Here is a 72,089-nt window from a genome sequence, read left to right as displayed (position 1 = left end):
GGTGAATTCGAAATTATATGCTACCCTAAGACACATGTATATAACTTTCATTGAGGATACAAATCCTGTTTCCCTCAATTACCCCTTCGAAACTAACCGACAATACAAGACAGTAGGCTATCCAGAATTCGCGTTTTGATAATTTTGGCGAGTTTGACGAGTTTAGGGTAAGGTAAGGTTCCTCCTCTTAATTTGGAGTTTATGGTATTGTTAAGAAGTTCATTATATGTGGTTTAAGTAGCTGGAAATATGAAAACATCATAGAGATGCTTGACGTTCGAAATAAACTAAATTAGAATCGCTATAGTTGAATTGTCGTCGAAGTAAAGTGTTGTTCTTATGGTGTACTGCTGCAGGTGTGTGGGGGTTTGTTGCAGGGCCTAAATGGGTTCTAAAAGAGGTGTGGGTGCTTTTTGTAACAGCCACACGACCCTTCATTTCGTATAAATAAAGGTTTTGCGAAATAAAGACTAGAAACCCTAGTTTGGTATCGTAATTTTCCGCAAGTTGTTTGGAGCTTGTGTTGCGTGATGTCGCCATTTTTTATATGTATATTCTGTAGTGTGTTGTTGTTGGTTGTCTGTAGTGATTAGAGATATAATTGTAAATTCAGATATGGCACTTTATAGGGGAAGTGCTGCCCAATTTTCGTTAACGCATTAACTAATTAAAGAACTAGTTGAGGAGACGAACAAGGAAATAGGTTCCATGAATACTAAGATACTGGAAAGTTAAGAGTGGTTGATATTCGTATTACTTTCATGTTGAATAGGTTCAAAGGATGACGAGGCAAACGGGATAAAGAGTAACTCATAAGAGGTATGTAAAGCTATTCCTTCTTTTGGCATATTTTGGTATAAATATGTAAAGCCTATCTGTTCTTTCTTTGGGGCATGTGTTAGATCTAAGTGAAAAGTGATATGTGTATGAATCTTGGGGTAACTCTATTCATGAGCTCTAAACATGGTTCATGATTCATAATTCGTGTTCACAGTTGAATGTTAAGACTCTTAAAGTAGTTAAGCTCCCACTCCTCAAGTATTCTATATACGGAGAAGTAGTGTATGTAAAGTTATTCTTCCTCTCCTTTGGCACGACTTAGATGTAAGTATTATGTATATGAAGTTTGAAGTTACTCCACTCTTAAAACTCTGAGGGTGAGTTAAGACTCTTGTTCACTTCCTACTGATTAGAACTCCTGTAACAAGTTGAGTCATTACTTTTCAAGTCTTCCATGTGATAGGAAGTGGTGCATGTAAAGCTTGTCTTTTCCTGTTTCGAGAAAGACTAGACTAAAGGTTCTATAGGACATGGATTTGGATATAGCCCCATTTATAGATTCTGGATGTAACTCATGACTCGTACCCACTTTTGAATGATAAGGGCCTTGAAGTAGTTGAACTACGACCCTTGAGCCTCCTATAGGTTGAATAGTGTTGGGATGTGTAAGCTCCTATACCTAGGGGTTCTTGAACATGCTTTATGATGATATCTAAGGGATGTTTGATATGTTACAGAGTTTTGCGTGCATGTATATGAATTATGATATATATATGGATCAGGCCGGACGTACCTTAGCACATTTTGCTATGTAAGGATCGGGTCGTAGGTTCCACAACAGATTATGCATTATACAAATCGAGCCGTCGTACCTTGGTATTATTATGCATTATACAGATCGGGCCATCATACCTCAGCATTATTATGTATTATACGGATTGGGCCGCCGTACCTTGGCATTATTATGCATTTTAAGGATCGGGCCGTCGTACCTCAGCATCATTATGCATTATACGAATTGGGCTATTGTACCTCAGTATTATTATGAATTATACGGATTGGGACGTCGTACCTTGACATTATTATACATTATACGGATCAGGCCATCATACCTCGACATCATCATGTAATATATGAATCGAGCCGTCGTACCTCAGCATTATCATGTGACATATGGATCGGGCCGTCATTCCTCGACATGTGCTTGCTGTATACATGAATTGGGTTGTACGACCCACAGTGCTAATAATATGCATATGCCTATCATGATAGATGATGTGTTTGTAACACCGAGTCCCCGAGCAGACCGGATACAGTATGTGATAAGGGTATACATGACTTTATTTTATGAGATACAGGTACAGTACCCTATTAAATGCTATACTTGGTTTCTTGCATCCCTGTTTCAGTTGTTATCTCAATTATGTATGCTTATATACTCAGTACATGTATCGTACTGACCCCTCTTTCTCTGGGGGGCTGCATTTCATGCCTGCAGGTACAGATGTTCATTTCGGAGATCCACCAGCTTAGGATTTTTGCTCTGCTATGTTGGAAGTGCTCCACTATTTCAGAGCCTACCTTTTGGGTACTGGTCCTGTGATGTATATATTTGGTTATGCAGGGGTACGGCGGGGGCCCTATCCCGCCATATGTTGTCGTTCCTATTCTTAGAGGTCTGTAGACATATATGTATGAGTTGTTTAGGAGTTTATTTCGGTTATGCCTATGCGATATACTGTAAAAGCTATTATGTTGTGGCATCTTTGTCGGTTGGCTTTCCCTTTCATGACATGATTCAAATGAAAGAGGTTACACGTGTATGAATATTTTATCACCTACTGGGTTCATGTGTTTGGTTCCTATATCTAGAAGGCTATATGAACATGAAAAGGTTTTAACCTATTGAGGTTTTTGTGAGCAGTATCACATTATATGTAGTCTAATTTAACTATAGTCGATGGATAGATACACGGGGGTCTAGGTCGGACCCCAGTTACGGCCTACGGGATTGGGTCGTGACAAAAGTGGCTTCAAATTTGAGTGTGGAGCAGGTTAAAGTACTGGTGGAGGAACTATAGAGATTTAAAAAGGCAATTGGATGGACTATTGCCGATATTATAGGCATACCGCTCGATATTTGCACTCACAAAATTCAGCTAGAAAAAGATAGCATCCCAAGCATAGAGCATCAGTGATGGTTGAACCCACTTATGCAAGATGTGGTCAAAGAAGAAATCATTAAGTGGCCAGATGTAGGCGTAGTATACCCAATCTCAAATAACAGTTGGTTCATCCAAGTGTAATGTGTCCCTAAGAAAGAAGGAATGACGGTAGTGGCAAACTCAAAAAATGAATTGGTTCCTCTTAGACCTGTCACAAGTTGGTGTAGGTGTATGGATTACTGAGAGCTAAATAAGTAGACCTTAAAGGGTCATTTCTCGATGTCATTCATGGACCAGATGCTAGACAGACTGGCTGGTAGAGGTTGGTATTGCTTCCTGGAAAGGTATTCTGGCTACAATCAGATTTTTATTGCCCTAGAGGATTAAGAGAAAATGACTTGTACATGTCCTTATAGCACCTTCGCATTCAAGAACATGTCATTTGGATAGTGTAATGCTCCTACCACTTTCCAGAGATGTATGATGTCCATTTTCTCGGACATGATTGAGGACACACTTGAGGTATTTATGGATGACTTTTCTGTAGTAAGAGATACTTTTAATGACTGTTTATTGAATCTTAGCAGGGTTCTACAGAGGTGTGAGAAAGCCAACCCTGTTATGAACTGGGAAAAGTGCCACTTTATGGTTAAAGAGGGCATAGTACTGGGACACAAAATTTTTGAGAAAGGTTTGGAAGTGGAAAAGGCTAAAATCGAAAGTTATTAAGAAGCTTCCCCTCTTATCTCTGTGAAAGGCATCCGAAGCTTCTTGGGACATGCAGGCTTTTACTAATATTTATCAAGGATTTTTATAAGATTGCACACCCTTTGTGCAAATTATTAGAGGGGGAGATTAAGTTCAGTGTTGATGATGCATGCATGAAGGCATTCGAGTGTCTGAAGGAGAAGTTAATTCGACTCCAGTTATTATTGATTGGTTTGAACCATTTGAGGTAATGTGTGATGCTAGGTGTTGCTTTGGGGGTTGTGTTAGGTCAAAAGCGCAATAAGATTTTTCACCCCTATACTACTCAAATAAAGTACTGAATGAGGCCCACAACAAAGGAAGAATTTTTTGCATGATGTCAACAAATACTTATGGGATGAGCCATACTTGTTTAGGTTGTGTTATGACAATTTGATCAGGCGGTGTGTGTCGGAACCTTAAATGCAAAGTATACTTGAGGCTTGTCACTCTTCCATAGTTGATGGATATCATAGTAGAGTCCGTACTGCTCAAAAGGTGCTTTAATCTGGTTACTACTGACCCACCATTTGTCAATATACATATGATCTGGCAAAGAATTTTGATTAGAGCCAGAGGCAAGGTGTAATATTAAGGCGCCAGGAGTTGACTATAACTATAATCTTAGAGGTGGAACTCTTTAATTTTTTGGTCATTGACTTCATGGGGCTGTTTGTAAGTTCTTATGGGTTAAAGTACACCTTGGTGGCAATCGAATACGTCTCTAAATAGGTTGAGCAGTAGCCTTGGCTGACAACGATGGTAAGAGCAGAATATTTTTTCCAGATTCGGCACACCTAGAGTGTTTATCAGCAATGGATATTGCATTTTTGCAATAAAATCTTCACAACGTTGCTTTCAAATACGGTATGAAGCAGCATAAATTTGCTACCCCATACCATCCACAGTCGAGTGGGCAAGTCAAAGTATTCAATAGGGAAATCAAATAAATTTTGGCAAAGCCTGTCATTGCCAATAGAATAGATTGGTCAAGGAAACACGACGACGCACTATGGGCATACCAGATAGCTTTCAAAACACTCATTAGTATGTTGCCTTATCAGTTAGTGTTTGGAAAGGCATATCACTTGCATGTAGAGTTAGAGCATAAGGCACTTTGGGAACTCAAAAAGTTGAATCTGAGTTGGAGTGAAGCTACAAATATGAGGTTAGAATATATTAATGAGATGGATGAGTTCCGGTTGAGGGTGTATAAGAGGGCTGCTCTTTACAAAGAAAGAAAGAAAATGTATCATGATCGGCGTATTGAGAAGATAGAATTTACTCCTGGATACTTGGTGTTGATGTTCAATTCTAGGCTCAGATTGTTTCTGGGCAAGCTAAAGTCAAAATGGTCTGGACCCTTCATTGTAGCACGAGTATTTACACATAATACAATCTAGCGCGAAGCACAAGATATCCATGAGTTTAAGGTGAATGGGCAACTTGTGAAGTTATACTTAAGAGCATAAGAGGAGGCGAAGATATTTGAAGAGATTCAACTTAATGAAGTCCGAGTAATAAAGTATCATGCATCGTGTTGCGATGTTAAATCAGGCACTTCATGGGAGGCAACCCATGTGGAAACTTGATGAAGTCTGAGTAATCAAGTAACATGCGTCGTGCTGTGATGTTAAATCAAGTGCTACTTAGGAGGAAACCCATGAATTGTAACTATAATAGGTAGTTAAATTTTATTTTCAAAAAAATTATAATGTCACAGTGTGTTCAGTGATTGCGTGAATCACTGATTTAACATCACGGCAACCACCTAAGTAGGAGGCACCCACCACAGACACTTACACTGGACGTATAAGTCACCTCAGCCTGTGGTGCCGGGTCTGAAAGTAACACTAAAATTGCAGGCTTCAGGTTTATGGAGGGTTTATGGGCCGTGGAGATTTTCATGGATGGTTTAGCCTCTCGTGAACCCTAGGTATGTGTTGCCTAAGTCTTTGTCAATAAAGGGCTTTATGTCCCGTGGTAGTCTTCACGATTCCTTATACAGACCGTGAAATCCAGGTCGGCTAAACATAAATAGACCCAACCTTTCGACCCATGCCCTAATTTTCTAAAATAAATGGGTTTTCAAACCCTATTTGAATATTAAATTGATCAAAGATTTTATTTTCTCCAAAAATTGAAACCATATCTCCCTTTATTTAGTTTTCATCTTCCTCACAAAATCAAACCCACCTCAAATTCGCCATAACCATACATGCAGATGGTGTAATACTTCATTGGGAAGGTGGTGTGTCCATTAAATTCAAGGAATTTCATCATTTTCCCCTAAGTTCCATATCATATTATCGAAGTATGTATTTAATTGGGTCCATTTACTTTAAACTACTTGTGATTGGGGGATTAGGGTTCGTTCAATGTGTCACAGCTGATGTTGGGGGTGTTTCATTTTGAAATATTAATTTTTGTTGTAAAAAATTGATGGGATTATGTGTTGAAATCACTAAAGGATATATGAAAAAAGTGGGGGCATTGTCTAAGTTTGAGAACATAGGGCACCTTCATGGCCGCGAAGCTCTTCAGGGACCATGGTGGTACCCATGCCCCTAACATGCTTAGAATTCTTCTAAGTGTACGCTCATGGGATGTTTCACAGAATGTGGAGCTTTTCACGGACCATGAAATGATCTGTGAACCTACACTTAGCCAAAAGTCCACAGGCGCATATGCACAGAATACTTCACGGACCATGTAACCTTTAACGGTCTGTGAAGACCATCGTATAAAAAAATTTAAAATAATAAAAAGTGTATTTATGTTTTTTAGTTTATGTGCGATCTTTTGATAATAGATTGAGTGACGACATTCCTAAGAAAAATCATCACATTTATATTATATTGTACAAAGAAAGTCTGAGTACCCATTTATGTTGTTGTTGAATAAATGTTTCCTCTTTCTAACATTTCCTCTATGGTGTAATGCCTCCAAGAAGGAAGTCAACACCACCCTGCGACACTCCAAAGTCCAGGCTTCATGCCTCACCTTTTGATAAATCAGCCAATAACTTGGATAATGAATCGAGAAGTAGGTCTTCTAGCAGTTCTGAAGTTTAGTGCACCGCAGTCGTCTCCCCGCATTCACCCCGCACCACAAGAGCCAAAGCTAGAGTTGAGGCCAAAACCACTCTTTCCCAGTCTAAAGAGGAGGTAGTGGGTGCTGGTAACAAGGAACTTTCTAAAGAGGCAAAGTCCGGGGTCAGTTTAAGTGCCTCAGTAGTGATGAGGATGAGGTAAGTGAGGATAGTATCGAAAAGCTTGCCACTGAGAAAGAATCTGACTCAATTTCCCACCATCGACTCATTGACTTTCTGCAAAATGGGTGGTTAGTGCTAGGTCAAGGGAAATATTTGACCATGGAATCTCTAATAAGTCTAATGCCATCGAAAAAAGGGCCATTATACTGGAGACTCGAATTATCACCAACAACCTTACTGAGATACCTGAAATTAAGGAGGTGTTCGAAAAGCTTTAGTTTGAGTGGATGACTAGACCGCAAATATTATGGGCAATGACTCACTCAAGAATCTACTATGCCTATGCATCCACATTGATAAATTCTAAGTGAGTTGTCAAAGAAGAAAAAGAAATCAATGGCTATGAAGCTCCTCCCCCCCATTAGATTATGCCTAAATACTGGTGTAAGTGTTGATATATCAAAGGCCACCATCCTCTGATTCTTTCTTGGGCCAGAGTTCAATGAACTGCACCAACTAGATTATATGAGTACCGACACTTCCTGGTAAAAAATGAGGACATATTAGAGAACCCCACTAAGCATACCAATATTTTGAAATAGGTAGCATAGGTAATAGGTATCGAGGGAGCTGAGGCACTGTGGGTGACCAACCCGATGCAACAAATTACTAAGGCATTACTATCCTCTGCAAGAAAGTTCTAGTGGGTCGTTATCCATTCTCATTTGAGGCCGACCGTAAATGAAAACACCCTATTTTTGGCACAAGCATCGCTAGTAGCTTGTATCATGTATAGATATCAGCTAAATATGGTTCGGTTGATTGCGACAAAAATTAAGGACCGGGGATTAAATGAAAAGGTTGCCCTCCCTTTTCCATGCCTGATCCGAACACTGTGTGAGCACGCCGAGGTCCCACTAAGCCAATTCTTTGATTGCCGAACCACCATCAACAAGTCCACAAATGTGGCATTAATCAAAGACGTAGATGACCCGCTATACAAGGCCAAAATAGTTCTTTCTACACTTTTCAAGCCTATCACTCCAAGGCTACCACCTGTCATACTATCTTTAGAGGGGGTTTCTACTTCTCCACCTACTAACAAGGCCACTTGGCAACCTGAGGATGGGAACATGACTTTCTTGAGAAGTTAGTAACGAATAAACATCAGACTAAGGTATTTCTTGAGCAAGTTATTAATCGACTATAAACAGTAGTCTAGGCTAAGGTCTGAGTAGTGCAGGATAAATTTCACGGTGAGCTTTGATAAGAGATTGGTGTCATGTAGGTTAAGAGTTAACGGTTTGGAGAAACATCTCACAAACTGAATAGATAGCCTAGGTGGACTCGAAGTCGACTTAGTATGAACATAATTAATTGCAATGAAAGATGAGGTGGCCAAGTTGAAAGATAAATCTGTTAACATTGCCCCTCAACTTGCTATCGATACTTTGATGCAGTTATTCGCTGCTCCTGTGGAGATGAGTAGATTAGATAAGGTTTGGTATATGGTGTCGGCACCTGAGCTCGATAAAATAAGTAAGAAATACCATGACAAATATAGTGTCGGGGATGACACATTAAAGGATGAAGCTAATAGGTTATGTAGGGATGCAAGGGCATCAAGAAGGGTAGTTAAAGAATGAGAAAAGCAAGAGCGGCAGAAAATCGAGGCTTGGGGCTTCGACTAGTGAAGTAGCCTCGGCCAGTCTACCAAGATTCCTACTATTGGGGTGCCTGCAGGAAAACCTACTCCTGTTATGGGTAATGATCCTTTGAGAGAGTCGACATCATTAAGTGCACCGACCACTATTGGTACCACTCTAGACCCATGGACTGATGCCTAAGGCGTTACAGGTATAATCACTCCCCTCTATTACTATTGAGATTTTTGTTGACTTGTATTGAGGACAATGCACAACTATTTTTATTGTGGGTGGGGCATCCTGGCCACTTGAGAGTTTTTCTTGCCATATTTTGTCACGCCATGAGAGGGTAACCTAGACGTGACCAGCACTCGAAGACCATTACTGGTCCCCAAGTTAACCACTTGGTCCAATCATACATCCATTCAATATCAATTAACCAGCGGAAGTTTAAAATAAAGAAGTAATTTAGTGGGCAACTCAAATCATCAATCTAACTCAAGAAAGAAAGTCCATGGGCCAACAGATCAACTCCAATATTTGTCATTAAAATACTTTGACAAGAATAATTCAAGGAAAAAAAATACTCAATCAATCCATCAATATCTAGTCTATGAAGCCTCTATCACTACTATCTAATTGGTGCCAATGACATATTCATGGCTACCTCAAATCAAAATGAAAAGGGCTAACTCGATGCAAGAATAACATAAGCGGTGTCCTCCGAATGTAGGCGAGGACTCACCAATACGTTGAGTGTGTATAGATCCTCAATGGTGCTCCTATTGACGATCTCTTAAACCTGTCTCTACATCATAAAATGATGTAGGTCCAAATGGACGTCAATACATGGAATGTAAGAGTATGTAATATGGCAGAATAAAACATACCTCAAGAAAGAATAACGTTGGTTCAAATATCTCAAAATTAGAAAGATAAGAGAGACTCAATCAAAGTATCATAAATCTAAAGTAAGAATACATTTTTAGAAAAGACCACTCATATACCATACAATCCAATCCAATCATGTACAATACAGTTCAATAAAATCATTTATAATTCGACCCCATCCAATCATGTACGATCCGATCCAATCCAATCACGTATCCAATCCAATCCAATCACATACCATCAACTCTAATTCAATCACATATTATCTAATCCAATCCAATCTAATCATATGCAATCAACTCAATTCAATAGATATGCAAATTAGAATTATGCAATGTTTTACAATTCAACTTAACCATCTACAATCACAATCAAATCAATCATATCAAGTACAATCCATTCAATTGGGAGTTTCTCTAACTGACAACTATCACCATATGAGCGAGTGATAGTACAACAAGCCGGCGTTGTTGCCACGTCCGTTCATACCTTGCCAGGGTAAAAACAAATCAAAAATCATGGATCCATAACCAATCAAGTCCTATCATGTCAGTATAATAAAATGGGAAACATCTGACTTTAACGGTTCAATTCCATGGGAAGCATCCGACTTTAATGATTCAATCCCCTCCTACGTTTGGCGACGTCGTTTATTGGTTTGAGTATGGACTATACTCCTACTCAATTCGGTGCTCGATACTCCTCCCAAGACTCAATATGCTCATATCTATCAAGTTAGTAAAATACTCAAAATACTCATTTAGTCTCATTAGACTCTTTCAAATCAACTCATCTCAAATCATCAAACTCTTCTCTTTAAAATTGATACAATCTCAACTCAATCTCAAAAATCGATATTTTAAAGTAAAAATGTTCAACTCATTTATACTCAAAATACTCATATTCAAAAATAATTAAAAGACTTCTCAAACTCAACTCATGCTTAAACTCTTTTTAAATCATAGATGAAAATAATCATTTTTTAAACTCAAAAATAGTGTATAAATAGTTTATGCAAAAATGTTCACAAATTATTTATTTAAAACTCCTTCTCAAAAGATCATTTATTTTTAAAATGTTTATAAGACTTCAATCAAATCAAATTACGCAAATCACATATCACATGATCACATTATACTCTAATCCACTTCATCACACAATATCCTCATCAACATAACCTCTTCATCAATCATTCTACATATGTTAAATAACCACCATTCACATCATTATCAAACATCATCATTCACATCATTACCAACATCATCATTCACATCATTATCAACATCATCATTCACATAATTATCAACATCATCATTCACACCATCATCAAACATCTTGCTCCAAAATCCTTATTTAATTCTACATTCCATTTATAGAAACAAAAGTGACAATCTAGCTGTACCAATGTTTCTATTCTTTTTATGTCATTCACATTCCTAACTATCCCAATTCTCATATAACTCAAAATTAATTTCATCAAACTCAAGTAAAAGAATACCTCATTTCACTATAAAAATAATATTATTTTTATAATACATAAAAATCATCTATCTCATCCTCAAGATAAATTATGACCAAAAAGAAATCTCATCTTGGGTTCATGTGAATGAATACATGAGTCCGTACTCTCAACAAAGTCAACTCGAGAACATCATTAACACATTTTAGTAATATTTTATAGTTTAGAAAATTTCAAGAAAAACTTTCAAAGAAGGTTCAAATCTTTCACAACTTCTATCCAACACATCTATGGGCATATGGAAGAACTCAATCCATATTTTATGTTATCCTTGCATACCTTGCTTGAAGATCATCTAAACAGAAATCAAGACTTGACTTGAAGATCTTGAATCCTTGAGCTTTTGAGAGGATTTCTTGTTGGAGATGATTTGGAAGAGAAGAGGGGATGAATATTAGGATTTCTTTGGAGAGGAAAAAGTCTGAGAAAATATGGTTCAAAACGTTCCAAGTGAGGGTATATATAATTAAGGGAAAAGTTCAATTTGCCCTTCCTCAAAAATCTGGAAAACTTGGCAAAAACTCTCCTGGCGCTAAAGTGGTGCACCGCGTCACTGCAGCGCCAAGTCAAAATAGGCTTAAAAACCCTGCAACCTAATAGTGGCGCATCGCGCCAAGGACCAAACTACTGAGGCTGTTTTCTGGCGCTATAGCGTCGCGTCGCGCCCTTGCAGCGTCAAGCCTAAATTTTCTGGGTTCTGGAAAATGGGCTTAAAAACCCTGCACATCTAATGGTGGCACGTCGCACCAAGGACCAAACTACTGAGACTTGTTTCTGGAACTATAGTGGTGCGTCGCGCCCTTGCAGCGCCAAGCCTAAATTTTCTGGGTTTAGAGTCCAGGCCTGAAATTCCTACAGTACTAGTCTGTAGAAAAAGGGTCATAACTTTTGACTCCGAACTCCAAAAATTACAATCTTGGTGGCGTTGGAAAGAAGAATCAATGACCTTTAATTTGGTAGGTTGTGGTCCACTCAGTTCATTATACTCTAGGAGATATGCTCATTTGAAGTTGACCCCTATACTAACTCATCCAAAAACTTAATCGATTAGAATTCTTTGGACTCGACTTGGTATTAGAGATCCCTAAACACATACAACACACTTAAAATACTTGGGAATTAATCCTAACTTATAGATAAAATTACAAGTCCTTTGGTTCGAATCTACACACACGTAAAGAAATATTCGAGTCTTTGCAAAAATAATTCCGGGGTGTTACATATTTCTTTTCTCTCAAGTGTAATATCTAGTAGAAATGGCATATTTAGGTTTTTTTGTATTGTGTAAATACAAAGAGTCTTGGCGTGTGCATGTAGTCCGTGTTTTGAAACACATATTTTGATTGAGTAAAATTATGACCCCTATATGAAATTTTAAAGGTGCTATGTGTTGTGTACCCTGATTGTGAAATTGACTTATTAGGATTCTTGTATGACATTTTATATATTGACGTGTTTATCATTTTTCTGCGACAACATGAATGTGTCAACTAGTGCTAGACAGTGTAGATTATGTGCCATGAGTGAGTAAGATGCATTTTCCTAGTTCTTACTTTGCATATATAAGCTAGGACTTTCCCAGTTAGTTGCCTCAAAACTATTGAATAGCTTGTTTAGGAAAGAATCATAGGGCATTTTTGTGATAGCCCACTTTAGCCTAAAATGTCTACCAAATTGAAAGAATGAATCCCTTGAACCCTGTTTTAAGCCTGACACTTTCTTTGATTATCATGTTTACCTTCCCATTGTTGCTTTGATCATTGTGGACATCCCTGATTTCTCTGAGGGCACAACACCAAAACTCAGGACAAAAGCCTAAGTTGAGGGTGGGGAGAAGAGATAGGAATAACATTGTAGGTATGGATAGAATAAAGTGTGAAAAGAAAGGATACTCAAGTTACGGTGTGTGTGATGATATATAAAATAAAATAATAGTGTGAAAATAAAAAAGAGAAGAATAAAATAAAGAAAAATAAAAAATAAGTAATTGACACCTCATCTGAGTTATAAAGAAAAAGGTGAAGAAAAGGAGGAAAATAATGAAAGTTGGGCGACTGCAAAAGATAGAACAGAATGTAGTACCAAGGAAGGTTAGTCACTTATATCCCAAATATTCCTACCCTAGCCCAAGACTATGCTACAAGTTAAGAAAGTCCTATAATGATCCTAAACGAGCTACTTGAAGGTTAAAGTGTAGAAAATAAGGGCAAGTCTATGGTTTGTATATGTGCATTGTTTGAACTTCTTTTGGAGTGTGACTGAAAATGTATCCGTTTCTATTTTACTTGAATATGACGTGAGAGAGACTTCTTTGTGGTGAGGGCACTATAATCACACTTTTTAGTTGCTAAGTCAACTACGGGATGGTTGTTTACACTAGCATGTTTGACTGCGAGTAGTGGAATGTCACCAATGGATCCTTGTAAGTTAGTTTGAATGGTTTGGGTATTGTATAGTCGATTTGATGAAAAACGAGAAAGGGTCGTAAATATGATTGTGTGTGGGCTGTTGTACATATTATAGAATATTTTATATTTGCGCATCATTATTTTTCTTTAGTTTTTATTACTTGAGGAAAAACATTGGTGCTAAGTTGAGGGTGTTGATGTGTGGCAAATTTACAAAATTTTTTATGCTAAAAAAATACATTATAGTGAGTTCTAAGCATGTTTGTGTTGATATGATGTATTTTTATGTTAATGTGTATAAACGTTACGTCGAGCACGTGGAAGAGCAAAACTATAGAAAAAAACTAAAGTTGGTGGGCCACGAGAGCCTCGACAGGCCGTGAAGACTTATACGGCAGTGGACTTGGCCGTTAAAGAAATATTGTGAAAATTCAAGAATTTTCCAAGGTGATTTTCATAAGACCCTATATGGGCCGTGAAAGCTTTGATGGACCATGGACTTTTCTATAAAGAGACTGTTGATAAGGGACTAATTTTAGTCCCAAAATGTCTTGAGTTTAGTTTGTAAAAGGCGGAAAAAGACTAGTCTACCCCACATTAAAAATGGACTAGGCCTTCTACGAGTACTTCCTACGGACCGTAGAAACTCCTACGGACTTTAGAAACTCCTACGGACCGTAGAAACTCCTACGGACCGTAGAAACTCCTACGAACCATAGGTTCCACTCTAGTAGAAATTGGGTCCAATTATTGGACTTACTCAAAATTGTGCACTAGGTCTACGACCACCCTCCTATGGATCGTAAGAGACCACTCGTAGACCTTGATTGGGAAATGAGCTTGGGGTCTATGGATCCCTTTCTATGGGTCGTAGGATCTTAGATGGGTTGTAGGACCTAAGTGCACATTTCAATATCTACTTGAATGTGTCATAAGAGTTATGAATTGACCCTACGGGTTGTAACTTCTTCTATAGATCGTAAGCTTGGCTTGTAGAACTGATCCTCAAGATTTAAAATTTGCCTAAGTGTTGGGGGAATCTATGAGTCCCACATATGACTTGTAGAATCTCATATGGGTCATAGGTCCCATGTGTGGACTACTGGATAGATTAAACTCCTCTTTTCTCAACTTTTCTTAGGGTTTTTGGAATAAATCTAAGTTAAATTAGTGGGGGGTGTTACAATCACCCTCAACCGAGATTTTTTCAACAATGGAGAAAAATGGAAGAAATAAGAGAGAGGACTTTAAAATCATCAAAACTTAGCTAAATCATGGGGTTTGTATGCATAACTAAACTCCAGATCACCACCGCACACTTAGAGCTTTTCTTTATTTTTGAACAACACACCTTATCCTCTATAGTTCTATTATCGCATCAATGCTAATCAGACAAGGTTACTCACAAATTTGATTTGCAATGATAGTTTAATCATGATCTAGAATATACTCATCAAACTTAATCTTTCAAACTCAAGACTTCTCATGCAAATATCATCACTTCTAGACGAGTTACACCAGACTCCATGTTATAGCTCACATAATTTTATTATCGGTTATGGTCCATACCCCACAAAATGAGCTTTAAAATATGTCTTCTATGATGCATTGACCTTATCTTAAGACTTTATTATTTACTTTACCTTTTTCAATGATTTTGGTCATATATCTCATATTCATGCTTATTATGTCATTTTGTTCACGTTATGCATATTTCTCACATATTTAGTACATTTCATGTACTAACACATACTTTTGGCTTTATTGTTTCATAATATAGGCCACGACGTTCATGTCCATCCACATGGCTAATTCCAGTTTCCATTTGGTGTTGCTAGAATTGGTGAGTTCTCATGATCCAAGACCAAACCCACTATGTCTTTTTCTTACTTTTACACTCATGTTATCTCTTATGTTTTGGGTGAGCTAGGGCTTGTCCTACACCCTCATCTATAATTGTAGAGGCATTGTCAGACTAGAAGTGTATGTTTCATTCATTTTGAATGCTATGTCTTGAATTCTCCTTTATTAAGATTTCCATGTTTTGAGACTATCTTCCGCATTTAAAGTTTACTTTTGATTTAATGTTATGTATACCATGCTATATATACTAAGAGACTTGTTTGGTGTCCCTCGGGATTCTAATCGTCGTGTCACATCTAGGGTCTAGTTTGGATTGTGACAATGAAAGTAATCATAATTTAGATGCTTAGAAAGGTAAGTGTCTATATTGATAATTATGAATCGTGATTTTAAAGGAGCTACTCTTCTACGATTTTATGATGTGGATTGGTAAATGTTTATTGTTTTTCCTAATTTTATGTTTTGATAATTGACTTTATCTATTCCATTGGAATTTGACTTAGCACCGAGAGGGCTTGAGGTGGAGGATTGGTAAGGGAGTCTCCAGTAGCAACCTCTAGTCCTAAACTACGTATCCCCGTAGGTTGTCTTAAATGACTTAGCTAGTGGATTCACAATATCATTCATGAAATGATACGGACTCTACCTTGACAAGTAGCCTCTTCTTTTTTGGTGTAGGAGTTACACCGAATTCCATATTATAGCTCATGTGGTCTTATTGTCAGTTAAGGTTTATATCCCACAATATGAACTATGTTTTCCTTAAAGCTTTCGCTATTACTTTTAACAATGCATTAACCTTATCTCATGATTTTGATTTTAAGCTCTTAAAGGACTTTTGGTCATGCATTTCATATTTATGCCTACTATGATATCATATTTTACGTTATGCATATTTCTCACATACTTAGTACATTTCATGTAACTAATGCATACTTGTGCCTATATTGTCTCATAATGTAGGGTATGACACTACTCATCACTCTCGTGGCTAGTACAAGTTGCCATTGACACTACATTGATTGGTGAGTCCTCATGTTTCGAGGGCGCAACCCTAATGGTTTCTTATTCCTTTCTTTTCATGATTTTAGACTCCGATTGTTTGGGTGAACTAGGGCTTGTCCTATGCCCCTGTCTATATTAGTAGAGGCTTGTCAGACTAGATTAGTATGATTTCCCGTTCTATTGGATGTTATGTTTAGATTCTCCTTTATCGAGATTTTTATATTTTTGAGACTTATCTTCTGCATTTAAGCTTACTTTTGATTATCTAAGAGGCTTGTTTAGAGTCTCTCGAGATTCTATTTGTTGTGTCATGTCTAGGATCTAGCTTGGATCGTGACAATTTCATCCAATTTGGTGCATAGCACACGAGAGGTGTCGGGGATAGTTTTCCACTTAACTAATATGTGTCTAGTCAATAGCCTCTTCCAAAGAGCTAGAAACAGTATAAACTTCCATTATGGAGCTCCATGATTGTTACACCTTAGTCTTCTCAGTTTAAAGTATATTAGTTTTGTACTAAACTTTGTCGTGGCAACCATTTCATGTTCTTCATAGAGAGCCGCTTCAAAAGTCTCCTTAGCCTTGAGTATCTTCTTTATCCTTCATGATTGGAGGCAAGGCAATTGTTTGCCAAACAGTCCCCCCGGTTGATGTAATATGCAGGATCTGTAGTCTGTCTTTCTTTAAGCAAAGGCTCCAGAGATGCTTACAGATTGCAACTTCATTCCAGTCAGCTATTTTTGGACTGCATAACCTCTCCCCTGCTATTAGTGTTATTTTTGTGGTAAGATTTTTTTACACAAAGATTCAACCATTCATATCACCTTTCTGGGCAATCCTAAACAATTAAATATCATTATACTTTCATAATAGAAAAAAGTTCTTCAAATTAAAAGACAAAGAACAAGTCTAACAGAAAAAATTATTTCGATCCTTATATTTTTCTTGTTTTATGTAGAAAACTCTTATCCAAATTCAAATTCAAGTCCTAAAAAAATCAATATGACAAGTTTATCATAACGAAATATTCCAATGGAAGAAATATTTTAGCATTAAGAATATAAAAGTCCATCAATATTTCTGAAATATTTTAGTCGATCAACAATTAATATTTTAAAACTCATACATTTAAAATATATTAATATATAGATAGATAATATTTTACTGATGTACTCAGTGATGGCAGGAAGCAATATCTTATGCACAAAGTCACAAAAGTACTTAAAGCAAGTATGTTTCAAAAGGTACTATTAAAACTTAGAAAAATTACCTAAATATACATTTTATTTTATCATAATTTTAAAATTTTCTATCATTTTAAAAAATCAAAAAACTCTTCTAGGATATATCACTCCCCTCTTGCTGATACATCTCAATCCCCCTCTCGGATACATCCCTCCCCTTCAAGATACATTCATCCCTTCTCAAATACATCCCTCCCCTATGTATTGGAGATGTCTTATCCCCTTTCTGATCTCCTCTCTCGGATACATTTTTCTCCTATGTATCCGGATGTCTGGTAATATATCCAAAAGTCCAGTGATGTATCCGAAATTCATAAATTTAAAAGAATTTTTTAATTTAAAAAAAAATAGAGAAATAATGTAATTAGTTCTTAACATTATGAAATTTATGTAAATTACACTAAAATTAATATAATCTTATATTAATACAACTTACTATCCTTCTTGATTTTATAGTAAGAACTAGATTTCTTTTTGTATTATATTAAAAAAATCATTATTTTATCTTTAGAAAAATTCTTTTTTAGTTGTTTTATATGTAAAAAAAAATAGCTTAGAACACATTTTAATTTTTCTTGAAATTATTGTTACATACTTCAATTTTGCAGGAGACCTATATCACCTTTAAAGTATTTTTAATTGAAATTACTAAATTCCTAATTGCTTAGATGACAAAGAAAGTATAATACACTCTCAAGAGTAAGAACACAGAATTTTATTTTCATAATATTTTTTATCAAAATATATATTATTTTACTTTTTCTTTTTTCCTTCTCTCTCTATCCTTTCTATTCTCTTATATTCTCCACTGCTACCACTAACGGCAACGCCAACCCTTCCGTTACCAGCACAAGAGCCCGTTGGATTAACTTATAAGTTGTTTATAAGTTATTTTTAATTTTTTTTGAGTATTTGACTGACCAACTTAAAGTCATTTTGTGTTTAAAATAAATTTCAATAAATAATTGAGTTTGTTTGGATGGACTTATTTTAAGCAGCTTATAAGTTAAAAACAACTTATAAGTCAAAAAAATAAGTTGGACTGCACCTACTTATTTTTTTTAATTTATGAGCAATTTTCAACTTATAAGCTACTTAAAATAAGTCCATTCAAACAGGCTCCAAGTCATCACTAGAAAGCATTGCTCCGGAAGCAATTAGTTTTTAGATCTTTTTTCATTAGAATAGATCAATAGTGGCAATAACTGATTCTAACGTTCAATAGCGACATTGTATATTTGTTGAAAAAATATATCTATGTTTTTGCAACAAATTTTAAAGTGATAAAAAATTAAGCAATCACAAATAAAGTATGAAAAAACATAATTTTATTAATAAACATTGTGGGTATAAATCTGTTTATTCCTTGATTTTTCTCTCTTTAGATTTCTTCGTAGTTTGAGTATCGTTAGTGGAGGATTTCTCCAATTAGGATGATGTGGAGCTGATCTCCATGAAAAGATTTCTGGATCTTCTTGAGGTATTTGATTATCAATAAGAGTTTGACATATTTTGATCTCTTATGAATATTCCAAGAGTTTACGAGATATTCGAGATTTTTTTTATAAAAAAAATAATTTTATTGATAAACATTTGGGTATAAATCTATTTATTCATTGATTTTTCTCTCCTTATATTTCTCCGTGATTTGAGGGCCGTTAGTGGCATATTTCTTGAATTAGGATGATAGACTTGATCTCCATGAAAGAAAGGATTTGTGGATCTTCATAAAGTATTTGATTATCAAGAAGAGTCTGACATATCTTGATCTCCGTATGAATATCCTAAGAGTTAATGAGATATTGTAGATGCGTTTTCAAGGGAATATATTGCCCTTTATATAGGCATAAATTAGGGTTTAGGGCAGAGTTGCCTCCAAGAACCCTAATTGAAATTGAACTTGACTTGTAGAGTTCTACAAAATTTCAATGTCTATCAATGCCCCTTACTTCAAGGCTTGTCGGAGTGTAGACTTGATGAATCTCAAAGACGAGACTTAAAATACACATACAAATAGAGGTTCCATCTTTGCAACAAATTTTAATTTGATAAAAAATAAATTACAATCACAAATAAAATACGAAAAAATATAATTTTATTGATAAACATTGTGGGTACAAATTTGTTTATTCCATGATTGTTATATCCTTAGATTTCTTCGTGACTCGATTGCCATTAGTAGAGTATTTCTCGAATTAGGATGATTTTGACTTGATCTCCATAAAAGAAAGAATTTGTGTATCTTCTTAATGTATTTGATTATCAAGAAAAGTGCATATCTTGATCATTTTATGAATATCCGAAGAGATTATGTGATATTGAAGATTTCTTTTCAAGGGAATATATTGCCCTTTATATATGTATGAACTAGAGTTTAGGGATAGTCTCCAAGAACCTAACTGAATTGTAGAGTAGTACTAAATTTCAATGTCTACCATCAGAAAGACATGAGAGAATATGAGTAGTTTATTTTAAATTAAATTAATAAAATTTTATCTAAGATCAACAATATCTCAAGAGAGATTCAATGGATTAATTATATTATTAATTAAAAAAGAACAATTAGAAAAAATAAATTATAAAAAAATAATAATAAATTTTCATCGCAAAAAGCTAAAGAAAAATAATTTAAAATAAATTATATGAAAAAAATTCTTTAATAAAAAACTTAAAGCCATTTGTTAAAGTTTTGCTTTAGGCCACAAATATCATAGAGTCTCCCTTATTCAAAATGTATAAATAAAAATTGAAGTCTCATCACCGAAAATATTTCAGTCACCAGAAAAAAATAACTCACTACCCGAAGAAGCCTGAGTACTACTATTTGCAAAACCCAAAAATAAAGTATTAAAAAAATGAATTAAAAAAAATGAGAGATTAAGAAGCAAAAAAATAATTAAAAACATGAAATTTACACATAGTGACGCGTGAATATCACCTCCAAACACAAATTTGGGTGTGACATTTTATAGGAATATATATTTTGATTAAATTACTCAGGGGGTAATATAACCCCACAAAATCAGAGTATGTAATAATAATTTCAGGCAAAGATTAAAGTGTTTTTAAGTCATCTTCCCTTTTATATATCAAAGATGCATCTTAATATCGTATATCCTACCAAAAGAAAAAACTATTTGTGTATATTTTATTAAGAATAGAGCATAAATGATTAAAGGGACCCATCCTATGTAGAAGAAAAATACAACTACGTTCTGTTGTGTGCAATTTATTAACAAAAAAAGTTAAATAGATTTAGTAAAACAAGAATTTTTCTTAATGGTTCATATTAAATAAATTATTTTTAAGAAAAATTTCAAAGTTCAAAATAAATAAAAATATAAGAAAATTGTTGAAACATTTTTTCATATATACGCTTCATTTAATAAGATTCTTAACTACTTTATATTTTCTAAGAGGATAGTTTTAAAATAATCAAAAAGGTAATAATTTTTTAATTTATGTCTTGAAATATTTTCTCAAGGGTGTGTCATACCCAACAATTCACTTAATATAGTGAGAGTATAATGGAGCTTTACACTTGATGCTAATAACCCGTCTCCTTTTTTTATTTTTTCAGTTGGCAAGCAAAACATGATAACCCATTTTATTTAGGGTTAGGCGAAACAAAATTTCAAATACCACGATGTTCTTTAACAACTTGAGTAAATAAATAGTGTCGAAAGTAGATACATTATCACGATTAGTCTCAGCTGCATCTAGACATATTTCAATTTTCAACCCAGCCCGAGCGAACCTTACTACAAGATCCAATCATAAAGTGAAAGTTCACAATATATGACCAAAACTGGTTGGGTAATTGCATCATTTCGATAATTGACCTGACATTCTGTACGGTTGGAGGAAAGAAAGAAGAGCTCTATTTTCCCATAATCTTGGACACAAAATCCAACACTGGGCAGAGAGATGATTTAACTCTTTAACCTACATAAGAAACAATAAGAATGATACATCCTACAGCAATAAAAGAAACAAAGGACACACTGCATTCTAAACTTCCCCTTGACTTCACCACTTTCGACAAAAGAGAGTTTCTAGAGTCGTCAAAATCCACAATGGGCTCAAAACCTTGGAAAATCATCAACACGGATTCTCCCTCTTAATATGGGGATGGACAAATGAACCATGGGAAGGGTTGATTATATCAGGGATGAGCAGAATTTAGTGGTACATGTAAAGCATCAGCACACTCAATTGGGGTATGCATGAGTGGATTCCATCTATCGAACACTATTCTGCCACCTCGACCAATCCTTCCACGAGAGTTGAATCTGCGTCCAGCTAGGCTATTTTCCATTGAAGAACCTGGAGGGATGATACTTGCAGCTGCCAATTTTTCTGGATCAAGAGGTTTAGTGAACAGGAGAAGTGGCTCGTTTGGATCCTACAGCAAACCAGTAAGAGCAAAGTCTGGTAATTAGTTTAGTACTACGAGTGCATTAAGTACGATGTAGCACGTGCTTACATACAAAGGACAAGTAACTCATATGTGAATATTTAAATGATTATAGAGGAGGGTAAAAAGAATTTTCAAAAGAGTAGGTAAGCACCAACTTGTGGAGCCATCCAGGTGGGACATATCGCCGCTTCAACTCTCGCTCTCGCCTCATGCTTCCAGCAGACACCATCACTGGCTTTGAGTCAACGAAGGTAAGATTCGGTGAGACATCAAACTGAGCATGTGGACGGCTAATAGCAGCATCATCCGAGTCAACATATTCCTCCTCACTTGAACCAAACATACTTGGGAAGGAAGGAAATCCAGGCAGAGCCAACGTGTCCTCAAAAAGCTCAATTTCATTCTGGAAACCAAGAAACTCTTACTAGTAATTCAGAATCAAACCACATTCCGCATAAATGTCCTTAAAGCTTTATACCATGAAGAGCTGAGAACCAGTTATGGTGCTAAAAGATATTGAATTGAAGAGGTCATGGGCAGTTGACAAAAAGGCAATTAGCTAAGAAAGATCTGTCCCACAATCAAAGATAGTATTTTCCATAAACAATTACCTCCACTTTAACCTATCCAAAATGATTTATTACCAGCCCATTCGGCACAACCAACTTGTAATGGATTACGAAATGTTCTTTTCCAGTACTGCAAATGGAATTGGTACATGGCAGCATGTAACATAATTAACTCAATTTCATATAACTCAGAAAGCAATCATCATTAAAAAGAGAGCAGGCATACTCATAAAATGCTGGCTCCTATTGTGACGCAAATAAAGTTATTTAATTGTGGATGGTCAAATAGCAATATCACTTCAGCAAGTAGGTATTATAAGCATTAAAGTTTGCAAAGGAGAAAGAAGATAATACCACACTCCACATACCTTGTGTTTCATTTGAAGTCTCTGAAGACTAACCTCACTCTCCACAACCTCTCGTTTCTTCTCCTCTCTCTGCATATAATCACGTCAAAGGAGTTGAAAACTGCTGACAAGGTGATCAGAGAGATAAACTTTGTAAAGGTCTATAATTTCTTTATTTTGTGGTAACGAGCTTAGAACGATAAAAGAACATGCTATCCATATCTTCACATTGCAATTTTTTTGGTAAGTCTTCCACATTGCAATCCATATATATTTAAAGCTGGCAAAAGAAGAGTGATGTGGCATCGCTCTTTGGCCAAGGATCCTATTTATCTCTCTATTTTTTTTTTGACAATTTCCTCTACTTTCTATTTCTTCTCGTACAAAAATTTAATGTGCTAATTACTACTCCATTCATTCATATTTTTTATAGTAAAAACTTAATGGTCTGTAGTTTCATTACCCCACAACTTTTTATTACCATAACCCCTAAAAATAATTAATAGCTGTGTTAATGGCATCATTTGACATTCCATATGGTAGTCCTATAAATAGAGACACAATAAGACTTTGCTGCAAAAAGAAATGATCATATTAGTCAAGAATGTCACCCTTCTTGAGCATCAGATATAGCCCATAAGCAACCGGCTGTTGTAGTGCAGACAGACAGATTTTAAAGAGGAGAAATCATATGAAATCGATTCCACCCAAAATAAGGGGGCAGCCCGGTGCACTAAGCTCCCGCTATGCACAGGGTCCAGGGAAGGGCCCGACCACAAGGGTCTATTGTATGCAGCCTTACCTTGCATTTCTGCCAGAGGCTGTTTCCAAGGTTTGAATCCGTGACCTCCTGGTCACATGGCAGCAACTTTACCAGTTACTCCAAGGCTCCCCAAAATAAGGTCATTGCAAAACTTAAAGTAGCTTATGCAGTTTTGACATTGTTTGATTGTTGCAATTTGTAATATATAGAAAATCATATAGAACTGACTCAGGAAAGTAGACAGGTAGCAGCAAAGTTTGCATATGAACTTATGCAAAATTGTAACTTATTAGATTTACAAAAAACTGCACTTTGTAACATACCATGCAATATGTTGTTAACAATTGTTTCTTTTCTTTATTTTACGACACATTTATCTTTTCTCTCATTTTTTAGTTGTTTCCTATTTTTTTTCTTCATCTTATTTAAGAATTTCAAAAGTTGTTCTTTCTAACTTGTGGTACTTTTGTTATTCAAGAAGATTTTTTACGTTTCTTAATAAGAGAACAAAGTTATTACTTAATGCCTTCACTCTGTCCGAACAATCAGGAAAGCTAATTATCCATGGTTAAAATGGTGAGAGTGTCTACTCTTGTGATGATGCAGATTAACTACAATCATTATTGAACAATCACAATCACAATCACATCATTATTTATGAGCAAGAACCCCACAAAAGGAAAAGAAGCTTCCTTTTTAATTTTTTCATATGTAGCAAAACATGTATAATTCAATCGAGAAAAGAAGATTAATTGGACAAGTCATTGTGAGAGATGAGCATAACTCTTAACATTCAATTAGTCTTAAATTTGAAGAAAATACAAGTATAATTTAATCAATTTTTTATTTTATTTTATTTTATTTTGTATTTTGATTTTGTTTATTTCAAATACAAGGTATACATCCTTCAAGAATAAGATCTCAACACAATTTGACCCAAACAAAGAAGTTGCAACATGAAAAATTTAAAATTCATCTTACAAGGCTAATGAGGAGCTGGTCTTCCTAATGACTTTTTGTTGCTAATATTTAAAAATTTAAAATTCATTCATATTTTCTATAGTAAAAACTTAGCTTCTCAATATGTGGATAATAATAATTTTAAGTTTTTTTATTTGTGAGAATTAGTAAGTTTAACATGAGAAAAAAAAATTGAAGTATATTCTTTAATAAGGAAAATGTATATTTTTTTCACGACCACGCGAAATGTAGGTTGTATTACTAGTTAGTCAGAAAGACAAACCTTAATGAGAGCCTCAAGAATGGTCTTTGCTTGGTCAAGGCTGCGCCTAACCTGTAGAATATGAGACATACGATTTTATACAATACAATTCAATTTTAGAAGGACGTCATCACAGTATTTGTTCATCTGTATATAGCAGAGCCTCTGCACGAGGCACGGTATCCCTCTAACCTATTATATGGGAGGCATACTAGAGGAAATCATGTCAGGCAACAGATTTTGTTTCTTAGATCATCATTGTTATATCACCAAGACAATCATCCTATATTTTAGAGAATTTATCTCAGATAAGCAATGATGTCAGGTGTAGGCGCCAAGAACATTGGCATGAGTGACCTACAATTTGCAACTTAAATCTCACCATCTTAAAAAGATGTTCAAATTCATTTCTGAAAACAGGGAGGTTGAAACACAAGAAGTGTGATTATTCTGGTTTGGTGTTGCAATACCATGTTCATGCAGAAGTTGAAGATGGATTGGATGATAGTTACAACATAAAGTACATAAAATGAAGGAAATGAGGGTGATAAAGAAAGGCCACTTGGTTGTGCAAAAATTTTATAGTAAGGGTCACGAGCAGACTAAGAAGGATGCTGAGCAAGATCTGTGATGAAAGAGTTGCCTGGGCATGTTCATGCAGAAGTTGAAGATGGATTGGATGATAGCTACTACTAAAAGTACATAAAATGAAGGAAATGAGGGTGATAAAGAAAGGTCACTTGGTTGTGCAAAAATTTTATAGCAAGGGTCACAAGTAGACTAAGAAATACACTGAGCAAGATCTGTGATGAAAGAGTAGCCAGGCCAATAAGCAGGGCAAAGACACGATAACACCACCACAAATGAGAGCCCTGTTAGTAATTTGTTTTTGTTTCTTGCCAGCACATGCAGAAGAAACGAATTGAGAACTCTAACTGTAATTCCCACTCACCTGGCGAAGCTTTTCAAATGACTGCACATTGTTTTCCCTCCTTTGCATCTATGACAGAAAAAGGGAAGTAAAATAAATACCTCATAACAACCATAATCAAGGTCGATGATTTAGCAAGAATATTTAAGGCCAAAGTAACCAAAGTCGCATACCCTCCTTGTGTGAAGCCTGTGAGCCTTCTCTCTTGGCCTAAATACGTTATATGGATTGGTATCACTAACAGGTGGAGGAGGCTGCAAGAATGAAGGTAGAAAAAGCAGTCAGAAACTCAGAATATAATCACTTGTAACTGCTGGGGTCACAGAACACCAAATCTAGATACGATTATCTCTTAGTCTTACGAGGGTGCATGTATCAAAAATCCACCAAAATGAAATAACAAAAAGGTACGTGAAACTTTTCATTAGGAAAGATATCACCGGTCATATGTTAGAAAAAGTTGGTGCAAACAGGAGCGATGATGCAACAATATTTCATGCGAGAATTCTTGCATGAAAAAATTGATCAAACAGGGAAAAGAAAGAGAGAAAAAATGAACAGTGAGAACAGTTAGCAGTTTGCTGGTTTTTCTATATATAGAGAACCTCAATAATTTTATATCACCATACTTACTAACCGACGACACAACTGAAGAAGTCCGAATATCATTGCTGGAATGTGAGTTTATTTTTTGAAGCGGCCACTACACTGTCAGAAGTGACATAAGTACGATAATAAAGGAGCATGGAAAATAACTGAGTAAGATTACCAATTTTTCAAGATAACACCCCGCACTTTCCCCACCATTCTTACTCAGTGAAAAAAAAGAGTTATGAAGAGATATAAAAAAGGAAGAAATCCAAAGAAGAAGATTAAGCAAATAAAAGAGAGGAAAATACTGAATAGGATGATTAGGAGGCATGAACATGGAATAGCATACCAGATGACTTAGTCGTGTGCACACATAATTTAAGGTCCTGAATGCAACATTGGAACTTTTAGCTTTGAGGGATATGAAACAACTTAAAGCATTCTTTTTGAAATATCTTAATCATCGTCAACAATGACGACAGGAGATTAAAGAAAGGGAATGCATAGCATTAAGTGCTGAAGAAGCAAAAATACCAAGTTCTGATTTCTAAGGAGCTTCACTGATACATCTTATAGTATTTTCTTCTACAAGTATCGCCCAAATTTAGGTAGCATTAATATTATTGCATGATCTAAGTCCAGCTTTCTTTTCTAATGGAAGAGAGTAACTTCCAAAAATAACTTTGCAGAAAAATTTCCTGTATAGTGCTTGACAGATATGTTTTATTAATATGAAGCAATGAAAGAAAACAACATCAATAGAAGAAGAATATGGTCATGGCTTCAGTTGATGCTTATTGAAGGCCCAAAACAATCAAAGAGAACCAGTAAAGTTGTTTGATATAGCCCAGGTAAATGAGGATACAATGGCAAGCACTGACGTAATTTACCTGTCATAAGAGAATTAATTCGACATACAAGAAGACTAAATACTGGAAAAAATCAGACATACGTGGAAGAGAAGAGATGGCCAAAACATAAAGAGGGAATAAATTGGTTTATGCAAAAAAATTTGGTACTTGTTGAATTTTGGTACTTGTTGAAATTAACAATAACGTAAATTCATGGAGCTACATTCCCTATTTCTTTCCTTCTTCTTCAGTCCTATTAATCCAGCTCCCGAGTTTACGTTTTAAAGACAAGAAGTGTAACTGAACTAGCAGATAGAGATTATATGTACTATCTAACATGACAACCAAATCACAACGAATTCAAAAACTATTAAGGCCGGAGAGAGATTTAAAAATCACCAGTGAAAAGAGTGTCAGATTATTTATTAACATAATAAATTCAAAAACAGAATCGCTGGCTTTAAGAAGCTAACTATCTCAAGATATCTCTTTACTTTTTCTTATGATGAATCTGTCCGAAGAATAAAATTCAAATGATAAAACGATCAGAGAAAATTCGGGGAGGGGAACCTTATCCATGTCTTCTACAAAACAAACTGATGAGGTTATCGAACGCAAAGAAGATTGCTTGATGAACCATATCTGTACTATGTGTAACACCAATGCAATCACTTATATCTACAGAAATTAAAACTTGACCTGCAAACGCCGAAGAATAGGCTTCTGCCACCGTTCCCGCTGGTAGAGAAGAAATGTGAATCCCAAGAAAAAGAGATATGTGAGATTCATCTTTAGCATACCACATTACTAAGAATCTAGCAATGCTGATAATAGAAAAGAAAATATCGTAGCACCAATTAATTAGTCAAGCACTTGAAGTCCATTGCATTTTTGGTACATAAATATCAAGAAACTTATCACCGTGCATATAAAGTCCAGTCTATTTAATATTGAATAAGAAGTTCTTTTTAAAAAAGGGAAAATAGGAGGCACAAGCTATCCCGGACACCACGGCTATCAAAAAAACAAAAAATAGGAAGTCTTACATCAAGTCATATAACCATATACAATTCTTTTGAAACTTCTAGTTTTATTTTAATTTTTGAAACTTAACCACCATACAGTTTGTTTAATAGATGTTTTGAACTATAATCCTTAGGACTATATATATCCAGTAAATGAGGTCTTCTTTCTATCAGAATGAATTACCTAATAGAAGCCACATATATGTTCACAACCATTTAAGATACATAGTTTCAGCCATCCCAAATGATCCAAACTGAAATTTTTTATTCAAAAAGGATTGCATTAGAACCTATTGCGTATAGCTGCTGATACAAACTTGATCTGAAATTTGACAGGACAGATTCATCAGTACTTACTGATTAGAATGGCCACTATTGATCATGCTAGTATAAGAATAAGTGGAGAGGAACTCCATAGATGTCTGTTGTATGCATACAGATATCTGTTTCAATACCAACTTTAACAATCCCTCCAACAGGAATCACATTTACTTTTTCTTCATCAATGATGTTAAATCACAGTATCAAACAACATAAATTGGTGATGAATAGGGTACCTTGTCTTTCCAGTAAGTATAAATTGACTGGAAAACTCCATATTTGATTGTTAGCGATTGCAATGCCTAGATTTCAGGAAAAGAAAGAAAGGTGAACCATTAGACAACGCAAGCCAACACTCTTATAAAATAAGTAAAATTACCGAATCACAACACTCAAAGAAGCAAATCAATCTCACAAAAGAAAACCAGTCATGACATCTAAAATTAAGATCACGCAAGAAGCAGAAAGCTCTTGTACATGTTCTGCATTTATAACTGAATAAATTAAAATATCTCCCCAAATAAAGTTGCCTCCATACCTAAAGAATGCACACATTCAATACATTGACATAAGTTGCAGACTGATGCTTCTCAGTGAAACGGTAATTTTCAGATATCTATTACAAAATATGTCGTCCCTTTCCATTGAATTGATACGACACATAAAAGAACATGGAAATTTACAACTCGACAGTAAAAATTGCCAAAGAAGGTCAATGATGAACTTTCTTTACATGATACTGTCAACTTAGAGTTTAACACGATTTCTGTCTTAAACTGATATCACCTCTTCAGGCCCTTAACTGAGAATTTTAGAAGTTAACAGTAAATATTCATTTTAATTGAAATTAGAACCTATCTCTTTACTTACCAAATATTAGAAAGTGGTATTAGAACCAAGGTTTTGTCAAAGTATGTTCTGTGGTTGCAGCACAGTCTGAACTTCCACATTAGAAAAAAATTACTTTGACTTTCTGTATTTCCAAATACTTTGTAGTAAAAGAGGAAGAACAAGTAAAAATGAGTTCCATGAAGTTTGAAATTGATAGATTTAGTGGGCGCCACAACTTAATATCTGGAAAATCCAGATGATGGCATTACTGCAGAGGGAAGGTTCAATCCACGCTATTGACGGAAAGTACCCCGATAACACATCAGTTTCCAACAAGGCAAAGATTGAAAGAGATGCATTGAGTGTAATCCAACTATCTCTTGCACCTAACGTGCTCTGTGAAGTGAGTACAAGTATCGAGGAGATGGCCAAACAATTATGGGATAGGCTGGAAGGACTTTACCAGGACCGGTCGGTTAAAACAAGGATGTTGTTACAAAGGCGTCTTCACACATTTAAGATGGAGTCAGGTACTTTGTTGCAAGACCATCTAGATACATTCAATAAACTTGTGATGGACTTACATATTGCCGAATTAAGAAGGATGAGGAGACGCTTGCATGTGCTTTGCTATTTTCATTGACTTCAAAATATCGTGATAGTGAGAATTCAATGATGTATAGCAAGGCGCCTATCACTCTTGAGCAAGTGCGGCAAGCACTTAACTTTTGTGATGTGCGAAGGCATTTTGAAGGAGACAAAGATGATGAAGCTAGTGGGCTCTTTGTAAGAGGTCATACTAGCCAACAGGGAAGGAGCAAATCAAAGCACAGATCAAAATCTCGTGTGAACAAGAAGAATGCGGAGTGTTGGGGCTGTCAAAAAAAGGAACACTTTGAAAGAAATTGTCCTATGTCAAAGTCCAAAGAAAAGGCGAGTGCATCCATTGTCTAGCAGGTACATCTTGATGAATATGTACTAACAACATCATGCAATAGTGGAGTCTATGACAACAAATGGGTGTTAGACTCTGGTTGTAAGCTACATATGACATTCCGAAGAGATTGGTTCAGCAGCTATGAGAAAAGTGAAGGAACTGTAGTAATGGGCAATAATGCAACTTGTAAAATAGTTGGCATTGGTTCAATTCGGGTTCGCAGCCATAATGGAATCGTGAGGACTATTATAGAAGTCCGGCATGTTCCTGATCTGAAGAAGAATTTAATATTCCTGGGTACTTTAGATAATCAAGGCTACAAGTACATGAGCGAGGGAGGAACAATGAAGGTGGCTAAAGGTTCTTTAGTCATGCTGAAGGCCAAGCTGGAGGATGGCCTCTACGTAGCAGGAAGCACCATTGTTGGCTCTGCTAATGCATCTACAGTGCAGCAGTTATCTAATGATGACAAGGCAAGATTATGGCACATAAGACTGGCCATATGAGCGCACGAGGACCGGAGATGTTGAGCAAACGCAACCTTTTGAACAGTGAGAAGATCAGCACACTTGAATTTTGTGAGCATTGCGTCCTAGGAAAGTAAAAGCATGTCAGTTTCAGCACTGGCAAGCACAAGATGGGAGGAGTGCTAGACTACATCCAAGAAAGAGGTATCTTCTCACATTTATTGACGATTTTTCACGAAAGGTTTGGATGCATTTCTTGAAGGCAAAAAATGATGCTTTTAAAGCATTTAAAGAATGGAAGATTTTGGTTGAGAATCAAATGGAGAGAAAAATCAAGTATCTTCGTACAAATAATGGCTTGGAGTTTTGCAGTGAAGAGCTCAATAATTTCTGCAAGGTTCATGGGATCGCAAGACATAAGACGGTCAGGTACACACCACAACAGAATGGAGTTGCCGAGAGAATGAACAGAACTCTTCTTGAGAAGGCTCGTTGTATGCTCTTACAAGCCAAAATGTCCAAAGTGTCTTGGGCTGAAGCAGTTCACACTGCTTCTCATATTGTCAATCGATCTCCAGCATCAGCGATTGACTTTAAGACTCCGAATGAGGTATGGTCAGGTGAACCCTCTAACTATTCATACTTGCGAATATTTGGGTGTCCGACTTATTATCATGTTAATAAAGAAAAGCTTGAACCAAGGGCTAAAAAGGCTATATTCGTAGGGATGTAGATCGAGTAAAAGGGTACATACTTTGGTGTTTATCTTTACTCAAATTTGTAGTTAGTAGAGATGTTACCTTTGATGAATCCTCTATACTTAATCCTCATAAAGTTTATGTGGAGTTATCAAGAAACAAGAACAACGAGCAGATGGAGCTACCGGTGGAGCATACCAAGGAAAAGGATCAAGAGACTAAAGTTGATGAGTAAAAAGATGCAGATCTTGAAGAATATGCCGTCAATGAACCATACACAATTGCGAAGGGAAGGGACAAAAGGTAGATACGAAAACCAGAACGTCTTATAGAGCAAGCAAACCTGATTGCATATGCATTCGTAGCTGCAGAAGAAGAGATTAAGGACCTCGAGCCCTCTTCGTATGTTGAAGCAACTTCTCGCAAAGATGTTGCACAATGGCGGTTAGCCATGATGCAAGAGATGGAGTCTCTTCACAAAAATGAGAGGCCAAAGGGGAAAAAGACAGTTGGATGCAAATGGATCTACAGAAAGAAGGTATTCCAGAAGTGGAAGATGCTAGGTTCAAGGCGAGATTGGTTGCAAAGGGTTTCAGTCAGAAGGAGGGAATTGACTATAATGAGATCTCTCTCCGATCGTGAAACATAGCTCAATTCGTGTGCTACTAGCATTGGTTGCACAATTTGATTTGGAGCTTCAACAGCTTGATGTCAAAACTGCTTTCTTACATGGTGATCTAGAAGAGACAATCTATATGGAACAGTCTGAAGGTTTCCTAGCTGAGGGAAAAAAAGATCATGTATGCCAACTGAAGAAGTCTTTGTATGGCTTGAAGCAATCCCCTAGACAATGGTACAAAAGGTTTGATGCATTCATGACTACACATGGATTTTCGAGGAGTGCATTTGATAGTTGTGTATCACAAGAAAATGTCTAGTAACTCTATGATTTATTTACTGTTGTATGTTGATGATATGCTTTATTGCTACTAACAATATCACAGAGATAAATATTTTGAAGAAACTGTTGAGCAAGGAATTTGACATGAAGGATTTGGGAGATGCAAAAAAAATTCTTGGAATGGAGATTTCAAGAGAAGATGGTGTTGTACATCTTTCTCAGAAGAGGTACATCGAAAAGGTTTTTAAGAGATTCAATATGCAGATGAGCAAGCCAGTAAGTATACCGTTAGCTTCTCATTTTAAGCTTTCAGAGTTACAAACGCCTCAGTCTGGGGATAAGGTGGAGCATATGTCAAAAGTTCCTTATGCTAGAGCAGTTGGTAGCATTATGTATGCTATGGTGTGCACACGTCCAGATATTGCTCAATCTATAAGTGTGATAAATAGGTACATGGCCAATCCAGGAAAAAGGCATTGGGAAGCTATCAAGTGGATATTGAGACATCTCAAAGGAGCTTCTGATGTTGGCCTAACCTTTCGAAAAAGTGAAGGTATTTCAGTTCTCGGTTATGTGGATTCTGACTATGCAGGGGATATTGATAGAAGAAGGTCCACAACTGGATACATATTTACTCTCGTTGGCAGTGCCGTTAGTTGAAAATCGAATTTACAATTGATTGTCGCTTTGTCAACAACAGAGGCAGAATATATGGCAGCAACAGAGGCAGTGAAAGAAGTTATCTGGTTGAAAGGTTTGGTGCAAAATTGAGTTTGGTTCAGCTGGAATCAACTCTAAGATGTGATAGTCAAAGTGCTATTCATTTGATTAAAAATCAAAGATTTCATGAGCGCACCAAACATATTGATGTCAGATTCCATTTCATTCGAGATGTCGTTGAAGAGGGAGCTATAAAGGTCGAGAAGGTTACCACAGACGATAACGCTGCAGACATGCTGACCAAGATAGGCCTGCTTGCCAAGTTTGCACACTGTAAGGACTTGGCGGGCGTATGCATCAACTGATGCAAACTCTGGGAGAACAACTGCTAGGTAGAGCTAGTCTGTTCAACAAAGGTTTGATTCTTTTTGTTTCTTACAACGGGATTGGCCAATAAGCTTAGAGGTTTTGGCTGGAGTTGTTCATACGAATGCTCGGAACGCAAACCATGGTGGAGATTGAAAGAGTTGAGGTTGAAGACACAATCAAAAGTTGCTGAAAGAAAGTTGAAAATGGAGAATCTTGCCAAGGTGGAGATTTGTTAAAATTGACAAGTTCCTAGGTAGTCTTAATGTAGCAACTTGGTAGGTGAAAGTTTGGTAAACTTGATAGGTGAAAGTTTGGTAAACTTTGACATCTTCACAAAATGTGATGTCACGGATGACATCAAGAGCAAGAATTTATTCCTATAAATAGGTAGCTATTGATTCATTTGAAATACACCTCAAAAACATTTCTCTCTTGTCTTCTCATATTCTAAGGCATTTGCAAAATACATTAGAAGAGTAGAGAATTAATAGTTGTATTTGGGATCTCTTCCCTTTCTTTGTTAATATAAAGGCAGTTGTTCTCTAGTGGACGTAGAATCATTCTGATCCAAACCACGTTAAATATTGTTGTTCTTTCTTTTTCTTTATTATTTTCACTTTTCCGCTAACAGAAAGTATGAGAAGTCCATCATGTATAAGAAATCGAACTCTTTGGTCTCAATGTAAACCTTCTTCAATCAAAGACCAGAAGCTACACATAATTATCATTGGATTTTGGTAGTTCTAATTATGTAGAGGAAAACAATTAACCATTTGGGATACCACAACATCGGCGACTTTCTGCAACTGTGCAATATAATTGCATCCATAATTCAACAGCTTTATGTGAAGGCTTTTTTTCACGATTACATAAAAGAGCAGGAAACCAATGGACCAAACAGCCAAAAGAGACACTAGCTGGCACTAGAAAACTTATTACCCATGATGACTCTTCTGAATATTCCTCCCATGCATCCCTTGAGATCATTTAGTTCATAGGATCACTTAGTCAAGAAAAAAGAGCAGAAGGACTACAAAAAGAAAGAAATTTGTTTTGGTTCTTCATCTGATCATTCAAGACATTGCCTCTAACAATTCTGTTGTAATTTTGCAGACTAACGTAAGAGGTAAACTAAAATAATGAACATAGGTTCTCTACAAAGTTCACATTAACAACAAAAAGATGAACTTATTACCAAAGCAACAGTATCAACTACTCGAAAGGAGGCTTTTAAATAACAAAGCAACAAAAAGTCACAAAGTAAAACCAGCAAAAGAAACAGACTAAGCAGAGATATTTTCACCTCAACAGAAGCATCAAAACTTAGAAGCACCGGGATACGTGAGTTAAGAGTAGGAGTTATCAGTCCTGCTCTTTCTCGGGCCTTGTGATCTAAAACCTCTAATTTGTGCAGAATGATCTCCAACCTATATCAGGCAAAAAGTAATGTCTGAATAAGCAAATCCAAAATTCAAATCATGAACAAGGTTAATAGAATTGGATAGGAAAAAGATGAAGATAATGTATAACTGGTTAAAATCCTGTGGATGAAAGAAAATATTTGAAGCAAAATACAGAATAACAATGAGATAATGAAGTACTGAGAGAGGGACGGATAGCAGTGTGAGGGAATGGGGCATAGCAGTCTGACTGAGTTAGAGAGCAACAAGGAAAACAGAAACGCTCAAAAAGAAAAAAGGCTGGTCTGTTAGTTAGTCGACTGTAGGAGAACTTGTAAGGATAAACTAAGGTAAGAAAGCATTCTATGCTGCTAGAGCTAATGAAACTAAGGAAAGTAAAACGAGATAGTGACAAACAAGTTTTTGGAATATAAAAAGTTGTACATCACATGCAGTTAAAAATCAGGTTAGCAAATGGATGGGCAAGTTAATATGGACTGCCAGACAATACGCAGAAGACTCTTGATCAAGGTAAGGTCAAGGTAGGTAATCTAAGAAGATCCCAAAAATTAATGAGCTTTTGCTCTGAACATCCATGTCATATAACATGTCCCTGTGTTGTGATCGCCTTCGCCTGCGCAAGCTTTGACCTCTAGAGCCAGGTAAGGATTCCAGAAGAATGGCTTGAGCGTCAATATGATTCAAAGCATCAAAAGTGAAGTCAGGTTTACATTATTGAAGCACACCATAGCACTTCAGACAACAATGACAAGATGAGAAAGAGGCTCTTTCCCCAAAAAATGGGCTTTCGTATTAGCAACTATCTATGTAGCACTTTGATTGGCTAATTTATAGCTTAAGTAATATGAGTATATAATGGAACCATTCTATCTCCTCTTTTTTTAATAACGGGGCAGTGGTGTCCTAGCCAACTTGCTTGCCAATAGACTAATTTTACCAGGGATCAAATACCTCTGACCAGAATAGACACCGGTAGCTCTACCAACCAAGACTTTGCAGATGAGAAGATATCACCTATTGTTTTTGTCTTTGCTGAGATTTGAACCTGTTCTTCCCCACTTTATTGACCACTAGGCAACACCCTTGGGTGCAGAATCAGAATCATTCCATCTCCCTATTTTCTCCTTAAATATTGATTTCTAGGTTGCCTAAGCTCTGGTGTCGTGGTCACATGCGTGATTAGTGCCGATGAGTTATAAAGCTTATATTGAGACCTGCACCGAAAATATTCATATTCCTTTCTCTTTTTTTGGTTTAAGGTTTATAAGGATCCATAAACCATAAACCTTGGATGGGTTTTAGCAGGTCTTAATTCTTTCTTTCTTTTTTTTATGAGATTAGTACGTCTTACTTCTTTTGACAGAATGAATAGTTACAAGTACTAGAATTCAACAATCCAGAGAAGTGCAACTATTAATCCAGTAAATACTATTAGTAAGAAAATAATTAAACAGTGCAAACAAGAAAGATGGGAAGACCAACTAAAAGGAGAAACAGATGGTAATCAGTAATCATGCAAAGTACATTAATTGAGGTAAAAATGAAGACAAAAGACTGCCATCAACCAATTAAACAGACAATGGACACATCACAATATACATGTAGGAGTACAGTATGATTTTTACTTTTCAGCTGCAAGTGCCTTTCTCTCTCTGTTTACGTCTTGAAGCCAATCTTCATCCTCGTTGTCAAGATCGTACTCAACAAATTCTCCAATCTCGGCTCGGACTACATTTAATATAACAAAATTTGAGTAATTTCTTTTTTGAGATAAAGAATAAACAACATATAGTAAGGTTCAGAAGTTATTATCAAATTTGAAGTAAAATCAAATACTAGTCATGTTCTTTGCATACCTCCTCTAGCATGTATATAAGATGTTGGCTGAGCAAAAGTGCGTGAATAATCTCTTTCATATGTATCCACCACCACATACTCGGGTATAGGTATTTCAGGAACAAACTTCTTGCTAGAAGTCTGTTGTACCTAGGGAACATTTTTTTCCAGCATAATCAGTTTAGCTACAAATAAAACCTATCCAGATATCAAGCCTAAATTCCACATCTTATTCTGCACCATAAAATTCACAGTTTTGAAAATATTCTATGATTCTACTAGACAACTTCCAGTGGAGTTTAAAGCAAGAACAGTTTCCTCATAATGCAAAAACTAAAATTGTTAAGATCTCTTTATGGGAATTTTAAAAGCAATAAAGAGAAAGATAAGTAGACTTCCGAAAGTAAGTTGATGCCATCTAAGATACAAGGAAACAGATATAGATAATTGAACTTCAAATTTTTCATCAATTGCTTAAAAAAAGGTGCCCATTTCCAAAGAAGCCAAGTGTAGTGCAGAGAACCAAACTTTAACATCTCAAATTATCCTTCCAGTAACAAGGATATACCAGCTTTATGGCTATGGCTTAGTACCTTCCAGGAAAGAAACAATTGGGGAACTCTTTAATTATCACAAATCACTTTCTCAAAATATTCATCATTTTTTTTATGACTGTGGTCTCCGAACCAGCTTTTGCGCACCTCGACTAATTCCACGAGACACATATCACCTCCCATTGCTACCAGGTAACTCTGTCTACCAAGATTAGGACAGATGAAAAAAATCACCTAGTGTTTTTGTCTGCGGTGGAATTTAAACCTGAGACCTCATGGCTCTCAACCAATTCATTGACCACTAGGCCACACCCTTGGGTGCTCTCGAATATTCATCTCTGTTGCCGACGATATGTGCAAATTATAGCAAAAGTGTGCACTATCCAATAAGTCCACCAAGTTCCGCTGACTTGCTGTCACAAAGTGCCTCATATTCCTCCAACAAATGATTAAAACTTTCGGTTTGCCCATCAGTTTAAGGGTGGTTCGCCGAAGCGAATTTTAAATCAGTTCCCATCATGTTGAACAAAGCAATCCAGAACCGACCCGTGAACCAAGTATATCACTGATGATATCAGCTGGTACACCAAAAAACTTAAACCACATTTAAGTAAAACAAATCTGCAGCAACATCCAACGAACACACAACTGGAGCAACAATAAAAATAGCATATTTTGAGAACCTGTCCACCACAGCCATTATTGATGCCATACCATTTACCTTCGGAAACCCACCAATAAAGTCCATCGAAATAGACATCCACGGCCTTTTAGGAATAGGAAGAGGCTGCAGCAAACCCGCTTTCTTCTTGCTCTCAATTTTATCTAGTTGACAAACCAGACAAGTTTTCACATAAGCTTCAACATCGTCTTCCATCTTTGGCCAGAAATACACTCTAGACAGTAATGCCAACATTCGTTCAACACCCGGATGCCCAGCCAAAGTAGTGTCATGCGCCTCTTTCATTAGTTCTTTACGCAATCCACCACCTTGAGGTACCACGATTCTCCCCCCTTTGAAATTGAGCAGATCATCCTCGATCCAATACCTCCGCAATGTCCCCTCTTTAACTTGACTCATTAACTTGGTGTATAATGAATCACTTGCAGCACACAGTCTAATCTCATCAATAAAATTAGACTCCAACCGAGAAATTGAATATATAGCAGCGAATACCTCTTTTCTACTCAAAGCATCAGCAACTTGGTTGTGTTTTCCCGGCTTATGCTCCCACATGAAGTCATATTCAGCCAAGAATTCTTGCTAACGGGCCTGTTTGGGACTCAGTTTGCGCTGCGTTTTGAAGTAAGTATTAGCAACGTTGTCCGTCCGCACCACAAACTTTGTCCCTAGCAGATACACACGCCAAGTCTACAAGCAATGAACCACAGCAACCATCTCCTTTTCATGAGTAAAGTATCGTTGTGTCGCTTCATTCAACTTTCTACTTTCAAAAGCCACGGGGTGGCCTTCTTGTACCAACACACCTCCCACAGCCTTGTCCGAAGCATCAGTATGCACTTCAAAAGGCAATTCGAAATCAGGCAGCCTTAGTATGGGTTCTAAAGCAATGGCTTCCTTCAACAAGTTGAATGCACCATCACATTTTTAAGTCCACGCCCACACCACATTTTTTTTCAGCAAATCAGTCAAAACGACAGCCTTCTTTGAATACCCTTGCCAACCCAAGGAATGACCTCAAGTCCTTCACACTCCACGGCGCCTGCCAATTAACAATAGCCTGCACCTTCTTTGGGTCCATCCTTACTTGGTTTTGGCTGACCAAGTGCCCAAGAAACTTGATTTCTTGTTGAGCAAACTCGCATTTCTCCATCTTTACATAAAGCTTGTACTCCTGCAATCGAGACAGTACCATTTTCAAATGACTTACATGTTCTTCCAACGAGCAGCTATAGATTACAATGTCATCTAAGTACACCACAACAAAATCATCTAGGTACTCAAATAAAACATTGTTCATCAAATTACAGAAAGTAGCCGGGGCATTGGTCAGCCCAAACGGCATTACAAGAAATTCATATGAGCTATATCTAGTTACACACATTGTCTTTGACTCATCGGCCTAGGCTATTCTTACTTGCCAATAACCTGACCTGAGGTCTAGCTTAGTGAACCAGTTTGCCTTGCACAATCTGTGCATGAGGTTCTGCACTAACGGAACGGGGTACTTGTTCTTCACAATCACCTTGTTCAGTGCTTGATAGTCCACACATATTCTCATCGACCCATCCTGTTTCCTTTGAAATAAAACAGGTGCACCATACGAAGCTTTAGAGGGCTGAATCATACCTGCATCTAGTAATTCATTCAATTGTTTCCGCAATTCAGCGAACTCCTTAGGAGCCATACGATAAGGAGCTTGTGTAGGAGCAACAAAACCTGGCAGCAACTCAATCTTATGATCAATATCTCTTCTTGGTGGCAACATTTTAGGGAGTTCAGGTGGCATAACTTCTTTAAATTCTCCTCAAACGTATGCCACGCAATCAGGCACTTGTACCTTAACATCAGGTTTCATCTCAACCAAAGCAGCAAGGAAAGTTTCTTCACTTTTTTTCAAGCCTTTCTCAACAAAAATAACAGATATAATAGGGCTCTTGTACTTAATTTTTCTGCCTCGCCATATGGATGAACAACCTTTATGAACCCAACCATCTTTTCTTGCATCACCATTACTCCGTCCAAGTGGAGCATTGGAACGAAGCTGTTCTTCCTCGAGAAGTCGATTTCAAGTATCTTATCGAAATCTCTCAACGGAATCACCATCAAACTGTGTTTTCCAGCCCAAGGTCCAGCAAGTACCCTCACGTCATATGCCATACCTTCGATCAGTTGGGCCACCTAGTTCACAGTTTTCATATAATTCGAGCTCTTTGTCAATCTAAGTCCAAATTTGTCAGCAAGTTTGACATCGATACAAGTGTGAGTAGCTCCAGTATCCACCATTGTCACTAACACTTTATCATCAACTTTCATCTCAATGTGCAGCAACGATGAATGAGGATTTGTAGATGACTCCACCACCGCGTTCACTAATGAAATATGATTGTTCAAGAGTAAACCAAGTGGATTTGCCAAAGCAGCAACTACACCACCTTCCTCGTTTGCATTTACACTCCCCGCAAACATAGCATTTACCCTTTCACGATTTGGGCAATTCTTAGCCAAGTGAGCCCCTCCACAAGTCCAGCAACCTTTATCACTCGCTGAATTTTTCTTGTTCCTTGAATTTCCAACATCCGCAACAACCTTTCCTTCGTCAGCACCTTCTTTCTTCCACTCCCCCTTCTTTTCAGTCTTTTTCTTGGACTTAGAAAATGTGGAAATTTCAGATATAACACGTGTTGAGCGAAAATCTACCAATGAATCAGCCGCTGCAATTGCACTTGGGAGATCTTTCACGTTCTGTCTCCTAAGGTCGTTTTAGGCCCATGCTTGCATCCCAGAAATGAAGTGCAACTTATCTTCATTCGATATATTTTGGATGTCCAACATCAAAGAAGTAAATTTCTTGATATAGTCATGAACAGAACCTGTTTGCCTCAATCTTTTCAAGCGATCCCTAGCAATCCAAGATGCATTGCTAAGAAGGAACTAATCACGCATTTCCTTCTTCAATTTGGTCCAAGTATTGATCCTTGGCCTTCCAACACTTATGTCATCCGCATCCCTGGTTCTCCACCACAATTTCGCATCACCAGTAAAGTATATAGTGGTGATACTTAACTTGTCATTTTCAGAAATACGGGCAGTTGTGAAGTACTGTTCTATATCCCATAGAAAATTTTCCAATTCCTTTGCAGATCTTGAACCAGTAAAGGCTTTAGGTTCAGGGATCTTCACGTTGGAACGTTCTGCCTCATGGCCTGCGTTAGAATCAACAGCCATTGCTCTCCGCAGTACAACCACTTCCAAGTTTAGAGTTTCGTTTGCCTTCTTCAGATCCTCGATCTGAACCAAGGCTTCTTTACGGAATTCATCATATCCCATTGTTCTTATTGTCATGATCTCACGAAACTGAGCAAGTTCCGTGTTCAAGCCATGAATGCGACTAATTATAAACATCACATCATCAGCGTTTTCAGCCATTCCCACCAACTTCTTCAGGGCAGCTACTCAGTCCCTCAGTTTATTGTACGTACTACTTCCGCCAGCCATCGTGCCATGAACGTAACCGGGCTCTGATACCAGTTGAAACAGAGGTGATTTTTTTTCTCTTGCGTCACCATTGCTCGGCAGTCGGGTATTCAAAGAAGGCTGTCGTTTTGACTGATTTGCTGAAAAAAAATGTGGTGTGGGCGTGGACTTAAAAATGTGATGGTGCATTCAACTTGTTGAAGGAAGCCATTGCTTTAGAACCCATACTAAGGCTGCCTGATTTCGAATTGTCTTTTGAAGTGCATACTGATGCTTCGGACAAGGCTGTGGGAGGTGTGTTGGTACAAGAAGACCACCCCGTGGCTTTTGAAAGCAGAAAGATGAATGAAGCGACACAACGATACTTTACTCATGAAAAGGAGATGGTTGTTGTGGTTCATTACTTGTAGACTTGGCGTGTGTATCTGCTAGGGACAGTTTGTGGTGCAGACGGACAACGTTGCTAATACTTACTTCAAAACGCAGCGCAAACTGAGTCCCAAACAGGCCCGTTAGCAAGAATTCTTGGCTGAATATGACTTCATGTGGGAGCATAAGCCGGGAAAACACAACCAAGTTGCTGATGCTTTGAGTAGAAAAGAGGTATTCGCTGCTATATATTCAATTTCTCGGTTGGAGTCTAATTTTATTGATGAGATTAGACTGTGTGCTGCAAGTGATTCATTATACACCAAGTTAATGAGTCAAGTTAAAGAGGGGACACTGAGGAGGTATTGGATCGAGGATGATCTGCTCAATTTCAAACGGGGGAGAATCGTGGTACCTCAAGGTGGTGGATTGCGTAAAGAACTAATGAAAGAGGCGCATGACACTACTTTGGTTGGGCATTCGGGTGTTGAACGGATGTTGGCATTACTATCTAGAGTGTATTTCTGGCCAAAGATGGAAGACGATGTTGAAGCTTATGTGAAAACTTGTCTGGTTTGTCAACTAGATAAAACTGAGCGCAAGAAGGAAGCGGGTTTGTTGCAGCCTCTTCCTATTCCTGAAAGGTCGTGGATGTCTATTTCGATGGACTTTATTGGTGGGTTTCCGAAGGTAAACGGTATGGCATCAATAATGGTTGTGGTGGACAGGTTCTCAAAATATGCTATTTTTATTGTTGCTCCAGTTGTGTGTTCGTTGGATGTTGCTGCTGATTTTTTTTACTTAAATGTGGTTTAAGTTTTTTGGTGTACCAGCTGATATCATCAATGATAGGGATACTCGGTTCACGAGTCGGTTCTAGATTGCTTTGTTCAACATGATGGGAACTGATTTAAAATTCTCTTCGGCGAACCACCCTTAAACTGATGCGCAAATCGAAAGAATTAATCATTTGTTAGAGGAATATTTGAGGACTTTGTGACAGCAAGTCAGCGGAACTGGGTGGACTTATTGGATAGTGCATAATTTTGCTATAATTTGCACAACTCGTCGGCAACAGAGATGAGCCCATTTGAGTTAGTCCTAGGCAGACAGCCTATGACTCTACTTGATGTTGTTAAGTAGAAGACTCAAGGGAAATGCCCTACTGCTTACCGTTATATCAGGGACAAGCAAGAAGTGTTTGCTGAGGCACAAGACAGCAGTCTATACTTCATCATTCAACACGAAAGAAGGAAGACCTCATTAAACAAGTAAATGCTTGGCAAGTGGCTCATACTTTCATCATTCAACAACACTAAACCTTCAGTGACACACTGACACTAACCAAATAAAAAACTAAACCAACAATAACTACTGCCCGTTTCTAGAATTAGGAGTCTTATGATGATTTATGATCTTCTATTTTAATTAGAGACCAGCAGAAGAGAAAGGGAAACAATACATAAAATGCTTTTCCCATGAAAACAGCGTTGCAAATAAGAATTAGAAATAGAAACAATTCAAACACCATATCTGAAGCTAATCTAAAAACCACTAAGTCCATAGTATGCATCTCTTAGGAAACTTGGATAACATCTCTTAGTATGATACTATAATGAAATGGATTACCTCCTTTTTTTGGATATGTTCACTAATGTGCTTAAGAAAACCAGAACCCTCCTCTATGTTTAACCAATAACAATATATAGTTGTCAACTTGAGCTAACAAGATAAGTACACCACACCAATAGAAGCCCTGAAACACAGAGTCATACAAGCTTTAGTGTACCTTTCTTGAGCATCATGACTTATTTTATCATAAATTTGTGCAAGAAAAAATTGTTTCGAGCATTCTTTTAAAAATGTTGTAAAAAGTTCTGATTTTAGTTCAAGACAAAGAATCCCGTTATGTTCAGCCAAAGCTGTCAATTATATCTACTTTATTATCTGATAAAAAGATGTCTAACTATACCATGCATTAAAAAACACTGAGTTGCAGGTATGCATAATACTTCCAATAATAGGGGGGGGGGGGGGGGGGGAATACCAAAAAGACATGGTCCAACACTCTGCATAGGCGATTCTCAAGACAATATTCCCCTTTGTTTAACCAAAGCATGTAAATTACATTAGTACACACACTTCAGTTAAGAAATTATTCGTGACACCAAATCCAAAAACATTGAATTATTATGGTTATTGGCAGTAATTTATCAGCAAATATAGATCACTTATCACTAGGCTAAAATTTTCACAGGACATATGAAGAACTCAACGCTCAGTATTTGCATCTTTTTAATAGCTAAATGTCTGCATGATCTTTCTCAATATTGAGGAAGAAAATAGAGGCCTAAACAGTCATTTCATCTGCATAACTCAAAAATATTTCTCTAGAACATCCATGCTTAAATATTCAGGCCACAGTACTAACGCTAAACATACCTGCTATATAGAATTTAAACACACACATCAAACCATGCAACATTAACAATCAAATAGAAATACGAATACAGTAGATTATCAAACTTGAGTTCAGCAAACCTCAATATCTGCCGCTTCAGCAGCTAGACGAATGATTTGATTGCGGGTATTGGATGGTGTATCATCATCTTCAAAATCTTTTACAGATTTTACAATAGGTAACTTCCTGTGAATGTCAAGTGGACGTGGCCTAAATGAGAGTCTGCTCATTATTACGTCAACTCATTCTCCAGACAAATAATAAAAACTTGGGTTTTTTTTCTCTCTTTTTTGCCAGCTTCCGCTCTGCATTACCACAAACAAATGAACTCGGAATTAGTGTAAAATAGAACAAAATTAAGAAATAAACCCATCAACCATATGAACATAAACATTCAACTCATTTCAGAATTCAAATGAGTCGACTGTGACTACTATGTCACCATTTCAATTCGAATACAACGGACAAATTTACCTGTTCCCAAGACCGACTTGCTGAAAATCTATCGGTCGAAATTTAGAACAGAAGAGGTGTTACGTTCAGCGATGGTGGCCGACAACGGCGGATATTTTGTACGGGTAATCGCCGGAGAAGAAAGGAGATCGGCTGCCTCCGGCCGCTTAGGGCTTTTATAGGAGCTTTGATTGGAATGATGTGTCGGTTAACCAGAGAAGTTGAGACGCAGACCTGCACTAATACTCCTTATATTTCGTGTGGTTTTTGCATTTTTAGAAAGAATATTGATTTTATGGATACTGGATTATTAGGTTAATGGTTTTTAAACGGTTTTGTAATTTTTTTATTGAGTTATAGTATTAATTTAATTTTCAATGAATGGTTAATCAATAGCTTAATAAGATTATGTTTTACTTCTAATTATTTAATAGGGATTTAAATATTTTATTAATTTTTGAGATAAGTGTCAAAAACACACCTAAACAATTAGGAATGTGAATTTCATACCTAGAGCTCGTTTACAATGGCGAACCCAGAATTTTATGAAGGGAGTTCAAAAAAAATTAAACACACTAATAAAAAATGTGCTTATTTGGATTCAAACTCGCGAGCTGAGACAAGCTAAGGCAAAATATTGAACCTCATTTGCCACTAAGCTAGTCCTTTGGCTTATGCTCAAAGGGGTCAATGTTAAATATATACATATAAATTAAAAAAATTATCTTATATATACAGTTTAATTTTTTAACGAAAGGGGTTCAGATGAACCCCTTGAACTTGCCTTGGGTCCGCTCCTGCCCGTTTGGATGGGCTTTAAGTTGGTCAAACCAACTTATAAGCCCATTGTTAGCTTTTGGACGTGTTTGTCTAATGTTAACTTTAAGTCATAAAGTTCTTAAAGTCACTCAAAAATGAAAAGTTAGGATTTCTAACTTTTTTTTCTAAGTGCTTAAAGTCATTTTATTTGACCATGGAAATTACTTTTATATCCCTTATATTTTAACTAAATTCTCAAACTACTTTTTTTATTCCTTTAACCCTAAAATTCAAACACTTATTTTCAACATTAGCCTTTTTATCCAAACACTCAACTGCTTATTTATAAAAATAACTTTCAGCACTTCAAAATTTTAAAAGCACTTCATACATAAAAGTTATTTTTTTAAGCTCATCCAAACGGGCTCATAAACTATTACTTATTAGTTTGAGAAATAATTTTATTACACTCTCATCATGGTGTGTCTACTACACTCTCTTTTTTATTTAAAAAATTATCACATCACACTCCACAAAGACAAAACATTACATATTGAAAAAAAAAATTATTAATATTAGTTAAAGTTAAATATTAAAGTATTACTATCCCAAAAAAAAATTATAAAATAAAATATATAATATTTTTCTTATCCCACTCCACCACTTCCTCTCACCGTAACCCCCCCCCCCCCCCACACACACACACACACACACACACACAATTTTTAGTTTATTTTTTAATTTTCTTTGTAAAAATTTTTAAAAAAATTCTTACCTCTCCCGCCTCCTTCATATAATAATTTAGATATTGTTTTAATTTTTTAAAAGAAATATATATATATATATATATATATATATATATATATATATATATATATATATATATAATTGTTATATTTGATATGCAGGTAGAAAAAAAATTATAAAAATATATATACATATATAACACAAAACGAGAAAAATGTAAATAAATAAATAAGGAGTGAAAGGTTAGATGGGTGGGTAGAATTGTTTTAAAAAATAATATCAATTTTTTTAGGAAGGAGTAAGGGAGGAGGTGAAATCATAATTTTTTAAAAATATTTTATAAAAGAAATTTTAAAAAATATAAGTGCAGGGGATTTTCGGGGGTGAGGGTGGGGACATGGTGGATGGGGTAGGGGGATGTGGTAGAGTTGGGTGAGAAAAATAATTTAAATTTTATTTTTTTAAAAATAATTATTTTTTAAAAAAAGTAATTTCTTTTTTTTGGATGGTAATATTTTTATCTTTAACTTTTAACCAATATTAAAAAAATTATTTTATTTGTCAAGGTGAAATATGTTATTAATGTGTAATGTCATGTGACAAGTATTTTCAAATAAAAGAGAGAGTGTATTACACACACCACTGAGGTGTGTTTTTCAAACTAATAAGTGATTGTTTCGGTATGAAGTTCACACTTCCAATGTCACGATCCAAACCCGTAGGCCGTGACGGGTGCTCGAACTGGACACTCGCATATACCTCTATCAACTATAAGTAAACTTGCCCCTTGTTTAAGTTATAATGCAACAGTAGGCACGATAACATATAAGCCGACGAGACTATCGTAACATATAGGAACAACTGTACACACATACATTTACCACTCACATACATGTCCACTGACCTCTAAGAGTAAGAACAGTAACATAAGGCGGGATAGGGGCCCCGCCGTACCCGTAACAAATAAATATGCATAGCGAGGGTTAGTACCAAAATCTAGGCTCCGGTACAAAGGAGCGCTTCTGAACTGCTGAGTGGAACTCCTACGCTGGCCAATCCCCAAAGGGTGTATTTGTACCTGCGGGCATGAAATGCAGCCCCCGAGAAAGGGGGATCAGTATGACATATGTACTGAGTATATAAAGCATAACTAGAAACATATTTGAAATAAAGAGAGCTAGGGGAATAAATTCGTTACGTAAGAAAGCACTATACATGTACCTTGTGAATCAAAAAAAACATGCATGCTCATATTATACAATATAGCCGGCCCTTTTAGGGACTCGGTGAATCATAACTGTAAGACCATCATCGGGTCCGGCACCATCACCACCTTATCATATCACATCATCATACATATATATACATACGTACCCGACTCTCTAATGAGGGACTCAGTGAGTCATTAGGGACTCGGTGAGTCATTAGGGACTCGGTGAGTCATTCATGTCATTGCATTATCATTTTCTTATATAGCGTACCCGACCCTTTAATAAGGAACTCGGTGAATAATGCAGTGAACTACGCACGATTACGTACGCGGTCCGGGACTCAGGGATAGAAGGGTTATCGTATACACGAGTAGAGTAGTGAGTAACCATATGCCATTTAAACCATCATTGGAGATTTGTTGAAATAATCAAAGTGAACTATCATTCAAAAATTAAGACAATAGTCATAACAAGTACCTTTTGGAGTGTCATTATGGTTTGCATCAAAGTAGCACTCTTAGAATCATCTACTCGTATCAAGGTGTAATAAAATATCTTTTGGAAGTCAAGAAAATGTCCATCTTAGTGGCTTTGATAATGGGGACTTCTTTGGGATCACATATACTTCGTCTATTCGTTTCATAAAGTTCATGCCAAAAAAAAAGATTAACTTTACCTACTTACTACTTTCCAATGTATAGAAAAACTTGAGAAGTCATAGTTCAATTATTGGAAGATTTCTAGCTTAAAGGAGTGAATAAGAGTCATGCTTTATACCTCAACATAAATTATATCAACTTAGGATGGTTGGACACTCTCACATGAATCGAGGCAAAAGGACACAAGCTCTTGAAAATTAAAAACGTTAGCCATCCTAGTGTACTTAAGAATAAGAGCTTCTTGTAGACTTTGTGCATTTTTCGTTTGTTGGCTTTCTATGGGTCATGCCAAAAGAAGAAAGAAAATAAGTTTTACATACCCTTTACTTTCCCTCATAGAGTCATTATATACATATATCGTACCGGTCCGTCATGAGCTCGGTATCATAACTTTCTCATTGCTTTACCATACCATCATATAATGTACCCGATCCATGATGGAACTCGATGAGTAATCATAGCATTATAACATCGTACTTATGGCAAAGACATATCAAGAGGGAAGAAGGGTAGCTTTACATACTTGTGCCAAACACATGCCAAGAGAAAGAAGGGCTTCACATACCTTTTTGGGGATTACCTATTTGACATGAAAGTAATACTAAGGTTAATAGTCTTTCACTTTCCAATATCCCACTCTACAAGCAAGTACTAATAGGAGTCATTTCCTATCCATTACCCTCGACTAGTTTGTTACCAGTTCCGAAGCTACCGAAAATCGAACAGCATTTTCCCTGTAACTTTAATGTCCCCGAGATTTTGATTCGGCCAAAATATCAACAACCATACCAACAACAACAACCAGCAATATATTTACAAGTAAAACACCTCAACATTTCACAATACAAGCTCCAAACAACTAGCTCCAAAATACGATACCAAAATAGAATTTTTAATCTTTATTTCGCAAAATATTTAACCATACCAAATGGAGGGTCGTGTGGCTGCAACCAGCAGCATCACAACGACAACACATTACGCGACTTCGATTTAACTACAACGACTTCAATTTAGTTTGTTTCTAGCGTCTAGCATCCTTACGCAATTTTCCACTTCAAACCTTATTTAAGAGATGTAATATACATCATAACGACATCATAAACTCCAATTTGAAAGGAAAACCCATACCTTGCCCGGAACTCATCAAACTCGTCGAAACTTACCTTAGAATTCGAGCTCTCTCTCTCTAATTTCAAGTTTCTCTCCTTTCTTTTCTCTAGAATTTTCTTGTAGTCTTTTTTTTATAAAGATGAACTTAAGGGATAAGAATGAGTTGAAAAGTCATCAAATATGTATATATATACCACCTTAGGGGGGTGACACGTGTCAAGCCCTTATTGGGCCAACACATTGCACCACCCCTCATGGGCTGCCATGTGGTAGGTGGGGCCCACCCCCTTATTGCAGCTGCTGCCATGTGGCACTTCCAGCTGCTACCACATGGCACTTGCATCTGCTGCCACGTGGCACTATCCCATGCTGCCACGTGTCGCTCTCTTCTTCTCCTTGTGGGTTCGTAATCTCGTCTTGCTTTACGAACCTATGTAATCCTTGCTACGTAAGCTTGGTATGCACTCAAGTAGCTTGAGTATATAAGGTTTTCAAGTTGGTAGCTTACGTAAGTAAGTCGAGTCCTACGACTCATTACTTGGCCTCCAACTTCTTCCGAAATCGTATAGCCCTAATTCAAATCTTTTCTATTATGGGGTATCGCATTCTCCTTTTCTTAGAGTTATTTGATAGCGTTATAGATTATCCGGCTCACATGGTAACCCTTAAGAAGCTTTAAGAAAATTTAAGAAACTTAAGAGGCTTATGATCCTTGCAAGAAACTTAAGAGCCTTTCAAGAGATTTCAGAACGCGTTCCAAGGTACAAAAGTACGGGGTGTAACATCCAATATTTCAGACATGAAATTCAAAAAAAGGTGATAGTTTAGAAGTGTTTTTGATACTTATCTCATTTTATTTTTAAAATTTTAGTATTACTTCCGGTCACATGCAACAGGAATTAGAGCCCGTTTGGATTGGCTTATAAGTTGTTTATAAGCTATTTTCAGTTTTTTTGAGTATTTGGTTAGCCAATTTAATGTCATTTTATGCTTAAAATAAGCCTCAAAAAATAATTGGGTCTGTTTGGCCTTACCTTAACTAAAACAACTTATAAGTTGAAAATAGCTTATAAGTTACCCCAATTATTTTTTTTAGCTTATAAGTTGTTTTCAACTTATAAACGACTTAAAATAAATTAAGTCAAACAGACACTTAGTATCTTTATTGCAACACCTTCTTCCTTCTCGACATAAATTAGTATTACCTTGTCTCTTCTGAATTTTATATTTGATTATGACAAAGACAAACAATTTATATTGTTTCCGCAATTTATTATATGAGTCTTAGAATGAATTTGAACAATTTTGCCTTAAACAAGGGTGATCAATATAGAAATTTGTATTGCACTTTTATTCTTGCTACTATTTCTATTTTATTAACATCATGTATATATATTTTTATGAATATTTCCTTATCGTTTAAATCAAAATTCGAACAGTTAAGGGCCAAAAATCAATAATAAAATCTTATTGATTTGATTATCAACTCAGGGTGTTTACAAATCAAAATCAATGATACATAAATTTGAACCGAACCGATCAATTCACACCCCTAATCCTACATCAACAATGTATACGATAGTGGAAAAACATCAATATGCTATAAGAAGTTGTTTGGTATAAGAGATGGAATAAATAAAATTATCTCGTGAATTGAGATATTTGCTGAGATTATTTATCTAACTATATTCTTTGATATATAACGAAAATAATGTTATAGCACAGTTTATACACAAATATACTTATATTTGTTGCATAACCGTGCTTCTTGCATATAAACAATGAGAGTTTTTCAACCTTATCAAAAAACATACCGAAAAAGGATTTGGGAATGCAAAAAATCCTTAAAAATTCTCGAAAAATATATTTCAAATCTAGAACTAAAAATATATGAAGGTTATATTTCAGATATGACACTTATATATTTGAAATTTGAAGCAGAGTTGCTAAAAGAATAACATGAATTCTTGTATAAACACTGGATTTGATAATAAAAGAAGCCACTCTTTATACAACATAAGTCATTAAGAATGATTTATTATACAGTCCTTTTTGATGAAAAAACTTTAATTACCATCCTAAAAGTAGTTAAGCTAAATAGAGATTTGCAAGAAGAAATTCTTGAAAAAATCGTTGATGATATTATATATAGGCCAAATCTATCGGTGCTCCCCTTAAAATTGACACCAACTTTCACTTAGACACCTTAACTACGCTTTGTTCATTCTAAACACCTCATGTCGGATTTCGCTGTATCATTTTGACACTTTTTTCTTACATGACATAGTGAATGTGATACCCTCATTGACCGCTCGTAAAAGACCTGATTTTGGTTCATTTTTAATTTTTTTCCTTCCTCTTCCCCATTTTCATCCACCATTTTTGCTAACTTAAATTTCATTAATGGTTAATGAAGAAAATATTTTTAAAATTTAAGGATAGACCCATTTGAAGATTTAAATATTAAATATTAATAAAATTCTTTCTTAAAAGAATTATTTATAGGAGAATGAAATATTTTTAGTGAATTCTAAAGCTATTGAGAACTTGGTATTTGATGGAGAAGACAAAGGGTATGGGTTATTTATACAAAACAAGATATTTGGAGAAGACATTAATCAAAAGGGAACGATATATGTGTGCAGATGTTTCTGCAAAAAGGATAGAGGTATTTGGAGAAGAAAATCAGAAGGGCGGGGGTGGTGGTGTGCCGGTGTGTGTGTGTGAGCAGATGTTTCTGTAAAGGGATAGAGATATTTGGAGAAGCCAATAAATGGGGGTGGGGTGGGGGTGGGGGGGTATTTGGAGAAGACAATAAAAAAGGGGCCTGGGGTTGTGCAACTTTTTAATGGTTTAAATTTTTTTTTTTTGCAAAAATACCATGTGTCATTAATTCATTGACCACTTTTTATTTTTTACTCAAATTCATTATTTAAGAATTATTTTTGACACAAATGACAAATGTCATTATTTAATCGTCACTTTACACATCATTCGCGAGTGTAACACACACATTATATATTTTTGCCGATTGTAAAAAAGTGTCAAAATGATACTTTGAGATCCAACATGAGGTATCTAGAATGAACAAAATCTAGTTAAGGTATCTAAGTAAAAGTTGGTGTCAACTTTAGAAACCACCGATGAATTTTTCCTTATATATATAAAAATTAACTTATGTCGACATTGTAGTACAAATAATAGAATAAATAATTCAGGACTTACTAATCCTCCATACCTTTTTAAAATTTAAATACGACCTCATGGGTCTTTAATTAAACAAAAAAGGAAAATACATGTTTAAAGCCCAAAAATGGCCCAAACCAAATAAATTATCTGAAGTTAATAGCAAAAAACTAAGAAAAGGAAAGACAAAATAAAGCATACACAGAAAAGGAAATTCCCAAAATCAAAGAAAGTGACTCTTCTTCTTCCTCAGTGGAGAAAGTAGAGTCATCGCTGCCTTCAGGAACACCGAAAAAACACATCACCATAGCTCATCCACCTCCACCTCACACTTATCGTGTAACGCTGCCAAGTACGGGTTGATATCATTTGGATGTCTGAAACTCTCACAGACATCATGATTCAAACACCATTGAAGACTTCTTCTACATGGGAGCTGCTACAATTAGTTGGATGTGGAGGTAATTGTTGATAATAGCTTTCCTTACCTCATAATTTGACACCATCCTTAGTTGAGCTTGTGCTTCTGGTTGTAGATCTTCTCAAAATCCGCCGCCTTCATCTCCAGTACTCAAGCTACGAATTTAAAGCTAAGCACCCATTTAATTTCTCATTTTTATCATTGATTCACAACCTTTAATTAGACATCTCAACATGTTGAACTTCGAAGGAATTGATACCACTGTAAAAAATGTACAATTATCGGTTGTGCTTCAGTTCAAAACTGAACAGGTACCAATTCTTGACTTTGTTGTAGTATATTTCATTTTGATGTATCAGCTGCTAGGTATGAATTATCTTCTTTGTTGTTTTAAACCTTGTACTTCCTATTTTGAATCTTCTTTACTCAAATATTAGGAGTCTGTGATTTCTCCAATTGAATGATTGATTTAGCTTGTTGGGATCTCTTGAACATTACTAAATTATTGTACTTCTGTCCCTGCAAAATTACCATCATAGTTAGTGAAAAAATCTGCCAATTGATTTCCTTTTCTGAATGTATGCGCCACCTTCACTTGTAGATTATGAATGTTCTCCTGTATATGTCTAACATCCAGAGATATTAACCATGAAACTTCCCAAACTCCATTTAGCACCTTTTCTGCTGTGAAGGAATCTGTTTCTACTATTAATGGAAGTAAATCATGCGGTAAACAATAATCTACCCCCATTCTAATAGCCTTAATCTCAGATTCAATAATGATACATTTCTTCAGCAACCTTACCAAATTTCACTTGAAAACATAAAAATATTACATATTTCTATATGCTCTAAAAATTAACAAAAACATTCATAAGTTTGGTAGTATATTATCATTTTTATAATGAACTAGATAATACATTATATTAAAATCATAACACAATATTTTAATTTTTTTTTAAAAATTCTTAGAACACAATTACTAGTAATTCAAATTTGACAAAATTATAATTAGTTACAAACATCCTCTAGTGAAAAAAATAAATAATAAACAATGGAAATTAACAAATTGTCGCAGGGGTTGCTGGTATAAACATTGTTTTCTTCATTCTCCATTCCTAAACAAAATCCCCTAATGATTAATGAAGGCCAAGTGTTTGATAAAAAGTCCTCCATTCAATGGAACATTCCACCTTTGCATTTTTCTGATTACAAAAGAATAAAAACTGAATATTGGGATGATAGTTTCCTTGACAAATTGGGTATCGATAAGGCTATCTAATTATTGGGATCCAAAGTGAATATGACAACAACAACAACAACAACCCAGTGAAATCCCACAACATGGGGTCTGGGGAGGGTAGAATGTACGCAGACCTTACTCCTATCAAGGTAGGACGGCTGTTTCCTGGAAACCCTCGGCTCAGTAAAAGGGATGAGGAGAGTCTAGTGTTTGATGTTTCCACTGAGATAAAGTTGGTTATCTCCGCTATAGTAGCAACATTAACTGATGGTGTTATTATGCAACCTCAAGTATTAGAGTTTTGTGTTACCTCAACTCTGGCTGATTGAGCTAAGAGGAAGATTATCTAGTACTATTGATTAATCCATGTTGAAAGAGTTGCCAGATTTTGATATATACGTGAGACAAGGGAATTCTCTTTTCAATGAAACATTCATATAGAGGAAACAGTTCAATACATCTAGAAGCATTGAGCTTATTTTGGAAAGTTTTGAGCGTCTTTACAAGTGGAAATTCCTTGATTGGTGCTACCTTCAATGCTATCCTCAAGTCTTTGACCAATGTTGATAGATTCAGCCAATATAAGATTTTTGAAAGCAATGGAGCATAGCAAGCAGATTTTCAGTTTTGGACAGGATCTCAAATTTGATCCTAAAAATGATGTGTGTTTTTTGGATGCATTTCCCAAAAATATTGACGTGGATAGGTACATTTTTACTTTTGAGATTGGCCTATACAATCCTGAGGATGAAAATATGTATGCCACTAGAGGACGTACAAAAGTACCTATATATATATAATTTAGTGAAGTTGTAGATGTTGTATTTTTTTTACAGGGATTTTGGTAGCGTGGAAGCTCAAAAGAGGCTTTTTTGGGCCGAGGAGAACAACATCCCTCGCTCAGAGAAGCAACTTTAAAAGCTACGGTTGTCATTTCAATTAACTACTCCTCTTGGGTATGATGTTAAGTTACACCAGGCTTTCGTCATATTGAGACCATCATCATCTTATGTAGGTGGTATAGATGTCACAATGAAACTGTTGGAGGAAATGATGAAAACTAAGTTAGTAGAAAAGAAGTTTCCGAGAAACAAGCTAAGTCAACAGTGAAAAAGCAGAATTTGTTTCTCATGTTGGCGTAGAGCTTGTATGGACAGTGAAGTGTCACACATGTCATTTCATTTTTTTGAGCAAGATGATATTATGAGACTCCATCACTTCAAAACTCAAAAGGATGTCATTGTCGTTTGGTGCTTTTGCATTTTTTCCTGATTTCCTTGGGATAAAATCAACATCAGGTATAATAAGAACAACCTTGGTAGTAGGAAAAGGTACCGGAGTATAATTTTGAGGTAATAAGTATTGATAATGATATAGATGGATCCCCCCATGGCTAACTTCAAAAAAAAAGTAATGGTGATACTTTTACCAATGCTTTCACTACAAGCTTCACTGGTGTGAAAGAATGTGAAATTAATGGCTTACTTGTGATATTGAAATGGGCCTATCATCCAATGAAGGTTGCATTTAATGAAGTTACTTTACCTATAGCCAGTTTACCTAAGATTTTATGGATGATATGTCAATAATTGCAAATCTTTGAGAGTTGTGCTCTTTTCTTAGATTCATTTTTCTAACTTGAGGACAAGATTGCTTGAGGGGGTTTGGAAAGACAACTAGTTTACCTAAGATTCATTGTTCAATTATGTAATGACCTCGAGAGTCAGTTTTGGAAATTCTTGAGAAATTACCATTTTACCCCTCTCATTAGTTTCACCGGGTATTATTTAGTCATTTTGTGTGGTTGATTTTGGTAAATTCTTAAAAGGTTATGAATTGTGCAAGTATTTGAGTTTTGAAGGTTTAAGTTGCTCAAAAGTGATTTTCTATACCAACCGGAGTTACGGATTTCGAAACTGAATTCCGTCAGTTCTATCAGCTCCAGAATGTGGAAATTAGTATAAGAGTGTCTTCATTTTCGAATTCGGAGTTGTTTCGTGAAATCGAGGTCCTAAGTTGGAAAGTTTGGTTTTAAATGAGCTAAATTTGACTTTGGTCATCAATTCAAGTTTAGAGGCTCGGATTGGATTTTTGATGATTCCCTTCGTTTTAGTGGGTGATTCTAGGCCTAGGAGCGGCTTCATTATAACTTTTGGAGGTCCTAAGCTCATTTTGGTCATTTTGAGATTCGAAGTTAGTTTAGTTGCGACCTATCGAGTTCCAAATCAATAAGACCTCAAATTCAAATTTTGATGGTTCCATTAAGTCCGAAATAATGAATTTAGTAGGTGTGCATATATGATTTGTGTGCATGAAATTCCGAACGAATCTCGAGGGTCCGATTGGAGACTTGAAATTTGAGACTTGTGCAGTTGCTGTGTTGATGGTGCAAGGTGTAACACCCTGTGTTATTCTAGCTTAGATGGAATCCGAAAATCATGAAGAAAAATTGAAGAAAAAGATTGATCAGTGGACCACGAGTGACCTCTAGACCTATAGAGAGTTCTACGAGTCGTAGGGATGACTTGTAGGCCCTTCCTACACTTAGAGAAATTATGGGTATTGAGAAATCTCGTTACGATCGACCTTACGATTCGTAAGGGTTTCTACGAGTCGTAGAAAGGACTCATAGAACCTCTTTATACTTAGCTAAACACTGAACTTGAATGTCACTCCTACGAGTGAGGTTGAAAAGTCGTCGAAGAGTCTATGAGTCATAACAATGACCCTTAGAGAAACTTCAGATGCTCAGTTTTCTCAGAGTCTCAGTAACCTACACGATGAGTCATATCTACAACTTATCGAGTTGTTTATGTCTTGTAGACACTGAGTCGTAGATCCCTTACCTTTTCCATCCCTGTCCTACGATGGCTTCCTACGATTCGTTGAAGACCCTATGACTCGTAGTAGACGACCATAAATGTTTTTAGTGAGGGGTATTCTCATCTTTTCCCATCCTTCGCAGATCAAAACCTCGACGTTTTGGGACTATTCTGAGTCCCTTATCAATATTCTATATACTCTCATTAACACTTAGAGTATTTGAGAGCAAAGATAGGATGAGAGAAAAAGGCTCGGGTTCAAGCGTTCATCCCCACCTTCTAACTTTTGATTGTTCTTTGAGTTCTAGGTATGTAAGGCTGAACTAAAACATGGACTTTGTTCCTTCATGTGCCCATGAGTGTGATAGATTGATAGAGAGTAGATTGAGTCCCCATGATTGTGTTTCTTGAGAATTTCTTTCTTAAAAATTAACATGTTTTTATTGATTATTGATAAATTCATAGTTTTCTCTGATTTAGTTTTCTTGAACAATGATTTGAACTACTTGTTTTATAAACCCTAATAGTATATTTGTAGGTGTTGAATGTATATGTTTAAGGATTGAGTCTAGAGCCTTGAATTGTGAATGCATGATTGTGATTGGGATGTGAGTACGATGGTAGTGTTGATGGACTTGATAGAACTTAGTATTTTCATAATTGAACCCAAGTAAGTGGTCTCAACTGAATGTTTTCATAACTGATTATCTAAATTTCTCTTAAATAAATAATTGGAAATGATGGAGAAATTGATTAGTTGAAAGGATTGATTTGGTAAAACTGATGAACTGATAAGAGTGCATTTGAGACTTATTGATTTGGTTTGATTGGATTGATTGTCTTATGAGCTTTGAGTCTTGGGAGGAGTATCGAGCATCGAATTGAGTAAGAGTAAGTAATAACTCAAATCCAATAACTACGCCGCCAAACGTAGTAGAGGATTAAACCGTTAAGTCGGATGCTTCCTAATTTATTGTCCTGAAATGATATGACTTGATTGGTTTTGGATCCATGATTGGTTGATTCGTTCTTACCCTAGCAAGGTATTGAACAGACATGGTAATAACGTCGGTTTGTCGTACTATCATTGGCTCATAAGTGATGGTTGTCGGATTAGGGAAACTCCCATATAGGTCTTGATAGTACTCTGATTGGATTGGATTGGATTGTACATGATTGGTCACTGTCTAAATCTTATTCTTGTTTCGACTTAGGACATTTTGATTGAGTTGTTTACCTTCCCGATTTGAGGTCTCTGAACTGATTTGATTCTGCCTTGATGTATGTTTCATTCTGCTATAGTAGATACTCGTACATTTCATGTACTGATGCCCATTTGGGCTTGCATCATTTTATGATGTAGAGACATGTATTAGAGATCATATACAGACGCATCGTTGAGGATATATTCGTATTTAGCTGATTGGTGAGTCCTTCCTGCTTTCGGAGGATACCACATTTATCTTTCTAGCTTTTGATTTTGGTTTTATTCATTGTTTTGAGGTAGCCATGAACTTGTCATTGCCACCATTCAGACAATTGTGATAGAGGCTTCATCGACAAATAGATGATAGTGTCGAGTAGATTTTTTGGTTTTCAAAACTATCCTTATGATATGGAGTTGATTTGAGATTTTTTGTAATTATATTATTCTTATCAAAATGCTGATTTGGATAGTGCACTTGAATGTCTTTTAAATTCATGTTATGTCTTTCGCTGAGTGATCGGACTAGGTGGTTCGCTTGGGGACCAACAATGGTCTTCGAGTGCCGGCCATGACTATGGTACCTTCTCGGGGTGTGACACTACTCCACATTGATAACTCAAATATACTATCTAGGCATCTATAGAAAATCATAGACTTAATTAGAACCTCATCTGACTATATACTATCTTGGGTACACCTCTTAATTCTCTTGCTTATCTAATGACTCAACCAAACTTCATTTCTCTTGTCTAGGGGTCATGATACCACATTTGCAACACTCACATTACTTCAAATTAACCTCTTAATTTCTCACATACTCTATGTCAAACCTACTAGATCAAGTCTTAAAACTAGTACTATCATACTCATAATGCTATCCCCTTTTTCCTTCAGGACACTCATCTCAAATTCAAGCTTAGGGTCTAGTACTAACGCGTACAACACACACTTCTCGTATACTATATCAATTTATAACTGCTAGGTAAAATTAGGAAACACCTACCCATTAAACCTTATGACGAGTAGTAAATCTTTATCTCACCGATTGCCTAGTTATAATCTATCATCATATTCTCTTTCACAACTTAACTACTACTTACCCACTCACTATACCTCTTTGCTTAGATAAACTCATAACTCTATGAATATCATGGGGCTCTCCCTTCAAAATCATAAGCCTAACTTAGATATATCAACTCATAACTACTCTGCCCTTCTGTTCAACACCTATATTTGGTCTTTACTTAACACAATGACACTTCAATATAAAACTCCTCTCTTGGTTCGATTGTTGCATTTCAATAATTTGAGTAGGAACAACTGGACTTTTTGGACTAGTAAAACAAAATCATTTTTCAGAGAGTGATCTTAAATCTTGTACCTAGCTACTCTTTCTGCAATGGAAGTTTTGTGAGTTGAGGAAGCCTCAAATTTAAGGTCCCGTTGTATGTACGATGTGTTCATTAGTTTTAGAGGCGAGGATACTTGTAAGACTTTCACTGATCAGCTTTACAAAGCTTTGGTGGATGAAGGTTATTGAACATTCAGAGATGACAATGAAATTGAAAGAGGGGAAAGTATTAAATCTGAATTGGATAAATCAATTCATAGCTCAAAGAGTTCAATTATCATCTTGTCAAAAAATTATGCAACATCTAGTTGGTGCCTTGATGAGCTTGCCATGATTCTTGAAAACAAGAGGAGAAGAGGACATGCTATATTGCCAGTTTTCTACTATGTGGATCCACTCGATGTTGGAAAGCAACTGGGGAGCTTTGCTACTGCATTTGCTAGACATGATAAACAAATAATGGATGAAGGTAAAGAGGAGTGGATCGAGAAGATCAAAGGGTGGAGTGCAGCACTCAGGGAAGTGGCTGATCAACGTGGGAGTGGGATGGTTTTACAGAATTCAGATCAAGAGTAATTTCTTTCATCTTCTCTCTCTTTTCTCTTTTTCGAAAGTATAATACATCTTCTTTGTGGTCAATGAACACAATTAAGATCTCTAGTTAATATGTAGATGGCTGCCAATTGAACTTTCATTTTTAGGCCTTGCCATGCCTAACATCAAATGATAATCTGTATAATACACAATGCTTGACGCAAGGGAAAGGTCGTCTTATAGTGTGTACTACAACAACAGCATATCCCCACATGTGGAATTTGGGGAGGTAGAGTGTACTCAGATCTACCACGTGGAGATAGAGAGGTTCTTTCTGGAGGACCCTAGGCTCGAGTACAATAAATCAAAGTAGGTATGATAAGGAAAAACAACACATAGAAACTAATTAAAGGAAAAAGTTACATCAACAAAATAGTCCAATAACCGAAAACATTAATAACGTCAGTGAAAACAGATTTAGTAAACCAAAGCTTGAGTAAATACTCATTATTAGAGTAGCCAAATCAATACACATATCCTTGTGTATGTTTCAGAAGAAAGTATAAAAATTCATAAATATCAGGCATACTTGCTCTATTTATCAAGCGTAATATGACTTTTAACTTGATATTATCCAGCTAACCAACATTTCTCTTTTTGTTTGTTCCACTTTGATCTTTATTGTAGGACTGAGTTGAGATTTATAGAGAAACTTGTGAAAGTTACTGAAAATAAAGTAAGCCGTTCAATGCTCAGTGTTGCTCCTTACCTAATTGGTATACATTTTTGGGTTAACGAGATTTGCTTGTGGTTGCAACATAAAGAAGATGATGTTGGTATTTGGGGCATTTGTGGTATGGGTGGTATAGGGAAGACAACAATTGCCAAATATGCATTTAATTCTAACTTTGAAAGCTTTGAAAGAAGCAGCTTCCTCTACAATGTTAGATTTTTCCGAGTCTACGGATGGACTAATTTATCTGCAGAAAAAATTTCTTTCTGATATTCTTGATGGGAGCAAAATTGACTTTCAGAGTGTTGAAGAAGGAATCAATCAGATCAAAAGTACTGTTTATGGTAAGAGGGTTCTGGTTGTGCTGGATGATGTTGATGAAGTGGACCAATTAGCTGCTATAGTTGGAATGCGAGATTGCTTTTACCCAGGTAGTAAAATTATAGTGACAACTAGGCACATAGAATTACTTAGGGCTTGTGAAATTGAGTTGATTGATCATGTTCAGAGACTGAACAAAGACGAATCAGTTGAACTATTTAGTTGACATGCATTCGGACAAGACCATCCAGTTGAGGATTACAACAAGTTCTTGACAAGGATCATAGAACACTGGATTGGATGTTCTCTAGCTTTACAAGTTTTTGGTTCTTCTCTCTCTGGTAAAAGTCTAGATGTATGGGAAAGTACACTGAAGAAACTAGAGGTAATACCTAATATTCAAGTATCCAAGAAACTGCAGATTAGTTTCAACTTTATACAAGATGATCATGACAAAAGCCTATTCGTTGACATTGCCTGCTTCTTTCTTGGAAAGAATGTAAACCATGTTGTCACTATCCTTGATGCATGTGGATATTATTCAATGGTTATGATTCAGAATCTCCAAGATATATTCTTGTTAACAATTGATGAACATGGAAGACTGATGATGCATCCATTAGTTAGAGATATGGGACGAGAAATTATACGCCAAGAATCACCTAAGCATCCTGAAAGACGGACTAGATTGTGGCATTACAAGGACTCATTTAAAGTTTTGAAAGAAAAAATTGTAAGATAATCCATATTCATTTACTTTTGCAAATCTAGTTTTATATATGTTGTTTCTTTAATAAATCAATTAATCACTTTATCTTTTCATCAGGGTTCAGATGTGATTCAAGGCCTGAACCTTAGGTCTTGTGCAGAGAAAGATAAGCCACCAAGGAGCTTCCATCATCCAATAACACAAGGGTACTTTCAGGAATGTGCCTATATAATGAGGAAAATAAGGCTGTCACGCCAAAATGATCCATCAAGACAACCACAGCCTCGTAAAGTTCTCCTTAATGGTTCTAATAGTAAAAACTCTGAATCAAAGAAGGTGGACAGCATCAACACTGATGCCTTTTCTGGTATGCACAAATTAAAACTGCTGCAACTTGACAATTTAGCAGTTAAGGGAAATTACAAGGAATTCCCGAGGTCGTTGAGGTGGTTGTGCTGGCACAAATTCCCATATAAATGTTTACCTGATGGATTACCTATGGAGAAAGTGGTGGCCCTCGAAATGCGCCATAGTAGATTGCATCATCTTTTCCAAGGAAACAAGGTAAATACGGCCCTAAGCTTTTATTTTCTACGACCAATATATATATTTAGCAAACAATATCAAATTAATTAAGCACAAACTCCATATATAATGGACCTTATTATATTCAACAAGTAGAAGTTGTTATATTATATTAATAATCCCGCCTACTAGGATCATATCTGACTGAACATTTAGTTTCTGAAGTGACGTCCAAGTCTGCAGAATGTTAGCTATCACTTTAAATTTATGGACATGTCTTCTTTTAGGAGATAATAATGGACATTGTTTTTTTGTTTATTGTCAATTTGACCAGAAAATTATAGATTACACAATGTGTATTCCCTCTTCCTTGAAAACTTGTTCCTTGCACAAGTCCTTTATATAATATCCCCTTGTTTTTATAAAGAGTCTGTAGTTTCTTTGAGTAACAAACTATTGTAATTATTTAGTCACTACCATGTCATTCAACATTCTTATGAATTGCTTTACCTTTTTCTCTAAGTTCTTTCGGTGGATGATTGTTTAAAGATTGATAGATCAGTCAGATACTGATTTTATTTGTTTTTGTTTCTCTTACAGTTTCTCAGTGCGTTGAACATTCTGAATCTCAGTCATTCAGAAGGTCTGTACTGCACCCCTGACTTTTCAAAGCTCCCAAATCTTGAGAGGATAATTCTCAAGTACTGCACAAGATTGAGTGAGATTGATAAATCGATCGGGGAACTAAAGAGACTCCTCATTTTGAACCTAAGAGGCTGCCAAAGTCTAAGGAAGCTTCCCAGATGTATTAGTAATATTCATTCCCTCGAGAAGATAATTCTGTATGGTTGCTCAAAACTTGTATGGTCTTCATTAGAGCTCGGTAAGATGCATTCGTTGCTAGAGCTTGATACCGGTGGAACTGCTAACGATCAAGTTTCTACTTCCGTAAGTAAGAAGCATTTACTTATGTGCTCTTCAGTCTCAAGCCCAAGAAAATCTCCTGGAATCCTGTTAACTACAGTATCTCATACATTAGTAACTTTAAGTCTTATTGGATGTGGTCTATCTAGTGATTTGATTCCATCGGAGCTTGGTGATTTCTCCATGCTGCAGAACTTGTTTATAAGTGAGAATCCAATTCACAGTCTACCAGAAAGCATCAAGCGGCTTACCAATCTCAGGAGACTTGAGTTAGAAAAATGTGAAAAACTTCAATATCTTCCAGAGATCCCAGCCAGTGTGGAAACCTTGAGTGTTTGCAAATGCAGGTCACTCCAACGGTTACAAAATTTACCAAACTTATTGACAACATTGGATTTTCTTGGAATATGTTGCAACAAACTTATCGAGGTTCAGGATATGTTCCAGCTAAAATGCATTTCTTCATTTGATGCTGACTTAATCAGTGTTCTGGGATTACCCAACTTGAGTGACATGAAAGTGGATCTCTACAACAATCTGACTCTTACAAGATGGGAAGGACCTATACAGGTTTTCTCCCTCTCCTTAAGAAATATGAGTTTCTTGCTTCTATCACACTAACTAATAATAGGGGAAGCAAGATACCAAGATTTGGTTGGATTAAACATATTTAATCTACTTTCGTCTCCAAATGATGTAAATATATTTGTGATTAATATGCAGGGCCTCTCTGAATTTGGTATATTCAGCACTTCTGTCCATGGAAGTGAGCTTCCAGACTGGTTAAGCTACAATTCTACAGGGTCATCCTCAATCAGTTTTGATGTGCCTAATCATGACATTCAGGGTTTGAACTTATATGTTATCTATGGGAAGGCCAGCACATCCTATTGTACAAGGAGAAATAAATTTTGGAATGAGTTTCGTGTTAGAGTGGCAAATAAGACCTAGGATCTGAGATGGACATACAGTCCAACATTTATGGGTCTTCCAGATAATGGTATAGCTATCACATGGGCATGCCATTGGGAAATCGGAGATCACTTGGATACTGGAGACTCTATGAGCATTTCAGTGACTCTGTTTTCTGGTGTTCGGTTGAAGGAATTTGACGTCCACATTGTCTATAAGAAAAATGACAACAGTTTGAGATGTAACAGCACATCATCTCCTCCTCCTGCACGCCATCTCATTAATGGAGTGGATATCTCTGCATATCAGGTTCAAGGCTCTTACTTCCTCTGTCATCATGACTTTGATGTTCAACAAAATTGTTCCATTTATGGCTGGAATTCAACGGGCTGGTATGACTTCTTGTTTGGTGATAATTCTGAAGATGTTCCTGACCAAAAGGAGAGAATTAATGTGTATGGACTTCTATCTGGAGTGAAGAATGATAAAACTTGGCCATTGCCATGATACTGGTGTGGAGCTAAGGTTTTCTAAATTATATCATTATATTTTGTTTTCCTTGGGAAGTAGGTTCCTATTTTATCAGCTTCACTACATTTGCAGGTGGTTCTTCAAAAAGGAGTAGTGGATGGGCATCAATGCAGGCTGGTCCAATTCTCAGAATAGTTGAATCTTTGGAAAATGGTTTTCTATATTTGATCAGGGTTTTTATGCATGGGCAATTCTTAGCCTGTTTTGGAGTGGTAATAACTCTCTCTGTACTTGTGGACTAGTAATTAAGGGGCTTGTAGGTGGTATGTTGTGACAAACTAGCAATGTCAAGTGTTTAAGCTTGTTTAACATATGATCAATTTTCCAGATCCAAAAAGATGGTGATCTGCCAGGCTTCGTCTCTAGTAGTGATGCACAAGTCTTATACCTATCAAGAAACCTTCTTCTCCGGTGGTGATCCATAAGTTTTTCCAAAATCAACAAGTCTTCATCTATGATAGTGATCCACATGTTTTCATACCTAGGTGTTTGTGATCAAACTTTAGCTCCACATTCATGGTCATGTTCAATAAATAAGTTAGTCCTTCTGTAGACGATCAAATTCACGTCGAGAAAATAATAATCAAGAACGAAAAATATCGCAACAGTCATAGTATTTGATTACAAAATATGAGCGTTACAATCTCTATGAATCCTCTGATTCGTCCTTTCAAATATAAATTCAAGGGCTTTGTAAGCTTGATCTTGAATCTTGAACTTGATCTTGACTTATACTTGAATTCAAGGGCTTTTGAGCTTGTTCTTGAATTTAGTGGTCTTGATCTTGACTTGTTCTTGAACTTTAATGTTTGTGTGCTTGAATACTAGAACTTGTAGCTTATAGAGAAATATGTGACGTTTGATCCACGAGCTCTCTTTGTTTTTTTTGTTAGAATTCTGGTCCATTTTCTGAATTATGAGACCTCTATTTGTAGTTGTGGAATAGAGGAGTTGTGATAAGAACAGGCTTTCATTCGGCCAGTTAGATTTCGAAAAAATTACTTAATTGAATGTGTTTTGAAAAATATTTACCATCTTTAAATATACTTTTATTTTATTATCATTTTTAACAATCAATAACAATATTTTAATTAAAAAAGACATTATATACACTTTTTATTTGAGGAAAAGGAAAGGGTGTTATCTTTTTCTCTCTAAGGGTTTTTCTTCATTTTCTGCGTCTCCCTTTCTTATTCCTTCATCTCTTCTTCATTCTTCCCTTATTCCTTCATCTTTTTGTTTATTTCAGACGGAACTCATAGGTTTTAGGTGTACAATTGTAATGAAAGGTCAAAACTCTCCTAGAAAAAGTCCACGAATTTGAATTGTTGATTCAACCGACAGTGGTGAAGTAAATGTCGGTCTAACTTTTAGTTTGAGAATTTCTGCCAATCAATCTCCAGAAGAAGCTGGTGGTGAGGTTAATCAAAATTTCCAAGCATTGCATGTGAAGAAAAAGGACGGTAGAAGTAAGAAAAAACCCAGTGAATTGAGTTCTAAATTTAAATCGAAAAGAAAACGAGTTGATGTTGCATCGGCATCTAAGAAATTTGTTAACAGCGATGATGATTTTGAGGAATTACCTCCTCAATTTCAGTCAAAGAAAGTGAAACCTACAGTTGCTTAGGAGAAGAATCCAAAATTTTGAAATCGATTGTGCAAAAATACGGTTCTACCGGAGAGTTTATATCCGATATGTCATTCTACCAACACATTATTTAACTGATAGCATTTTCAATCTGTTTATGTGTATTTTCTTAGTTTGTTGTTGTTTTGAACTTGTGTGCTAGATGTTGAAGAAAAATTTGTGTATTTGATACTTTTATTATATCTAAATTTATTTGCTCAAGTTTATTATATCAGTTATTATATCAGTGATTGTTGGGAGTTTTGCCATAAATTGTTAGATCTTTTGTGTTGCAATTTTTTTTTTTTTTTAAATAAATAAATATAAATGAATTAAACTTTGAACTAAAATGTGTTACACATACATTAAAGTTGAATTAGAAAAGAATAAGAGATGAATGACATCTGTAGTTAATTGAAAAAAACTTTTCAGTTATCTGTACACCACAAAAATGAATTAAACTTTGAATGAAAATGTGTATTACACACATTAAAGTTGAATTAAAAGGGAATTAGAGACGAATGAAACCTATAGCTAATGAGAAAAGTTTTCAGTGATTTGTACACCACAAAAATGAATAAACTTTGAACTAAAATATGTATTACACACATATTAAAGTTGAATTAGAAGAGAATTAGAGACAATAATCTTTAATTCTAATATGCAACCTATGTTAGCATCTTCCTACTTATTGGAACAATCAATAATCTCTTTCACCCTCCTCCCATAAATCTAATGTTTTTAGAACTAGCCCCATGTAGACTAGCAAAAATCGCAGGCAAAAATGAATCCAAAACAAATTTCTTTACCATATGATTCTTCAAGCTTATTCTCCCTCACAACTATTAGTTTTTCAATGAGAATAATTTAATCTAAGCTAAGACTGCTTTCAAGAGTCTTCCATTATTAAAAGAGGAGTGAAAATGAAACAGTAATATCTCCTTTTTTGCAAAAAGCAAAGCAATCATTAAAGTTTAGTATGTTTGTGATGATGTGGTTTCCTTGAAACTTGAGGAGTACACATTGACAGTAGTTTATTTTTAAATAAAATATTTGATTTGCTTTTATTTTAAATTGGAGCCATGTCTGTTTCTTTTCCTTTTTCCTTGATTGCTGAAGAAATCTTTAGATGTATAACTATTGCATGACTAGCTCCTTTTTATATATCTACACTCTATAGTATCTCTGTATGTTCACTTTAAATCAAGTGTAGTTTGATAAAATTTCGATTTATTGTCGAGTGCAGTTTCTCTGTTTTAAAATTACTTCTTACGTTAGACTCATAATCCCTTAATCTTTTGTATTTATCTTATCTTATTGTTGAGCTTAAGACCAAAGGCAGATTTGATATCAATAAATAGATCTTCTAAGATCATTGCTTTGTATTATCAATTATTGTCATATAAAAGACATTCCAATATAAAAACAGTCATGGTTAGAATTTGAAATCTTTTATTTTCTCTTGCAGTTTTCGTTATGCTTCATTACCATACTTCTTCACTAGCTAATATTAGCATTGATAAAGCTACTCTTCTTTCCTTGAAATCTCACATATCTTTTAAGTCCTATTTGAGGGTTCATGTTAAGATATAATTATCTAGAGTGATAGAATGATATTATTTATATGCAGGATCGTAAATTCTGGAGACATCTAGATGTTTTGTATTCTTCAAGTAGGTGGTCGTCATATACTAATCATGACATGATTGAGAAAATAAAACTTTCTTTATCTGAAAAACAGTCCGAGTTGTTTAGAAATACTTGTTTTGGTTACTTTCTTGACCTTCCGAAAGTGACCACACAACTCCAACTTATTCATTGCCTTATGAACAGAGAGTTAAAACACACACCTGATGATGTGTTTGCTGTTGAATTAAATGAGAAGACGCTGTTTTTCGGGCTTAGGAAATTTGGATTAATTACAGGCTTAAATTGTGTTAGTGATGGTTGCTCTGTTAATGTTTCAGATTCTCCTTGTCGGTTGTTGAACAATTATTTCCCTGAACAAATCACTGTTCAAAAGAATCATCCACGCGAGTTGTTTTTATCAAAAAAATTTATAGATGACGATTTCGCCGTTTCACTAGCTGTTTTATTCTTTATTAATAATTTTTTGTTCTCATATGAGAACAATGAATACCAAATTAGTAATAGAGATTTCTACCTTGTGGAAAGTTGACAATTCAATTCTTACCTATGGGATTTAGATGTCTACAAGAAGTTGCTTGATAATGTGAGACACAAGCTTAATTCAACTAATCAGTACTATAGATTAGGTGGATTGCCTCTTGCACTTCAAATTTGGAATTTTGAGTGTTGTTATAGAGTCGATGAAGATTTAGCTCTTCGAATTTCTGATTCTATTCCAAGAATTTTGAGGTGGAAAACAGTTGCTGAAAGTCCTTGGCAAAAGCATATTGAAAATGACATCTTCATGCCTACGAAATGCAAGGTATCTATACAAAGTTAATACAATTTATGACACATATATATATTAGTTCAACTCAAGTTAATACATCTATTTGTTTTTGTATTTTAATTTCAGTTTGAGAATATAGTAGCGAGTGAAGATGAGGTATCTAAATTGAGGCTTCTTGAACCTCGTGATTACCATTCTGAAATCTTGAAATTGGAGCCGAAAGGATCAAAACATAGTCTAGATATGTTGACCAGGGAGGTTATAGAATTGAGAAAAGAACTTGTAATGGTATAAGCTAACTTGACTTTAGATTTTATCTTTTTCAAAACTGTTATTCTAATATTTGTGTTATATTTGATTATATACTAGGCGAATGAAAATCACAAAGCTCTTCAAATGAAAGATTTTGTGATGAATTCCAACAAACAATTATTGAAGGATATTTCTTTGTTGTTTGCTAAGAGAGACATCAAAAGTTCTTTTACTCAAAAAGCCAGGGAATCATCCAACAAAAAGGCCGGCGAGATATTTTCGGGTGGATTAGACTTCAATGGAGGTTCTTTTATGTTTTAAATACATCTATATTATCTTGTTTTGCTTGTTGGCAGGGACTTAAGTTTATTTACTGTTTAGATGTTTTACTTATCTAAGTTGTAGTTTAAGCTTGAATTTTTTATTCACATGTTTTCACTTAGAAGAATAGTGAACTTTGACAATGAATATAATTTGCTGCATGGTTTTAGCTGCTAGTGTTACTATTCATAATCATAGACCTTGAAACTAAATAGTGAATTGTGTGCTTGTATTCTTTGTGCTAATGTAGAGGAGTTCTTGAATTGGGTTAGCTTCATTTTTGCTAGTGGTAGCTCGTGAGTCTTTGCTTTTTTTTTTGTCTTTTGCTTGATGGGTTTTGTATTTGCTTTACAATTGAGGTAAAGATTGTTTTTTTCACATGTTTTCACTTAGAAGAATGGTGAACTTTGACTATGAATATAATTTTCTGCATGGTTTTAGCTGCTAGTGTTACTATTCATAATCATAGATCTTGAAACTAAATAGTGGAATGTGTGCTTGTATTCTCTATGCTAATGTAGAGGAGTTACATTTTTATGAATTAGACACGAATGAAAATTGTAGCTAATGAAAAAGCCTTCAGTGATGTGTTTCAATAGTGTTATCAAACTGAAACCTGCATTATGAATTCAACTTGAATGAAAAATGAATTAAACTTGAATAAAAAATAAATTACATACATATGAAAGTTGAATTAGAATAGAATTAGACACGAATGAAAAGTGTAGCTAATGAAAAAGCCTTCAGTGATCTATAGAAACACAAAAATAAATTACGTACACACTAAAGTTGACTCTACCTCCCAAAGTAGGGGTAAGGTCTGCGAAGACTCTACCTTCCCCATACCTTCTTTGTGGGATTACACATGGTATGCTGTTGTTGTATATGGTTTAGCTGCTAGTGTTACTATTCATAATCATAGGCATTGCGGAGCTGAATAGTGGATTGCCTGCTTGTATTCTCTGTGCTAATGTGGATGAGTTCTTTTACCAAACTAAAATTGTTTGTGTGCTATAGTTTTCAAGTGCCATTAACTAGCACTGTCCTATATAGTTTAGCTTTAGTGATTTCCTTACTCTAATGTAGTGTCTAGTTAATCGTCTTCCGTTTTACTCCATAAATTTGATTAAAGTATCTTGAATAGAGAAATTGGATGTAAATGAGATGGAGGAGATTTTTCATTGTAACAGAGCTTGTTGTTTGAAGTTGGAGATTTTTAATATGTTAAAAATTCTCTGTTCCCATGATAATGGAAATGCTTATACTTATTGAATGCTATGTGTAACTTGGGATAAAGAGGAGTGGAAGTAAAAGTGGATAGGTGTCATCCATTTTTCAAGTTTGGTAGTGAAATAAATTAGGGAATTAAAATAATAGCAGGATAGCTGGGTAATTGTCCATTTGACTTTTTCAATCTTCCTTCTCCCTTACTCTCCTCAAGGAACCAAAAATGACCTATTTTGCTTAGACTATCCAAAAATGTTGTCGCACCCATGTTGGGTCTTCCAAAAATGCACTATTCTTGGAGAATACGACATGCACCTAACTGTATTTTTAAAGAGTCCGAGCAACATAGAACATTATCTGCCAAAATTGATTAGCTTCCCACTTACCATGAAAATCACTTGCTAAAGTTAGCCACCATATCAGTAGTAAAGCCTATCATGGTCAAGCTCAAATTAGCTGATTTGAAGATGTATTGCGTTTGCTGCATATTCCTTAAGGTTCACCAAGAAGAGTTAGTTCCGTCAAGGGGCGGAGAAAAGCAATAAAAGGTGGCATGCGTATATGCATTTGAAAATATAATTAAACCAATGAAGGTGTAGATATACAAGAGATCTCCTTGTTTTTATGTGTCCATATAAAATATTCAGAAATGCACCACAAATCTATATAACTAGAACAGTAGGTCTCAAATTGTTAATACATTTAAATTTGGTAAGGGTAGTAGACCTCTACTCAGTAACTTGCCATAAACTTTAAAGTGAACAAAGATTTTACAAGTAAAAGTTTGGCCTAATCCCTTGCAATTATAATTCTTATGTCTCTCCTTCTACAAGACACCAGATATGCTAGAAAATATAGATGATGGCTAACTCCATTTGAGCAACTCAGTTAAAAGGTTTTCTTTTGATGAAGCTCTTAATTGGAGGTTGTTTAAAGTTGTGTAGCTTCGGAATCTGGTTTAAACTGGAATAGGTCTTCATAATGAAGCTCATTATTCGTAGATGAACAATTGAAATTTGGAATATAACTTGGTGTCTAAATAAAAGAAGTAAATGATAATTTTGATTGAAAGAGAAAAACAACTTCTGATAGTTACTTGTAAGAAGTATCTTAAACTGGTAGAGCACTTCTCATATCAAAGCAGGTGGCTTCTGATTATTACTCCCTCCGGTCCAAAATAAGTAAATTTTTGGAGTGTGGTACACCCTTTAAGAATGTTAAATTAAATACACCAGTCAAGGTTTTTTTTGACACTATTACCCTTTTGCTTTTTTCCAAACTTTTATTCACATGTTTTTCTTGTAATATATTTTAATTACACACAACATTTTCTCTTTGTGTTGATGCATCAATACATGTGTCAAGAGGGCATGACACTCAAGTTGTAGAATCAGCTCAGTATGAAAAATCTCAAGTGTTTAAAGTTTTCGTTAAAGTTGCTATTGTTGGAAATTCTGAAAGCAAAATTGGTAATGAAGGATTTAATACAAATATAATACACATTTCATATACTTTTATTCAACTTTATTTAAATTGTTCATGTTATGTACAGATGAAGATGTTGCAGGAATTGCTGTTGAACAAGTTTTATCTGAGGTTGTTGCTGATCTAAATGGTATTAGTTTTATTTTAAAAGTTCAAATAAACTTCTTTGATCTCTAATTACTCTACCTGTTCCTCCCTTAATGCATTACTAAAAA

General features: G+C 35.8%; 1 protein-coding gene and 2 pseudogenes across 4 annotated transcripts; 2 read left to right on the top strand and 1 right to left on the bottom strand.

The window, feature by feature from the left end:
* Positions 1-21,410: 21,410 nt before the first annotated feature.
* LOC129874740 (uncharacterized) lies at positions 21,411-44,916 on the bottom strand. Of its 4 annotated transcripts, none has more exons than XM_055950083.1 (13): positions 44,660-44,916; positions 44,266-44,490; positions 36,663-36,783; positions 36,432-36,534; positions 34,689-34,812; positions 28,759-28,824; positions 27,876-27,914; positions 25,908-25,988; positions 25,756-25,803; positions 24,825-24,875; positions 22,840-22,908; positions 22,054-22,305; positions 21,411-21,887 (listed from the first exon to the last, which is right to left on the bottom strand). In XM_055950083.1, exons 2-13 carry the CDS (start codon positions 44,413-44,415, stop codon positions 21,648-21,650), a joined length of 1,344 nt encoding a protein of 447 aa, XP_055806058.1. In that variant the 5' UTR covers positions 44,416-44,490; positions 44,660-44,916; the 3' UTR covers positions 21,411-21,647. The 4 variants fall into 4 exon arrangements, with proteins under 4 accessions (XP_055806058.1, XP_055806057.1, XP_055806059.1 ...); XM_055950082.1 differs by having other exon boundaries at positions 36,663-36,792; positions 44,660-44,914; XM_055950085.1 differs by having other exon boundaries at positions 21,649-21,887; positions 22,058-22,305; positions 36,663-36,792.
* A 7,552-nt stretch (positions 44,917-52,468) lies between these two features.
* On the top strand, positions 52,469-65,172 carry LOC129872887 (disease resistance protein RPV1-like; annotated as a pseudogene).
* Positions 65,173-67,872: 2,700 nt separating this feature from the next.
* On the top strand, positions 67,873-68,883 carry LOC129872484 (uncharacterized; annotated as a pseudogene).
* The last annotated feature ends 3,206 nt before the right edge of the window (positions 68,884-72,089 follow it).

This window comes from Solanum dulcamara, chromosome 11, assembly GCF_947179165.1.
Source record: "Solanum dulcamara chromosome 11, daSolDulc1.2, whole genome shotgun sequence".
Taxonomy (NCBI): domain Eukaryota; kingdom Viridiplantae; phylum Streptophyta; class Magnoliopsida; order Solanales; family Solanaceae; genus Solanum; species Solanum dulcamara.
Note: the sequence above shows the minus strand (reverse complement) of the source record. Positions and strands in the feature narration are given on the sequence as shown.

Excerpts from the sequence above, each read along its gene's own strand:
- LOC129874740 (XM_055950082.1), bottom strand. The coding sequence starts at position 44,415 with ATGAGCAGACTCTCATTTAGGCCACGTCCACTTGACATTCACAGGAAG. Across the intron at positions 22,909-24,824 it reads TTCTTGAGGCTCTCATTAAG|AGAGAGGAGAAGAAACGAGA; the intron begins GTTTGTCTTTCT and ends GATTATATGCAG. Across the intron at positions 21,888-22,053 it reads CTGGATGGCTCCACAAGTTG|GATCCAAACGAGCCACTTCT; the intron begins GTGCTTACCTAC and ends GGTTTGCTGTAG.